The sequence below is a fragment of the Triturus cristatus genome, chromosome 6 (assembly GCF_964204655.1).
Source record: "Triturus cristatus chromosome 6, aTriCri1.1, whole genome shotgun sequence".
Classification (NCBI taxonomy): domain Eukaryota; kingdom Metazoa; phylum Chordata; class Amphibia; order Caudata; family Salamandridae; genus Triturus; species Triturus cristatus.
In genome coordinates, this window is record NC_140589.1 from 852,438,789 (window position 1) to 852,510,877 (window position 72,089).

The following is a 72,089-nucleotide window of genomic DNA, read 5'->3' on the forward strand; positions in this document are numbered from 1 at the left end:
GGAATTACAGGCAGAGATTTATTGCGTTTTTCTCTGGTGATTTCACAGTTGCATTAGTAGGAAAAAGGGGGAGCGATTTTTTGGGGGAAGAAGCAGACTCTTAGCACACACCCAGCTGCTTGCCATGTATAATCATGCACAGTATTTACAAGCGAGTGGGGTTTTCAGGTTTCAGTCTGTAATGCAAATACATTCAGCATCACTAAGGCTGGTTGCCCTTGCTGGAATGTAGGCAGCCACCCAGGTTACACATGGTGGTGGTTTGAAAAAGCAGTTTGGACATGGGCTTTTTAAAAAAACTGAAAAGTGGTTTCATAATGTGTCAGTCTGTAAAAGTGATTTTAACTTGCCAAAAAAAAAGAGCAGTAAGTGTGCATTTAAATTGGCAAAGAAATTTCGTTTTGGGACTAATGTGAAAACATGACTCTGTGTGGAAATAGGAATTACAGGCAGAGATTTATTGCGTTTTGCTCTGGTGATTTCACAGTTGCATTAGTAGGAAAAAGGGGGAGCGATTTTTTGGTGCAGAAGCAGACTCTTAGCACACACCCAGCTGCTTGCCATGTATAATCATGCACAGTATTTACAAGCGAGTGGGGTTTTCAGGTTTCAGTCTGTAATGCAAATACATTCAGCATCACTAAGGCTGGTTGCCCTTGCTGGAATGTAGGCAGCCACCCAGGTTACACATGGTGGTGGTCTGAAAAAGCAGTTCGGACATGTGCATTTAAAAAAATCAAAAAAGTGGATTCATAGTGTGTCAGTCTGTAAAAGTGATTTTCACTTGCCAAAAAAAAAGAGCAGTAAGTGTGCTTTCAAATTGGCAAAGAAATTTCGTTTTGGGACTAATGTGAAAACATGACTCTGTGTGGAAATAGGAATTACAGGCAGAGATTTATTGCGTTTTTCTCTGGTGATTTCACAGTTGCATTAGTAGGAAAAAGGGGGAGCGATTTTTTGGGGGAAGAAGCAGACTCTTAGCACACACCCAGCTGCTTGCCATGTATAATCATGCACAGTATTTACAAGCGAGTGGGGTTTTCAGGTTTCAGTTAGTAATGCAAATACATTCAGCATCACTAAGGCTGGTTGCCCTTGCTGGAATGTAGGCAGCCACCCAGGTTACACATGGTGGTGGTCTGAAAAAGCAGTTTGGACATGGGCTTTTTTAAAAAACTGAAAAGTGGTTTCATAATGTGTCAGTCTGTAAAAGTGATTTTAACTTGCCAGAAAAAAAGAGCAGTAAGTGTGCATTCAAATTGGCAAAGAAATTTCGTTTTGGGACTAATGTGAAAACATGACTCTGTGTGGAAATAGGAATTACAGGCAGAGATTTAATGCGTTTTGCTCTGGTGATTTCACAGTTGCATTAGTAGGAAAAAGGGGGAGCGATTTTTTGGTGCAGAAGCAGACTCTTAGCACACACCCAGCTGCTTGCCATGTATAATCATGCACAGTATTTACAAGCGAGTGGGGTTTTCAGGTTTCAGTCTGTAATGCAAATACATTCAGCATCACTAAGGCTGGTTGCCCTTGCTGGAATGTAGGCAGCCACCCAGGTTACACATGGTGGTGGTCTGAAAAAGCAGTTTGGACATGTGCATTTAAAAAAATCTGAAAAGTGGATTCATAATGTGTCAGTCTGTAAAAGTGATTTTCACTTGCCAAAAAAAAAGAGCAGTAAGTGTGCTTTCAAATTGGCAAAGAAATTTCGTTTTGGGACTAATGTGAAAACATGAGTCTGTGTGGAAATAGGAATTACAGGCAGAGATTTATTGCGTATTGCTCTGGTGATTTCACAGTTGCATTAGTAGGAAAAAGGGGGAGCGATTTTTTGGTGCGGAAGCAGACTCTTAGCACACACCCAGCTGCTTGCCATGTATAATTATGCACAGTATTTACAAGCGAGTGGGGTTTTCAGGTTTCAGTCTGTAATGCAAATACATTCAGCATCACTAAGGCTGGTTGCCCTTGCTGGAATGTAGGCAGCCACCCAGGTTACACATGGTGGTGGTCTGAAAAAGCAGTCTGGACATGGGCTTTTTAAAAAAACTGAAAAGTGGTTTCATAATGTGTCAGTCTGTAAAAGTGATTTTCACTTGCCAAAAAAAAAGAGTAGTAAGTGTGCATTCAAATTGGCAAAGAAATTTCGTTTTGGGACTAATGTGAAAACATGACTCTGTGTGCAAATAGGAATTACAGGCAGAGATTTATTGCGTTTTGCTCTGGTGATTTCACAGTTGCATTAGTAGGAAAAAGGGGGAGCGATTTTTTGGTGCAGAAGCAGACTCTTAGCACACACCCAGCTGCTTGCCATGTATAATCATGCACAGTATTTACAAGCGAGTGGGGTTTTCAGGTTTCAGTCTGTAATGCAAATACATTCAGCATCACTAAGGCTGGTTGCCCTTGAAGGAGTGTAGGCAGTCACTGAGGATACACATGGTGGTGGTCTGAAAAAGCAGTCTGGTCATGGGCTTTTTAAAAAAACTGAAAAGTGGTTTCATAATGTGTTAGTCTGTAAAAGTGATTTTAACTTGCGAAAAAAAAAGAGTAGTAAGTGTGCATTCAAATTGGCAAAGAAATTTCGTTTTGGGACTAATGTGAAAACATGACTCTGTGTGGAAATAGGAATTACAGGCAGAGATTTATTGCGTTTTGCTCTGGTGATTTCACAGTTGCATTAGTAGGAAAAAGGGGGAGCGATTTTTTGGGGGAAGAAGCAGACTCTTAGCACACACCCAGCTCCTTTCCATGTATAATCATGCACAGTATTTAGAAGCGAGTGGGGTTTTCAGGTTTCAGTCTGTAATGCAAATACATTCAGCATCACTAAGGCTGGTTGCCCTTGCTGGAGTGTAGGTAGTCACCGAGGATACACATGGTGGTGGTCTGAAAAAGCAGTCTGGACATGGGCTTTTTAAAAAAACTGAAAAGTGGTTTCATAATGTGTCAGTCTGTAAAAGTGATTTTCACTTGCCAAAAAAAAAGAGTAGTAAGTGTGCATTCAAATTGGCAAAGAAATTTCGTTTTGGGACTAATGTGAAAACATGACTCTGTGTGCAAATAGGAATTACAGGCAGAGATTTATTGCGTTTTGCTCTGGTGATTTCACAGTTGCATTAGTAGGAAAAAGGGGGAGCGATTTTTTTGGTGCAGAAGCAGACTCTTAGCACACACCCAGCTCCTTTCCATGTATAATCATGCACAGTATTTAGAAGCGAGTGGGGTTTTGAGGTTTCAGTCTGTAATGCAAATACATTCAGCATCACTAAGGCTGGTTGCACTTGCTGGAGTGTAGCAGTCTGGACATGGGCTTTTTAAAAAATCTGAAAAGTGGTTTCATAATGTGTCAGTCTGTAAAAGTGATTTTCACTTGCCAAAAAAAAAGAGCAGTAAGTGTGCCTTCAAATTGGCAAAGAAATTTCGTTTTGTGACTATTGTGAAAAGAAATGTAGTAATATATTTAAATAAAATAAAGGAATTTTTTTTTAGTTTTTTTCAGGTATTGCTGAAGAGCAGTGAACAAAATTTAAGATGCCTACAAAATCCAGAGTTCAAAAAACGCTAAAAAAAAACCTATATTTGAAGACAACTAGAGGACCAAAGTTAGTAGAAGATGCTGATGTTGGGAAAAAGAAAAAATCTTCTGGTAAGCACAAAAAACAATTTCTTAAAAATATATTCAAAAGAATGAAAAATGTACAAAATGTCTGTACTCGAAAGGATGTTTTTAAAAAAAAAGGAGAGGAAAAAATTGACAATTTAGTTAATGCAAATATACCTTCAGCAACTGAAAAGATTTATATAAATAGAAAAACAGCGTTTAAAGAGATACGTAGAAAAATGTTTCAGAGAAGAGTTATGTCTAATTTGATGAAGGATGTGAAGAAATATAAGAAAAAGACAAAGTTTTATAAAAGAAAAAAAGAAATAGAAGCCATTGCAGCAAAGGCATTAGAATTAAAAAGGAAACTATTCATATTAATTTTGAATAGGATGCGTACATTAGACAAAATGGTTAATGTACTGAAATCACATAGCAAAAGGAAAAGAGTAGTGAACAGAACAAACTTTTGTAAAGTGTTTTTAGGCAAGTGGATGCATAGTTCAAGTAGTGAACCTTTTTTTAATGAAGAAAGCTATTTTCAAAGTAATAGTTTGCTGCATGCAGTTGACACCAGAGGTCGTTCATACGAAGTAAAAAATGGTTGCATAATGGAGAAGGAGATAATGGTTCCAAGAGATGAGGTACAAGTGATGGCAGATGAGGCAATGGGGAGACGTCCTAAAGCCCCAGTGTACACTTGGAATTGTAGTAGTATTTGCACTGTGCGTCAGGAATCTATTGACAAATTTTGAGAGTTTCTAAGAGAATATAGTAAAAAAAGTATAAAACAGAAGATTAAGGTGCTTCAAAGTCTGGATCCATGCAGAGTGAGAGAGAATACTGGTTTGCAGGGTCATTCTCTGGCTTGTCTATCTAGAAAAGTGTGCAATAGTGTTTTCCATCATTTTAGGATGCTGGCTGTTCATCATACTGAAATGAGAAAGTTTGTGAGACGGTTGTATTTTGCCAAAAGTCCAGCAATAAAGTTAAATGAATTGAATAGGGCTCTGTTCCGAGGAACGGTATCAGATGTAGAGAAGGTTGTTGATGAAATTCAGTTTTGTTACTTTGGTCCTGAACAAAACAGTGCAGAGAAGGACACACTAAATGAGGAAGAAGTGGAAGAGAATGTAGAACCCTCTGTAAGTTACACATTTAATGATCACATAACAAAATTTGCAATTGTCTCTAATGAAAGACCAAATTTTACTTGTATTTGTTGCCGCAGAACTCATTATAGAAAACAAACTAGGAATGTTGATCTCTACAGAAAGAGTGAAAATGAAGATAATTATAAGTGGAAGGATTTTGCCACATATATATTTCTAGAAAATTGTTTTGATTTGGGTGAAGATCAGCGTATTTGTAAATACTGTTACAACAAGTTAGAGGAAAATAGAATGCCGACCAGAGCTGTACATAATAATTTAGAACTGGATGCTATTCCTGCTGAACTTTCTGAATTAAATACATATGAGTCTATACTCATTCAATGTGTTCATCCGTTCCAGACCATAGTACGTATGGAGCCCAAAACTGGTAAATTACCTCCTTCTGATTTACTGAGAGGTTTAAAAGGTAGAGTGGTGTATTTGCCCTTGGATTTGAAAAAAAATATGGAAACTATTGATGCGGATACTTTGGAAACTGAACCATTAGTTATTCTGGTTAATGGTGTACCTACAAAGAATAAGAAGATTTGGCAGGAGCTGGTAGATGTACGGAAAGTAGAAAGAGCAAATTTGTATTTGAAAAGGAATAACAAATGGTATGAATCAATTTATATAGAAGAAGAAGAAGAAGAAGATTTACAAGAAGACACAGAAACACCAACTGGACAAATTGAAAAAGTGGACAAGTCAAAGGAAGAAGAAATTTATGAACATTTTAGCATACATCCTCTTCATTCAAAAGAAGTTATGGGAGACAATATTGATCTGTTTCAGATGAAGAAAGCAAAAGGAACTCCCGTGAGTGTATGGGAGGAGAGCTTGGAAGCTCGATGTTTTCCCCAGCTGTTTCCTAAAGGAAAAGGAGGACGATACGATGAACGTCCGGAACAGATTCCAGCTTCTGAGTATCGGACTACAAGACTATATGCTGAAGATCCCAGATTTCGACAAAGTATTCCTTATTTGTTCCATCTTTTATTTGAAAGCGACTTGTCTGCACTGTCTTATGCAGTAAATCACATTTTAAAAAGTGGAGTACATTTACAAAATGTGTCTGCTAAGGATTTTATGGAGAAAGTGCAGCACCGAGATGATCATTTGGAAACACAACTGATCAATCTGATGGCTTGTCAGCGTGGGACAAATGAATATTGGTACCGACGCCATGGTGAATTAAAATGCATGTTACGGAATTTAGGAACACCAACATGGTTCGTTACCCTAAGCTGTGCCGAGTACGCTTGGGATGATTTACTGGATTTTCTACGAGAGGCAAATTCAAACATTAAAAACATCGAATACAAGACAGCAGGAGAACTGTGCTCATTGGATCCGGTTAATGTTTGCAGATATTTCAATCATAGATTTGAGGCTATGATGTCCTTCATCTGCAATAAAAAAAATCCACCTCTAGGAGAAGTAGTGGATTTCTTTTGGAGAAAAGAGTACCAGGCAAGAGGTGCTCCTCATATTCATATGCTGTTGTGGATCAAGGATGCCCCAAAGTTTGGAACAGATACTGATGAAGCAGTGTTATCTTACATTGAAGAATATGCAACATGTGCTATACCAAAAAGCACAGAAGAGAAAAAGTTAAAGGAGCAAGTTTTACGTTTCCAAAGTCATCGGTGTGGAAAATACTGTCGACGGAAATACAAGAGCAAAGATAAATACTACACTAAATGTCGATTTGGATTTCCAAGACCTGTTCTTTCAAATGGAAGAGTCAACAGTTTTATGTCAGCTGTGAGACATACTATCACAAGAAAATCACCTAAGAATACCTACAACCTAAAAAGAAAAGAAAAATCAAAAAATATAAATGACTACAACCCAGTCATTTTATCCATGTGAAACGCTAACATGGATATACAGTATGTAGCTGACAATTCCATTGCTGTTGCTCGATATGTAACGTCTTACATTACGAAATCAGAAAAAACAGAATTGAAGGAAATGTGGGAAGAGATTTCTCACGAGAAGACTGTCAGTAAGAAGCTGTACAGTTTCAGTTTGAAGATGTTATCGCATCGAGAAATTGGATCTTACGAATGTTCAGATAGGTTATCTTCTGCAAGTCTCTACTCGAAGTCAAGAAGAATAATTTGGGCAAGTTTAGGCCTTGCAGCAATGAGAAATCGGGTACTGAAATCTGTAGGAGAAATTGAATATTTGGCCGAGAATGACCCAGAAAGTACAGATATTTTGAAATCAAACATGTTGGACACTTATTATCCCAAGAGAAGTCAACATCTGGAGAACATGTGTCACTATGAAGTGCTGCAGAACTACATTTATTCACGGAAAGCCGCAGAAGACATCAACAATGGAAAATATAAAGTCGTTGGTGAAGAAGGATGTTTGGTGAAGCAAACAAAAGGAAGTTTGATAAATCACAGGAAGCTGAGTTGCGACACTACTGACAAGAAGGAATTTTACTACTTGGCTCTTTTACAGTTGTTTAAACCATGGCGTACAGAGGATGAACTACTGGGAGAATTTCAAAGCTATGAAGATTCATTTAATGCTTGCAAAGACAGCATACAATGCAGTACATTCTCAACTTATCTGCAAATGTTAAATGAAGAAATTGAACAGGAAACTACAATTGCAGCAGAAATAGCTAGAGACAGTTCTCAGGACAGCCAAAGTTCAGGAACACTCAGTCAAGATCCCCTAGGACAACCAATCGTTGAAAATGAAGCATCAATAGCCATGAATGAAGTGGAAACGGCTATGAATCAAGCTCAAGAAGAATTTATAGACTTAGAAAATTTGGAAAGACAACTGAATCAAGAGCAGCAACAAATTTATGAAGAGATCAAAAACTAAATTGATCACGGATTTCAACATGAAAAAAAAGAGTGCTCATGCACATCATTTCATCCAATCAGGATGTATGTAAGCGGACAAGCTGGAACTGGAAAAAGTTTCCTTATAAAAGTCATCAGAAGCTACCTACAGCAAAAAACAGATTCTACTTTGTCTTGTGTGGTTACTGCTCCAACTGGGTTAGCAGCATATAACATAAAAGGAATCACTTTACATCGTTTGCTAATGTTACCAGTGGAGCATGAGAACAAAATACAATACAACAAGCTAACTGGAGAAGCATCCTTGGAAGTTTCAAGAATATTGAAGAAGATGCAAGTTCTCATTATTGATGAGGTGAGCATGGTATCAAACTTAATGCTTGCCTTTGTGCATTTAAGAATGCAGCAAATTTTGAAGACAGACTATGACATGTTATTTGGTGGAAAACACGTCATAGTTTTTGGAGATCTTTTGCAACTTACTCCAGTTAAAGGACAACCAGTGTTTAATACTGTCACACATGAAGACACGAAGAAGTCATTAGGAAGCATCGGAAATACAAATATTTGGTCCTTCTTTGAGTACAAGGAACTTACTACTAATATGAGGCAAGCAAGCGATGAAGAATATGGAAGTATTCTGAAAGATATCAGAATTGGACTACTCACAGAAGTTGGCAAAAAAGCATTACAGAGTCGGCTGCTACATAATTTATTTCCAAAGGAAGAAATAGTTGCAGAGAAAATATACAAGAATATTGCAGAAAACAAAAGTGTCATCTGCTTAATGCCAACTCTACGTGAATGCTCAATATTTAATGAGGAGCTTTTGAAATTGGAAAAGGAAGAGATCAGGAAATTGGAAGCAGTGGACAAAATTGAGGATGGAAGAATTACTGTCACAGTAACAGGCAAACTGAAAAATAAATTGGACTCACTAGAGAAGAACATCTCCAAAACAGCTGGATTAGAAAAAAATCTATATGTTTGCATGAACTGTAGAGTATTTTTAAGAAGAAATTTGGATGTTGAAAAAGGTTTAGTTAATGGAGCTATGGGAAGAGTTGTGGGTTTTATTAATTATCAGAAAAAAGATGGAATTGAATGTTTAAAAATAAAATTTGATCAGATAGAAGAAGTTAAAGATATTTGTCGTTGTACAGTTCGTTTCATGCTTGTGAATGACTTATATGTACGTAGGAAGCAGTTTCCGTTTTCTCTAGCATATGCTGTAACTATTCACAAGTCTCAAGGATTGACTGTAGATTGTGCATTTGTGAACATTGGTTCAACTGTGTTCAAAGAAGGTATGGCATATGTTGCTTTGTCACAAGTGAAAACATTATCAGGTTTATTCATGATAGACTTTGATGATTCAAAAGTTAGTGCTGATACAAACTGTGTAAAGGAGTATAATAGATTAAGAAGAAGCTATGCTCCTCATTTAGGTCAGTATCCTGTGTTGGAGAAACGTGTAGTTTCTCGTAAAAGAAAAAATGAGAATATCTGTAATGAAGATGTAGAGAAGAGGAAAAAAAAGAGGAGTGATGTAATTGCAAGCAAAAAGAAAAAGGAAAATGAAGAACAGGTTGTAGGATGTCATTTTGAAAATAGCTCTGGTGTCAACTGCTACGCAAATGTAGTGCTGAATGTTGCATTTTATCTGGAAAGTTTGCAAGAGCAGATAATAGTAAATCAGGGAAAAAGATTCTGTTCTGAGCTGAGTCTCCTTTTTCAAAAGCTGAGTAAAGATAAAACTCAAATAGAAAGTGCTACTGAAATTAGAAAACTTTTAGATATATGTTCAGGACGAACACAGTTTTCTCAAAATGAACAGCAAGATGCACACGAATTTTTGATGTATTTTCTTCAGGTACTGGAAGAAGAAGGGGTTCCCATTGAAAATTTATTTGGTCTCTCTTATAAATGGGAACATAGTTGTGAAAACTGTTATAATATATGTGGCTCTAATGTTGATAATAAAAGGTTTATTTATTTGACATTGCCAGAGAGTAAAACAGTCACTTTTGCAAAATTAGTTAAAGATGCTAATCATAGCATGAAATGCGGTGAGTGTAAATCTGACATGTTTTCAACATTAATTTTAAAGGAATACGGACAGTATGTAATTTTAATGATGCAACGATGTAGAGCTGATGGTTCAAAATTGGATACTTTAATAAAGAAGTTTACAGGACAGCAATTATCAATTTCAGGAAAAACTTTTGTAACTTTTGCAATAATTTTCCATGATGGACCTACTGTTACTTCTGGACATTACACAGTTTATCTTAAATGTGAAAACGGCTGGACACTGTGTAATGATTCCCAATTGATTTTCAAACAACGTTTGCCTTTTGATTTAGCAAATTCCTATCTAATCTTCCTGAAACCTAAATTTTAGAGAGATTTGGCAAGATCTGGACAAAATAATTTTACCATTTTACTGGATTACCATTGGAATTTTGTAAAAAAAAGATTTTTTAAATTATCATTTGGCCTAATGGAAAGATAACCAATTGTAATGTGGACTTTTTTAATTTTTAATGAAACTTTCAAAAACCAATAATTTAGAGATAATCGGTAACATCTGCACAATTTAAATTTTGGAATGTTATTGGAGTGCCATTGGAAATTTTTTCAAAAATGATTTTAAAAATTACTATTTGGCCATGCGGAAAAGTAACCAATTCTATTGTGGACTTAATAAATTATTCAAAATTTTTTCGTGAACCAAAATGTTACAGAGAATCGTTGAGATCTGGACAAATTAAACTTTAGAATTTTATTGGATTACCGTTGGAAATTTATTCCCCAAAAAATTTTAAAATTACTATTTGGCCTAAAGGAAATGGAATCAGATGTATTGTGGAGTTATTTGAGATATAATATTGTGATTATACTTCTGAAACAAACATATCAGACGGTATTTTAAAGAAATAAGTATTGGTATTAGATGATATTTTTTTAGAATATTATGCATTTCTATAATGTTAAGTTTAAGTAAAAAGAGATTCTGGGCTTTTTTAATACAATCTTTGAGATTGTTATTTTTTTTTGCCCGCTGTAAAATGATGAATGCAATTGCTTTCACAATTTATAGTGAAATGCAATATATTCTGAAAACAGCAAAAATAAGGCAAAAATATTTTTTGAAAAATATATAAATATGTGTACTGTATTATAAAATGTTTTAAAAATATTAATACTTTTTTCTTTTTTTTCAGATTGATATAGAAAAATTTCGAAAACTAGAACCATTTTTAAAGCAATTTTTTTTTAAAACAAATGAATAAATATTTTTTTGTGTGGGTATGGTAAGTCAATAATAATAATTGTAGTCTCTCAAGGACCTTGTAATGTGATAATTGATTTTTAGTGTTTTTAAAAAAAAAAAAAAAAAAAATTACGCGTACCGTACGCGTACGGTAAAAAAATAAATAAAAAAAGTTTTTAAAAAACATATGTAAAAAAAAGATGAAAGATAAGGTTGGCTCTTAAAAGAGCCGTTGTGTTCATGCAGGGACAGAGGAAAGAAAGAATGGGAAAATTAGTCAAAGCGTCAAGTGTGCTGATCTATTTTGTTGTTCACTAGGGAAACACTGGTCTCCCTATGACAAATTAGATCATGACAAGAGGCGCATCGAATATCAACCCTCTGAAATCAAGGGTTAATTTCCAGAGGGCCAGCAAAAGGAGATGCTCCCCCCACAGATGAAGGGCTCACCTGACCTGCAGAAGAAGGAGTCAGCCCTGCAGATGATGGTCCAGGCTGAGCTGCTGTGGATGTGCTTGGTTGACTTTCTGAAGAGTTACCTCCAAAAAGTCGAGCATGTGTCCTTCTGTGTACATCCTTGAGGTGTCTCTTCATGGTATGATTCCCAAAGGAATACTTCTTGTCAGGATTACCTCTTGAAAGTACACGCTTACACAGCTTACAAGTTACTAAGGGTGCATTTACCTTTTGCTGGCCTTCAGGAAAAGTAAAATAATCCCATACATAAGAGGGCTTTTGTTTCCTCGCTCTCTGCCTCAAGGTAGTGCTGCTAGTGCTAGCCTCACTCTCAGAAGAGCTCTGCTGTTCTGCCATCGTATCACAAAGACAACCCAGCTCCTTCTCCTAAGGGATCACAAGCAGAAATGAGAGGAATGGGTGTGGTGTAGGAGAGTTCTAGAACTGAAAGTAGTTTCAACCAATCAAAAGTTGTGTTTCATGATCACATGACCTACCGTACGCTTACGGTACGCTTACGGTACGCTTACGGCAAAAGTGCGCATGCGCGTAAAAAAGACACGCGCTTGCGCGCATGCGCATAACAGTCACTACCCGACACTTCCGCGTAACGTGCGCGTGCAGCGTACGCGCGCACACGTCCCACGCGGAGTACGCGCGGCTACGCAAATTGCGTAACTATACGCAAGCAGCGTAGAAAAATTACGGGCGTTGCGTAAACCGTACGCTTACCGTAAGCTTACGGTACGCGTACTAAAAAAATAATAAAAAAAATAGAAAAAATGTACTGCAAATAAATTTTACATGTTTATTTTAAAAAATATATTAAAAAAAAACATATTAAAGAATTTTAAAAATTTAACCATAGTCTTTATAAAAGGTAAGAAAATTAAAAAAAAAATATGTTAAAAAAAATAGAAGAAAAAAAAAAATTAGCATTTAAAAAACCTTGCAAATTCACTGAAAAAACCATGGGTTTTACACACGTTATAGTTAGGAATTAGCATTTAAAAAACCTTAGAAATTCAGTAAAAAAACCATAGGTTTCACACATGTTATAGTTAGCTGGACATTTTACTCGTAAAAAAACCAATGAAATTCCCCCGTTATAGTTAGTTCAGCTAACTATAACTCGCGCGCCCGCAATGCACTGCTGATGACGTCACATATTACATCACTCATGACATGGTCAGTGACATCACTCATGACATCACTGATGACATCTCAAATGACATCACTGATGACATCACTGATGACATCATCCTTGTGATAGAGTGGCAGACCTCCTCTTCCCCTAATATAACCTTTGATACACACATTCAAAAATAGAGACTAAAATTTTCAAAACAATGGACATACCAATAACAGTTACAACAACCTCTTCAGTAATTCTAAGATCCACATACACATCCACTCATTCACCAACAGTCCTATACAGTCACTCATACATGTACTCACTTATCATATGTACTCATACACCTATACATCCTGTTACACAATGCCACTCATCCATAGAGCGACTCACACACATAGTCACTCATGCTAATAAAGAATCAAACATACATTTACTTGCATATACAGTTATACACACACCACCACACTTACTTCTACGGAAACTTACACATACTTAGTCTTTTAAACAATCACTTATAGAAATACATACTTATTCATACAGGAACTCTTTCAATCTCTCACTCTCACATATACTCACATATATAAACCAATAATCACATATACTAGTTTAAAACATATGTAGTTACTCATAAAGACACTATTGAGACAGTCATTCACTCACTAACACACCCATACACACACTCATCCACCCATGCAGTCCTGCACACATGCTCTGTTCAACACATACAAACAGTGAGTCACTCATTCATGCACCTATGCACTACGTCATACCCCCCACCGAACCATGCAGACACTCAGACTAATACTCAAAAAACCAACTAATAACCTATATAGACACCCATGTAGCTACTCACCAACCCATGCAGCCACTTATACACAAAGTGAAAAAATGATACAGATATTTACATATTTAAACATTACTCACTAAGCCATGTATTCACTATGATACACTTAATCAGTCAGTTACACAATCAATTTTTCAAAAAGAAATCATCCATTTAGACAGTAGTATACCCATTTATTCTTCCATCAACCTTGAGATATACATATATAAAACATATTTAATTTTCAGAAAAACACACATTCACTGGATGATGTCATCAGTGATGTCATCAGTGATGTCTATTGAGATGTCATCAGTGATGTCATGAGTGATGTCACTGACCCTGTCATGAGTGATGTAATATGTGACGTCATCAGCAGTGCATTGCGGGCGCGCGAGTTATAGTTAGCTGAACTAACTATAACGGGGGAATTTCATTGGTTTTTTACGAGTAAAATGTCCAGCTAACTATAACATGTGTGAAACCTATGGTTTTTTCACTGAATTTCTAAGGTTTTTTAAATGCTAATTCCTAACTATAACGTGTGTGAAACCTATGGTTTTTTCACTGAATTTCTAAGGTTTTTTAAATGCTAATTCCTAACTATAACGTGTGTGAAACCCATGGTTTTTTCAGTGAATATATATATATATATATATATATATATATATATATATATAGGAGGGAAGTATATGTGCAGTCAGAGATACGCGTAACAACCAACGAGCAAGAATATAACAATCTCTCGCGCATTCTCTTGACATTTAATTCAGCTATACACGTACTGGAAATAATTTTATCATGTCGACCGACAACGTGAGCGAACGCGAGCCAGCTGCATCAAAAATGTTTTCAGATAGTCCCCAGTCAACATTCAACACACGGGACAAAGGTAGCAATGAACCTGCAACAAACAACATTTCACTTAAAGAAAAGATCAAAGTGCTAGAAAAAAAGCTGCGCAGTGAACAAAGCAAGTGGTGGGAGGCTAAGTCGTTACAAAGTTATCTTGAAGTAAATCGTATACCTAGAGGCTTACGCATCTTGACGGCACCAAGCTACGAGAATCCGAACCCCGAGATGATGAAAGAGTGGGCGGATAGTAACCTAGAGGCGTCACGACGATTAGTTCAGATTTTGGTAAAATACGCTGAGATCGACAGGGCGCAACTTCTCAAAGACATAGCCACCATACAGGATGAACTGGATACAATGGAAAATAATGATGAAAAGAACAAATTAATTGAAGAAATGAGGGAGAGACTAAAAAAGGAGCAAATTAAAATAATGGACAGGAAAGCGTATAAGTTTCAAAGGGATCGCAATGATTATGAGCTGGGTCAGATCTCTACTTTCTCAAAGAAGTATGATTCCTACAGAGGCACTAAAAACAAATATCAGGGACCTCCTAAGACAACATCAAGCAATAAGGATTTATCCGATACAACAAGATCGGACGTTAGCGTTTATACCAGTAGTGAATCCGAATCTGAACAAAGAGCCAATGCATCGAGTACCACAGTTAAACCACATCCTGGCGAAGAAATACATTTTTTATGCCAGGAAAGGATGCAATCTTTACGGCCCAGGGTACAAAGGAACTACGGAGAAAACACGCCAACTACAAGCGCAGGCAGAGGTACAGGACGAGGAGGCGGCACCTTCTACAGGAAGAGAGGCAGAGGCAGAGGTCTGTGGACAGCGAAAAATCAGTAATTCCAACAACCAATGATACTACAATCATCAATCTCACGAACATCGAGCTGACAAAAGACGAAGAGGATATATTAAAGCTTGGCCTCTCCTATGCACCCCAAACTAATATGAGCTATGTAAACATCAGATTTGACACCTACAAAGCTGTACGCAAACTTAAACTCCGTAAATTCCATGAAATGAAAAATAAAGATCCACGAGCTCCATTGAAAATTGGACGATCGGATGTGATCCCCGAATCGGACTCACTCATACCTAGTGCCATTATTGATCTATGGCTCAACAATGGTATGGATTCCCCAGCTGAAACGCAGACAAAGATTGGCAGTACTAGCAATGAAGAAATCAGGAAGCAAATATCACCTATGACACCCTTTAAACCTGTTTCAACATTTGTTCCATTAATGTTACGGGACTCCATTGACATCTTTAATGAAAATGTGACGTCCCAGATCAAGGAGCTTTATAGAAAAAACAGTAACAATAAACAAAACTACGATCTGAGAAACATCAAATATCACTCTCTCATCCAAAAACTCAGTAAAGACAAAAATACCATCATTAGAGGCAGCGACAAAGGAGGCAATATTGTATTAATGACCAGATCATCATATGACAAAGAAGCCTACTTCCAACTTAACAACAGGCAGCATTATGAACGGAGCAATATGGCAATGTTGAAAAATATGCAAGCCGAATACCACAAGAAACTCTCAAGATGGAAAAACAAATCTATGTTGACTGATGATGAATTTACATTTTGAAAAGTTGATTATCCCAAAGTTCCATTCATTTATTTTATTCCCAAAGTTCATAAAGATATAATGAACCCCCCTGGCAGACCTATCATTTCAGCCAGAGGTGGTCTCCTGGAAAAAACATCAGTATATATTGATTATTTCTTACAGGGCGCTGTAAAGGCATTGGAATCATATATCCAGGACACTGGGGATTTTTTGTTAAAGTTACAAAGAATTGAATGGAAAGATGGATATTGGATGCTAGCATTAGATGTATCATCATTATACACCAGTATACTACATAAGGATGGCATGGCAGCTGTTGAACTTTATTTATCCAGAAGAGAAGAACAGTTTACAGAACACACAACCATGCTCATGGAAATGTTAAAAATATGCCTACAGAACAATGTCTTTATGTATAACAATCTGGTGTATCGTCAGTTACAAGGAGTAGCTATGGGGGCCAGTTTTTCTCCAAGCTACGCATGTTTACACATGGGAGCTTGGGAAGAACTGGTCCTCAGAACCGAACATATCCACACAATGAAGTCACATGTAATCGCGTGGTATCGCTACATTGATGATTTGTTTGTCGTTTGGGAGGGTAGCAAGGAGGAAGCGGAAGACTTTGTCAGGGCCATCAATGTCAATGATTTAAATTTGAGGTTTACAGTTACTATGAGCCAGTCTCATGTCAGTTTTTTAGACACGGAGGTTTATATTTCCAATGGCTCCATTGAAACGAGATTATTTAGAAAAGAAACGGCCGGCAATACCATCTTACATGCGGCCAGTGCCCATCCACAACATCTAATTACTAGTATCCCATATGGAGAGATGTTGCAGCTACGCCGAGTATGTAGCAATGAGGCTGAATTAACGGTGGCCCAAATCTCTAGCAAGCGTAGATTTTTACTAAGGGGATACTCGGAAGCAACTATTGATGGAGCCATTAATAAATCCAGGTCTAAAACCAGACAGGAATTATTGAAAAAATATGAAAATGTGATCAGCTGTAATCCAGGAACCCAAGAAATTCCCAAATCACAAAAAGAATTTCGCATTATCACTGGGTATAATAGACAACATCGAGAATTGTATCGCATTTTTAATCGTAATTGGCCCATTTTAACCAGTGACAGTATATTAGGCCCTACCTTACCACGTAGAGCAACCCTAACCTTTAGTCGAGCGCCCTCTATGAGAGACTGCCTAGTGAATACCAATCCTGAAATAATGGAAAAAACCAGTTGGCTACAAACCAATGGTGGCTTCTATAAATGTAAAATATGTAAGGCTTGCACGCATGGCATTAACACAAAATTTTTCAAGGATGGTTTTAGTGACAGGAAATACAAAATTGAGAAACTTTTAACTTGCAAAACAGAGTATGCGGTGTATGTGCTCCAGTGCCCATGTGCACTCAGATACGTAGGAAGCGCCAAATTAGAGGTGCATAAACGAATCCTACAACACCTAAGAGCAATCACCAATCAGGACAATACTTATCCTGTCGCCCGTCATTTTAAGGAGATACATCATAGCAATAACAAGGAAATGACTTTCTTTGTTATTGATTCAATACCAGCTAGCAGACGTGGAGGTAACAGGGAAGCCAGGTTGAGACAGCTGGAGACGAAATATATACTCTTACTTGATTCCAAATTCCCTGGCGGACTTAATGTCACTGAGGATCTGCATACCATTTTAGGTTAGGAGCACATACCATATTTCCTTGCATATTATTAGTGGGGTGGAACTGGATACAACACTCGAATATATCTCACTTTGGACATACTTACCTATCTGAATTTTATATTACTTGTTTTATACAATTGATTTTATCAATGAGTTCTTATTATTGTGGAAGACAATTTTAACCAATTGATATACTATTTATTGTTTTAGATATATCACATCTGATGAAATGTTAAAGATGATGTTTTTGATTGGTATGTAGTGTTCACATTATCTAATGGTATCAGTACCAGTTGATAATATATATCCAGATGGTATCCAATATCTCACACCCCAGATAACTTTAGCACTGTGTTCTGTCTAAATTCCTGTCTGTTGGATTGGTCACACCAGGTCTATCTTAGTATCCGGTCATCCACTTTTGGATACTTGTGTTTCAAAAAATGATAGATGTAAATCAAAATTTTCCTATATGATTGGCCTTAGTCAGCTTTTTTTACCTGCACTTTGTACCTTTTCGCACTTTTTTGCACTTTCAAAAAATTACAAATGTTGTTTACATGTTTTTTAACGCAATTGTTTTTATCAATATCGTATGTTTATTGAAACGTTTTACAAAATGACTATTTATTGGCACTTTTGCACTGTAATTTATTCACTCGCGTATTTTGCACAGCTACAGGGATCTGTAGCATAGAAAAATCGGGCATTGATGACAAGACATAGGACCTTATGGGGATTTATCCCGAGATGCGTAAATAGAATAGATGGCTGATGGACTTATATATATCAAGATGGGTTCTAAAATTATCAGTATACAACTGATATCCTTGTAAGCATTTGAATATTTGAATAATCAGGGGTATTATTTGCCAAGATATACGTAATTAAATTTTAAGAATATCTGGCTCCCCGTATTAATATAACAACACCTACATGCTTATTCATAAGCATTTCTTGGGCCCAACTAGCAATAATAAAGTTCAAATATTATTATAACTTTAAGGGCGCCTGCCTTACGAGGTTAATAGCATTAAGATCCATCATATGTAGTCTGTCAACTATGTCCATGTCTCTGTCTCCAGTATCACGTGCTGAGTATCAAGGTATCCTATTTAAGGAAGTAATGTGAAAGGTCATGTTGTCATGTGAACAAGGCTCAATTGGAGCCGAAACGTTATGGCGACTAACCAGCGAAAAAGCTAATAAACATTTGCACTCAAGGAACTGGTCCGTGTCTGTACTTTCAGGAGCAGGAGCCACGAGAAGGCAGTTCCTACTGAAAAGCGGAATCGAAGGATATATATATATATATATATTATCTACTGAGGGTCGCCAGTAGATAGTTATAGTTAGGACCGTGTTTCCATAGGAAATCTGAAAATTCTATTTTGAATAACTTTGGCGCCGGTTGACGAATCCTCGCAAAATTTTCAAAACTAATGGGGCGCTCCGCTCAGCTCCTACCCTGAAAGTCTCGGGGTGATTCGTCAAGCGGGGGCCGAGAAAAAAGGGGGTCCCAAAACGTGTTTTCCCCATGCATTTTTCCATAGGACCTTTAGTCGAAGGTACAGCCCGAACGGCTGAACAGAATTACTTGACATTTGGCAGAGAGGTAGTCCTCAGGTCAGGAAAGTGCCTTTTGCAGGTCTGGTGTCAATCTGTTCAGTATTTCCTGAGAAAATAGCATTTAAAAGCATATACATATCTATACGTGCGCACCGTGCGCGCACCGTTCGCGCACGTGCGCGCACGGTGCCGTGCGCAAGCGAAATTCTGATTGGTTGTTAGGTGTCAGTCAACATTCGAATCGGTCGAAATCTGGAAGTGTCCGCCGCCATTTTGTCTCTCGCACTGAAAAGGAAAGGGGGAAAAAAGGTGGAAAACGTGAAAAGGGGGCAGGGAAGAGAGTTCCTGACTCCCTAGCCTTTGTCAGGGGGTCACAGAAGGACCCCCCAGGGGGGAAAAAACATTTTATTTATTTTTTTTTAAATCGCGGGGTGCGCGCACGGTGTGCGCAAGGTAAAAAACAAAAAAAATAATAGATTAAGAAATACATAACTTAGCATTTAAAAAACCGTACAAATTCACTTAAAAAACCATAGGTTTCACACACAATATAGTTAGGAATTAGCATTTAAAAAACCTTGCAAATTCACTTAAAAAACCATAGGTTTCACACAGGTTATAGTTAGGTGGATATTTCTCTCGTAAAAAACCAATGAAATTCCCCTGTTATAGTTAGTTCAGATAACTATAACTAGCGCGACCGCCACTCTATCACAAGGATGATGTCATCAGTGATGTCATGAGTGATGCCACTGACCATGTCATGAGTGATGTAATATGTGACGTCATCAGCAGTGGATTGCGGGCGCGCGAGTTATAGTTATCTGAACTAACTATAACGGGGGAATTTCATTGGTTTTTTACGAGAGAAATATCCACCTAACTATAACCTGTGTAAAACCTATGGTTTTTTAAGTGAATATATATATATATTCACTGAAAAAAACATAGGTTTCAGGCATGTTATAGTTAGGAATTAGCATTTAAAAAACCTCTGAAATTCACTGAAAAAACCATAGGTTTCAGGGGTGTTATATTTAGCTGGACTTTTCACTCGTACAAAACCATTGAAATTCCCCTGTTATAGTTAGTTCAGCTAACTATAACTTGCGCGCCCGCAATGCACTGCTGATGACGTCACATATTACATCACTCATGACATGGTCAGTGACATCACTGATGACATCACTGATGACATTTCAAATGACATCACTGATGACATCACTGATGACATCATCCAGTGAATGTGTGTTTTTCTGAAAATTACATATGTTTTATAAATGTATATCTCAAGGTCGATGGAAGAATAAATGGGTATATAAGTGTCTAAATGGATGATTTGTTTTTGAAAAATTGATTGTATAACTGACTGATTAAGTGTATCTTAGTGAATACATGGCATAGTGAGTAATGTTTAAATATGTAAATATCTGTATCAGTCTCTCACTTTGTGTATTAGTGGCTGCATGGGTTGGTCAGTAGCTACATGAGTGTCTATATAGGTTATTAGTTGTTTTTTTGAGTATCAGTATAAGTGTCTGATGTCTGTATGGTTCGGTGGGGGGTATTACGTAGTGCATAGGTGCATGAATGAGTGACTCACTGTTTGTATGGGTTGAAGACAGCATGTGTGCAGGACTGTATGGGTGGATGAGTGTGTGCATGGGTGTGTTAGTGAGTCAATGACTGTCTCAATAGTGTCTCTATGAGTAACTACATATGTTTTAAACTAGTATATGTGACTATTGGTGTATATAAGTGAGTACATGTGAGAGTGAGAGATTGAAAGAGTTCCTGTATGAATAAGTATGTGTTTCTATAAGTGATTGTTAAAAAGACTAAGTATGTGTAAGTTTTTGTAGAAGTAAGTGTGGTGGTGTGTGTATAACTGTATATGCAGGTAAACGGATGTTTGATTCTTTATTAGCATGAGTGACTATGTGTGTGAGTAACTTTATGGATGAGTGGCGTTTTGTAACAGGATGTATAGGTGTATGAGTACATATGATGAGTGAGTACATGTATGAGTGACTGTATAGGACTGTTGGTGAATGAGTGGATGTGGATGTGGATCTTAGAATTACTGAATAGGTTGTTGTAACTGATATTGGTATGTCCATTGTTTTGAAAATTTTAGTTTCTATCTTTGAATGTGTGTATCAAAGGTTATATTAGGGGGAGAGGAGGTCTGCCACTCTATCACAAGGATGATGTCATCAGTGATGTCATTTGAAATGTCATCAGTGATGTCATGAGTGATGTCACTGACCATGTCATGAGTGATGTAATATGTGATGTCATCAGCAGTGCATTGCGGGCGCACGAGTTATAGTTAGCTGAACTAACTATAACAGGGGAATTTCAATGGTTTGTACGAGTGAAAAGTCCAGCTAAATATAACGCCCCTGAAACCTATGGTTTTTTCAGTGAATTTCAAAGGTTTTTTAAATGCTAATTCCTAACTATAACGTGCCTGAAACCTATGGTTTTTTCAGTGAATTTCAAAGGTTTTTTCAATGCTAATTTCTAACTATGCCTACAGAGATAGGACATGTGAAGAAAGAAGAAAAAACGCACAGAAAGAAAAAAAGGAAATGCAGAAAGAAGCAACAGAAGTCCTCAAAGACGAAGAAAATTGCAAGAAGAAGGATAACGTGCAGAAAGAACAAACAGAAGAGCAGAAAGAAGCCTTGTTGCAAAATCATCCTGTACCCTCAACTTTTTCAGACGGATACTGGTGGTAACTGAGCCTGATAAACCAGTCCTAGAGCCAGTGCTATGTTAAAAGACACTCAGAATACAGTGAAAACACCTACATACACTAGGGCACACTATGTGTTGGGGTCCCCCTGTGATTAGCATGACCTCCTTTGTAAGCCCCTAGTATATAATAGGGCAGGGTATTAAAACTACCTCTTAAAATGCACCACAGGGCGTGTTTGAACACGTCACCTCATGCCCCGTCCCCTCCCTTCCCCACTGTGTAAACACGCCCTGTAGCCATTTTAAGTTGGGAGATTAAGTCCCCTTGAATCCTGAGGGTGCAACTAGACCACTAGGTACCTCCAGTAAGCGCCACAGAGCTGCGTTTCAGAGAGGTGTAAAAATGGCACGGCCTGCACCACCTCTCTGCAACGCAGAGCAGTGGTGCTTACTGGAAGCACCTGGTGGGCTAGTTGGACCCCAGGGTCCCTCAGGATTGAAAGGGAATTATTTCCCCAACTTAAAAACGCGCCACAGGGCCTGTGGGCGTTCTGAGTTGAGAGATTAAGTCCCCTTGAATCCTAAGGGTCCCTAGGGTCAAACTAGCCCACTAGGTACCTCCAGTAAGCGCCACAGAGCTGCGTTGCATGGAGGTGTAAAAAGGGGCGTGGCCTCAGAACACCTGTCTGCAACGCAGCTCCCTCGCGCATACTGGAGATACCTGTTGGGCTAGTTGGCCCTCAGGGACCCTCAGTATTGAAGGGGAATTAATTCCTCAACTTACAACTGGCCAGGGGGCGCGTTTGCAGAGTGCTGCAAGGAGGGGGCGTGGCCTCCGGCGCGATGCCGGTCTTTTATTTATTTATTTTTAAGAAGGAGGGCTGTGTGGCCCCCTTTCTTTTTCTAATTTATTAGCCCTGGGGACCCCATCCCCCAGGGCCTGCACCCTAATTTTTTTTGTTGAAAAAAATTAATGTGTCCCTCCCAAGGCCTTAATCGGCCCCGGGACCCCAACCCCCTTTTATTTATTTTTTTATTCTTTAGGAGGGGGGCTGTGTTGGCCTCCTCCTCAGGCCACTTATGGCCCCGGGGACCCCATCCCCCTGGGCCGTCCTTTGTTTTTTATTTTAAAAATATATATATATATTTATAGAAACACCTAGGACATGCTGGACAAATCGTATGTACCTATCACCATGACGATTTGCGTGATATTCATTAAAAGGTGACTATGCATACAATGAATCCACGTAGAATGTATTCACACCGCTAGTGAAGCTCTGACATGTCTGACCCCCTACCGTGCCTAATCCCGGCACCCCCGATGGTGGGTACTCTCCAAGTAGACACCCTTGTCGTTTATTTATACAAACATGGGTAGCTATTGACGGGCACATTTAATACACATGCACACCAAGCCATTCAAAGGGGATTCAACAAAAATTGGACCAAACTATGCAAGAAACCCCCTCACGGTTAATAAAACACACATCCACCGCCAGATGTGTAATACTTTTATTTTACTCTCTGGAAAGGAGACAAACCTCACTTGAGAGTCACAGCGTGCTCCTGGCTGAGCCCAATGCTGTGTTACACCCACCAGTGCCCGCCGAGTGCCACACACCTTTGTGTTGTATTCCACCAGCTAGTGCGAATGCTATGACACTCTCTAGCCCATGTGCACTGTAACACCACCCCGTGAATATGTCATGCCACACTTGCCTTCGCAAGGGTTATATTGCCCCATCTAACATGCCTTCCTCGATGCCTATGTTATAAAGCACAGCGCTATGCCATACATATTACCATCTGGGATCCATATCTTTGTCACAGTGCATATGCAATGTTACACTACCCAGCACATATTTTATATTACAACTTTAGAGACTACTTAGGTTACACAACACTGCCCTGTGCATATTACACTCCAAGGCGCATATCGCATAGCACGCGCTAGTGCCTGTGCTATCTCACGCTCTCCAATGAATCTGTCATTGCGCACAATGTATTGAATATTATATTTCACGCCCCGGTTCATCTTATATCACACTTTTTGGTGCATAGTTTATACCATGTACTATATCTAGTTTTCATTTTCAATCGTGCTCTCAGGACTATGTTCTATATAACACTGCATCCACCTACCCTTTTCACGGGCATTACATTTTGCGATGGGGGGTGGAGGGTCAGGGGATGTTTCTGCCAAGTGAGCCCGGAGTCACAGTCCCAAACGTCCTCTTCTTCCTGAATAAAAGTGAGATTATGCTGCATACTTGTTCATATTTTAAGTATTTCGCACAGACACACATTTTAAAAACAATAAAGTTCCGAATTCCAACCTTCATGAACAGTTAGCTTGCTGCCCCATCCACCTCCTCCCTATCCTTTGTTGTCTGAATCCATGGACTAGCCTCCTCCCTCCTGCCATGCATGGTCTGATGTGCTGCCACTGCCCTGCATTTAGCATGATGTACCTGTCCACTCATCCTGCCCTCCATTGCCCAATTCTATGGCCCATCATTGACCTCCTGCTGAGCCTCTGTGCTTTGCTTGCTGCCCCTATTCTCCTTCCCCCTGCCCTCCGATGTCTTTGTGCATGCCCCTGCTCCATCCTTTTTGACCACCATGTTCCATGGACCTGCCACTCCTATCTACTCTGAGTGTTCTGTTGAGCTGCCATTCCCCTACTACCTGCCTAGCATTGTCAGATGACTGTAACTAGGCCTGGGCGGTAAATTCCGTTCCGCTCGCAGAAATTGCGGAATTTCGGTAATTTCGCGTTCCGCGGAGAACGCGAAATTGCCCAAAATTCTGCTTTCCGCGACTTCTCAAAATTTTTTCTTGTTCGCGTTCTCAAAATGCGTGTTCCCAAGATATTTCTCCCCGAGCATGCAAACAGCAACTGTGAACAGGCAAAAAGCATCACGAACAAACAATTCCGCGTATTCGCGGAATTTCTGCATGTTCGCGGAGATTTTTTACCGTTTCGCGGAGATTTGCGTAACACGATTATGCAAATTCCGCCCACCCCTAACTGTAACCTGTCCCTGCCACCTCCACTCTGCCTGTCCACATGCCATGCCCCTATCCCCTTCCTCCTGTCCTCCATGGTCCATTTTACTGCCACACCCTTCTGCCCTCCCTGGTCTGTTGTGCTGCAACTGCTCCTCCTGCCTGCCCCACGCGGTCTGTTGTGAGGCCCCTTCCCCTGAACTCTCTTGTCTGTGCCCAGGTCCTGACCCTCCCTTCTATCCTCCATGGTCCTTTGTGCATGCCCCTGCACCCTCCTTCTTGCCCATCATAGCCATTGTGCTGCCACTAACCCTCCCGCTTGCCATGCATGGTCTTCTGTGCTGCCATGGCCCCTCCCACCTTCCCTGTGTGGTCAGCTAGCTGCTCCTGACCCCCTCCCACCTTCCCTCCATGGTCTGTGTGTATGCCATCATAGTCTCACTGTTGCTCTCAATGGTGTGTCTTGTTTCTAGTGCCCATCCTGCCTGACCTCCATGGTCATCTTGCTGCTCCTGCCCCCTTGCCCCCAGCCCTCTGTTTCCATGTGCAGACCCCTATTCCCTCCCTCCTGGCTTGTCAGTTCCATTGTAATGCCCCTGATCCGTCCCTCCTGCCCTTTATGGTCTGTTATGCTGCAGCTTTCTCTCCTGTCTGTCCATTATGGTCAGCTAGCTACCATTGCCTCTTTCCCCTCTGTTGTCTGTTGTCCATGTGCATGGTCCTGTCCCCTCCCTATTGCTTTCTATGGATTGTTGTGCTGCACTCCCGTCCCGCATGCCCTGTGTGGTGTATTGTGCTGCTGCAAACCCTGATGCCTGCCCTATAGGGTCAGTTTGGTGCACCTCTCAATGTCCCTCCTGTTCTCTGTTGTCCGAGTCCATGTCCCTACCCCAAATCCTCCTGCCTACCATGATCCAATGTACCATACTTGCGAACATTTTGAACTTGGTAAGAGGGATATTTTGAAATAAAACTGGGGTATTGATTTTCCCCTTTGAGTTACATTGAAAAAGAGAAGATTGTAGACAGGAAACAGATCAAGTAAAACCCATTTGAGCTTAAAAACATTGGACGTTTCCTGGCTGAAACGGGTCTGTTGGCAGGTATGGTTGTATGACCACTGCCTCTTCCTTCTGCCCACAATGGTCTATTATATTGCCACAGCCTCTCTTGCCAGTCCTGTATTGTTGGTTTGTTGCCCCTGCCCCCCTTTCCACTGCCATCCATAGTCTGTTGTGCTGCCACTGCCCTTCCTGCCTGCCTAGTGTGGTCAAATTGTTGCCTCTGCACTCTCCTACCTGCTTTCAATTTTCAGAGTCCGTGCCCCTGGCCTCTGCCTCTCAACAGTATCCCAAAGAACAACTAGATTGCTAACATTCTATATTTATTACAAAAGTGTGGAATGCCTGACGTCATCTTGATGTAATCAAAACTGTAATGCCTAGAGCATTTCCTTTAGAAATTACATATATGAGAGGGTCTTATTTGCATCAAAATTATGGTTAGTGCTCTAAAAAACTAAAATGAGGACATATTTTCTGAGTTTTCAAATAGCGACAAAGAACTTTTAAATTATTTGTAATCTTAGTTTTTTTATCCAGTTGACCACTTGATTAAATGTTGCATCCAAGGGGAGAGGGTGTGGTGTTACTTCCAGAGCTGCAGACTTTGCAGCTGGGGAGCCAGGTTGGAGTTTCTGCTTCAGCTCAACATTCTGTGATTCTGGTCAAATCACTTAATCTCCCCATGTCTACAACCAAAATGAATTTGATCTTGTGTGATGTAACCAATGTTCATGTAAAGCACTCCAATACCTGACAAGTCTGCACTATATAGAACTGCAAATACACAGAAAATAAGTGCTTTGCACACTTCTGTCATTGGGCTACATTTGGGCTACATCTGGGTGATATTTGGGCTACATTTGGGCTCTTTTGTCTCTGGTGGCCATTTTAGGAGATTTATTTGTTATGAAGTTTCCTAACTTCCTCATTTACTGCAGTCTCCTCAGTAGGAAATGCTTTCAGTTTTTTACTTTGATTCCATCAAGAAGGTATTCAGATATGTCACACATTTGCCATAAATTCTGAATGTTAGCACTCTAGTTGCTCATTAGATCACTGTAGTAAAGCTACTGCTCACCGCGGAAGTCTGCTGCTAGTATTAGAAGTGCATGTTTCAGTCTGCATATCAGAAATTTTTAATGAAATAGAAGAGGATTTGAGAAGTCACTCAAAATGTGCCCTAATTTTTCTTTCTTCAGCACTAATGATAATTTCTATGGCAAAATGAACCCCCTCATTGTGTTCCTTTTTAAACTAAATGTTTTAAGTGTTACCAGTTTATTCCAATCAAGAAGGCTTCAGGTGTGCCATACTTTTGTCATAAGTAAGACAGTAAGCGCTCTAGTTGTTCTTAAGAACACTCTGGGACATTCTGTCATTGGGCTATACTTGGGCTACATCTGGGTGATATTTGGGCTACTTTTGTCTCTGGTGGCCATCTTGGGAGATTTATTTGTTATGAAGTTTCCTAATTTCCTCATTTACTGCAGTCTCCTCAGTAGGAAATACTTTCAGTTTTTTACTTTGATTCCATCAAGAAGGCATTCAGATGTGTCACACATTTTCCATAAATTCTGAATGTTAGCACTCTAGTTGCTCATTAGATCACTGTAGTAAAGCTACTGCTCACCAGGCAAGTCTGCTGCTGGCATTCAAAGTGCATGTTTCAGTCTGCATGTCAGAATGTTTTTATGAAATAAAAGAGGATTTCAGAAGTCAAAATGTGCCCTGGTTTTTCTTTCTGCAGCACTAATCATAATTTATATGGCAAAATGAACCCCCTCATTTTGTTCCTTTGTAAATTAAATGTTTTAAGTGTTACCACTTTATTCCAATCAAGATGGCTTCAGGTGTGCCATACTTTTGTCATAAGTAAGACTGTTAGCGCTCTAGTTGTTCTTTAGAGCACTCTGGGAAGCTGCAGTAGAACACAAAGGAATCAACTGACAGTCTCTGCCCTTGTTGGATGTATATGTTTTACTGAGAATGTCAGACTTCATTCTTACATGACTTCAAAAGATAATGTGAATTTACAGAAAATATGCTCTCAGTTTAGCTTATAGATCACCTTCCAAACCTCTGTGGGAAAAGTATGAGAAAATAGTTTTCTCTCAAACATGGTTCGTGATATCACAGCAGAAGGCTTTTTCACATGGTAAAATCACCTTAGAACACACCACAATTCCTAAAATGAGTATGGTACCATCAACAAATGATTTATAAAGTAACTAAAGTCTTAAAACCTTCTATTAACTGCAATGCTTTTTAATGAGGTGCTATCATGTATATTGGTCCCAAGATGGCTGCCAACACTTCTTGGATGAAGTACTGACAGCCAATCAGATCCCACGATGAGATGTGTGGTTAGGCTCCGCCCAGATATGTATGTGATTTTACTTTTGATTTTCTCAGGAACTACTGAACAGATTGACACCATATATGCAAAAGGAACATGCCTGACCTGAGGACTACCTCTTTGCCAAATTTCAAGTAATTCTGTTCAGCCGTTCGGGCTGTACCTTGGACTAAAGGTCCCTATGGAAAATTGCATGGGGAAAACGCGTTTTGACACCCCCCTTTTTTCTCATCCCCCGCTTGACAAATCCACCCGAGACTTTCAGGGTAGGAGCGGAGCGGAGCGCCCCACCTATTTTGAAATTTTCGCGAGGATTCGTCAACCGGCGCCAAAGTTATTCCAAATAGAATGTTGCGGATTTCCTATGGAATCACGGTCCTAACTATAACTATCTACTGGCGACCGCCAGTAGATAATATATATATATATATAATATATATATATATATTATCTACTGGCGGTCGCCAGTAGATAGTTATAGTTAGGACCGAGTTTCCATACGAAATCTAAAAATTCTATTTTGAATAACTTTGGCGCCGGTTGACTTATCTTCGTGAAATTTTTAAAACTAATGGGGCGCTCCACTCAGCTCCTACCCTGAAAGTCTCGGGGTGATTCGTCAAGCGGGGGCTGAGAAAAAAGGGGGGTCCCAAAACACATTTTCCCCATGCATTTTCCCATAGGACCTTTAGTCCTATGGCTGAACAGAATTACTTGAGATTTGGCAAAGAGGTAGTCCTCAGGTCAGGCATGTGCCTTTTGCTTAAATGGTGTAAATCCGTTCAGTAGTTCCTGAGAAAATCAAAAGTAAAATCACATATGTATCTGGGCGGACCCTAACCACACATCTCATCGTGAGATCTGATTGGCTGTCAGCACTTCATCCAAGAAGTGTTGGCAGCCATCTTGGGACCAATATACATGATAGCACCTCATTAAAAAGCATTGCAGTTAATAGAAGGTTTTAAGACTTTAGTTACATTATAAATCATTTGTTTATGGTACCATACTCATTTTAGGAATTGTGGTGTGTTCTAAGGTGATTTTACCATGTGAAAAAGCCTTCTGCTGTGATATCATGAATCATGTTTGAGAGAAAACTATTTTCTCATGCTTTTCCCACAGAGGTTTGGAAGGTGATCTATAAGCTAACTGAGAGCATATTTTCTGTAAATTCACATTATCTTTCTCAGTCATGTGAGAATGAATCTGACATTCTCAGTAAAACATGTACATCCAACAAGGGCAGAGACTGTCAGTTGATTCCTTTGTGTTCTCCTGCTGCTTCCCAGAGTGTTCTAAAGAACAACTAGAGCGCTAACAGTCCTACTTATGACAAACGTATGGCACACCTGAAGCCATCTTGGTTGGAATAAAGTGGTAATTCTTAAAACATTTAATTTAAAAAGGAACAAAATGAGGGGGTTCATTTTGCCATAGAAAGTATGATTAGTGCTTCAGAATGAAAAATTAGGGCACATTTTGAGTGACTTCTCAAATCCTCTTCTATTTCATTAAAAAATTCTGACATGCAGACTGAAACATGCACTTTCAATACCAGCAGCAGACTTCCCTGGTTAGCAGTAGCTTTACTACAGTGATCTAATAAGCAACTAGAGTGCTAATAACATTCAAAATGTATGGCAAATTTGTGACACATCTGAATGCCTTCTTGATGGAATCAAAGTAAAAAACTGAAAGTATTTCCTACTGAGGAGACTGTAGTAAATGAGGAAATTAGGAAACATCATAACAAATAAGTCTCCCAAAATGGCCACCAGAGACAAAAGAGCCCAAATGTAGCCCAAATATCACCCAGATGGAGCCCAAGTGTAGCCCAATGACAGAATGTCCCAGAGTGTTCTAACGAACAACTAGAGCGCTAACAGTCTTACTTATGACAAAAGTATGGCACACCTGAAGCCATCTTGAATGGAATAAAGTGGCAACACTTAAAACATTTAATTTAGAAAGGAACACAATGAGGGGATTCATTTTGCCATAGACATTATGATTAGTGCTGCAGAAAGAAAAATTAGGGCACATTTTGACTTCTCAAATCCTCTTCTATGTCATAAAAAAATTCTGACATGCAGACTGAAACATGCACTTTGAATACCAGCAGCAGACTTCCCTGGTGAGCAGTAGCTTTACTACAGTGATCTAATGAGCAACTAGAGCGCTAACATTCAGACTTTATGGCAAATGTGTGACACATCTGAATGCCTTCTTGATGGAACCAAGTAAAAAACTGAAAGTATTTCCTACTGAGGAGACTGCAGTAAATGAGGAAATTAGGAAACTTCATAACAAATAAATCTCCCAAGATGGCCACCAGAGACAAAAGAGCCCAAATGTAGCCCAAGTATCACCCAGATGTAGCCTAAGTATAGCCCAATGAAAGAATGTCCCAGAGTGTTCTAATGAACAACTAGAGTGCTAACAGTCTTACTTATGACAAAAGTATGGCACGCCTGAAGCCATCTTGATTGGAATAAAGTGGTGACACTTAAAACATTTAATTTACAAAGGAACAAAATGAGGGGGTTCATTTTGCCATAGAAATTATGATTAGTTCTGCAGAAAGAAAAATTAGGGCACATTTTGACTTCTCAAATCCTCTTCTATTTCATAAACAAATTCTGACATGCAGACTGAAACATGCACTTTGAATACCAGCAGCAGAGTTCCCTGGTGAGCAGTAGTTTTACTACAGTGATCTAATGAGCACCTAGAGTGCTAACATTCAGAATTGATGGCAAATGTGTGACACATATAAATTCCTTCTTGATGGAACCAAAATAAAAAACTGAAAGTATTCCCACTGAGGAGACTGCAGTAAATGAGGAAATTAGGAAACTTCATAACAAATAAATCTCCCAAGATGGCCACCAGAGACAAAAGAGCCCAAATGTAGCCCAAATATCACCCAGATGTAGTCCAAGTATAGCCTAAGGACAGAATGTCCCAGAGTTTTCTTAAGAACAACTAGAGCGCTTACTGTCTTACTTATGACAAAAGTATGGCACACCTGAAGCAATCTTAATTGGAATAAACTGGTAACACTTAAAACATTTAATTTAAAAAGGAACACAATGAGGGGGTTCATTTTGCCGTAGAAATTATGATTAGTGCTGCAGAAAGAAAAATTAGGGCACATTTTGAGTGACTTCTCAAATCCTCTTCTATTTCATTAAAAAATTCTGATATGCAGACTGAAACATGCACTTTTAATACCAGCAGCAGACTTCCGTGGTGAGCAGTAGTTTTATTACAGTGATCTAATGAGCAACTAGAGTGCTAACAATCAGAATTTATGGCAAATGTGTGACATATCTGAATACCTGGAATCAAAGTAAAAAACTGAAAGCATTTCCTACTGAGGAGACTGCAGTAAATGAGGAAATTAGGAAACTTCATAACAAATAAATCTCCCAAAATGGCCACCAGACACAAAAGAGCCTAAATGCAGCACAAATATCACCCAGATGTAGCCCACATGTAGCCCAATGACAGAAGTGTGCAAAACACTTATTTTTTTGTGTATTTGCAGTTTTATATAGTGCAGACTTGTCAGGTATTGGAATGCTTTACATGAGCATTGGTTACATCACACAAGATCAAATTCATTTTGGTCGTAGACATGGGGAGATTAAGTGATTTGACCACAATCACAGAATGTTGAGCTGAAGCAGAAACTCCAACCTGGTTCCCCTGTTGCAAAGTCTGCAGCTCTGGAAGTAACACCACATCCTCTCGCCAAGGTGCAACATTTAATAAAGTGGTCAACTGGATAAAAAAACATAATGATTACAAATAATTTAAAAGTTCTTTGTAGCTATTTGATAACTCAGAAAATATGTCCTCATTAGTTTTTTAGAGCACTAACCATAATTTTGATGTAAATAAGACCCTCTCATATATGTAATTTCTAAAGGAAATACTCTAGGTATTACCGTTTTGATTACATCAAGATGACGTCAGGCGTTCCACACTTTTGTAATAAATATAGAATGTTAGCAATCTAGTTGTTCATTGGGATACTGTTGAGAGGCAGAGGCCAGGGGCACGGACTCTGAAAATTGAAGGCAGGTAGGAGAGTGCAGAGGCAACAATTTGACCACACTGGGCAGGCAGAAAGGGCAGTGGCAGCACAACAGACTATGGAGGGCAGTGGAAAGGGGGCAGGGGCAACAAACCAACAATACAGGACTGGCAAGAGAGGCTGTGGCAATATAATAGATCATTGTGGGCAGAAGGAAGAGGCAGTGGTAGTACAACCATACATGCCAACAGACCCGTTTCAGCCAGGAAACGTCCAATGTTTTTAAGCTCAAATGGGCTTTATTTGATCTGTCTCCTGTCTACAATCTCGTCTTTTTCAATGTAACTCAAAGGGGAAAATCAACACCCCAGTTTTTTTTCAAAATCTCCCTCTTACCAAGTTCAAAATGTTCGCAAGTATGGTACATTGAATCATGGTAGGCAGGAGGAATTGGGGTAGGGACATGGACTCAGATAACAGAGGACAGGAGGGACATGGAGAGGTGCACCAAACTGACCCTACAGGGCAGGCATCAGGGTTTGCAGCAGCACAATACTCCACACAGCGCATGCGGGACGGGAGTGCAGCACAACAATCCATGGAAAGCAATACGGAGGGGACAGGACCATGCACATGAACAAAAGAGAACAGATGGGAATGAGGCAATGGTAGCTAGCTGACCATAATGGACAGGCAGGAGAGAAAGCTGCAGCATAATAGACCATAAAGGGCAGGAGGGACGGATCAGGGGCATTACAATGGAACAAACAAGCCAGGAGGGAGGGAATAGGGGGTCTGCACATGGAAACAGAGGGCTGGGGGCAAGGTGGTAGGGCAGGAGCAGCAAGATGACCATGGAGGTCAGGCAGGATGGGCACTAGAAACAAGACACACCATGGAGAGCAACAATGAGACTATGGTGGCATACACACAGACCATGGAGGGAAGGTGGGAGGGGGTCAGGAGCAGCTAGCTGACCACACAGGGAAGGTGGGAGGGGCCATGGCAGCACAGAAGACCATGCATGGCAAGCGGGAGGGTTAGTGGCAGCACAATGGCTATGATGGGCAAGAAGGAGGGTGCAGGGGCATGCACAAAGGACCATGGAGGATAGAAGGGAGGGTCAGGACCTGGGCACAGACAAGAGAGTTCAGGGGAAGGGGCCTCACAACAGACCACGCGGGGCAGGCAGGAGGCGCAGTTGCAGCACAACAGATCAGGGAGGGCAGAAGGGTGTGGCAGTAAAATGGACCATGGAGGACAGGAGGAGGGGGGTAGGGGCATGGCATGTGGACAGGCAGGATGGAGGTGGCAGGGACAGCTTACAGTCATCTGACAATGCTAGGCAGGTGGGAGGGTAGTGGCAGCTCAACAGAACACTCAGAGTAGATAGGAGTGGCAGGTCCATGGAACATAGTGGGCAAAAAGGATGGAGCAGGGGCATGCACAAAGACATCGGAGGGCAGGGGGAAGGAGAATAGGGGCAGCAAGCTAAGCACAGAGGCTAAGCAGGAGGTCAATGATGGGCCATAGAATTGGGCAATGGAGGGCAGGAGGAGTGGACTGGTACATCATGCTAAATGGAGGACAGTGGCAGCACATCAGACCATGCATGGCAGGAGGGAGGAGGCTAGTCCATGGATTCAGACAACAGAGGATAGGGAGGAGGTGGATGTGGCAGCAAGCTAACTGTTCATAGAAGGTGGGAATTAGGAACTTTATATTGTTTTTAAAATGTGTGTCTGTGCGAACTACTTAAAATATGAACAAGTATGCAGCATAATCTCACTTTTATTCAGGAAGAAGAGGACGTTTGGGACTGTGACTCCGGGCTCACTTGGCAGAAACATCCCCTGACCCTCCACCCCCCATCGCAAAATGTAATGCCCGTGAAAAGGGTAGGTGGACGCAGTGTTATATAGAACATAGTTCTGAGAGCACGATTGAAAATGAAAACTAGATGTAGTATATGGTATAAACTATGCACCAAAAAGTGTGATATAAGATGAACCGGGGCGTGAAATATAATATGCAATACATTGTGCGCAATGACAGATTCATTGGAGAGCGCAAGATAGCACAGGCACTAGCGCGTGCTATGTGATATGCGCCTTGGAGTGTAATATGCACAGGGCAGTGTTGTGTAACATAACTAGTCTCTAAAGTTGTAATATAAAATATGTGCTGAGGAGTGTAACGTTGCATATGCACTGTGACAAAGATATGGATCCCAGATTGTAATATGTATGGCATAGCGCTGTGCGTTATAACATACACATCGAGGAAGGCACGTTAGATGGGGCAATATAACCCGTGCAAAGGCAAGTGTGGCATGACATATTCACGGGGTGGTGTTACAGTGCACATGGGCTAGAGAGTGTCATAGCATACGCACTAGCTGGTGGAATGCAACACGCTGAGGCAATCGGCGGGCACTGGTGGGTGTAACACAGCATTGGGCTCAGCCAGGAGCACGCTGTGACTCTCAAGTGAGGTTCGTCTCATTTCCAGAGAGTAAAATAAAAAGTATTACACATCCGGCGGTGGATGTGTTTTTTATTAACCGTGAGGGGGGTTTCTTGCATAGTTTAGTCGAATTTTTGTCGAATCCCCTTTGAATATCTTGGTGTGCGTGTATATTAAATGTGCCCGTCAATAGCTACCCATGTTTGTATAAATAAACGACAAGGGTGTCTACTTGGAGAGTACCCACCGGCGGGGGCCCCGGGATTAGGCACGGTAGGGCGTCAGACACGTCAGAGCTTCACTAGCGGTGTAAATACATTCCATGTGGATTCATTCTATGCATAGTCGCCTTTTAATGAATATCACGCAAATCGTCATTGTGATAGGTACATACGGTTTGTCCAGCATGTCCTAGGTGTTTCTATAAATATATATTTTTAAAATATTAAAAAAACAAAGGCCGGCCCTGGGGGATGGGGTCCCCGGAGCCATAAGTGGCCTGAGGAGGGGGGCAACGCAGCCCCCTCCTAAAGAATTTAAATTAAAAAAAGGCCATGACCCGGGGGTTGGGGTCCCCGGGGCCAATTAAGGCCTTGGGAGGGCCGAATTTATTTTTTTCAACAAAAAAAATTAGGGTGCAGGCCCTGGGGGATGGGGTCCCCAGGGCCAGTAAATTAGAAAAAGAAGGGGGGCCACACAGCCCTCCTTCTTAAAAAAATAAAATAAATAAAAGACCGGCATCACGCTGGAGGCCACGCCCCCTCCTTGCAGCACTCTGCAAACGCGCCCCCTGGCCAGTTGTAAGTTGGGGAATTAATTCCCCTTCAATACTGAGGGTCCCTGAGGGCCAACTAGCCCAACAGGTATCTCCAGTGTGCGCCAGGGAGCTGCGTTGCAGACAGGTGTTCTGAGGCCATGCCCCTTTTTACACCTCTATGCAACGCAGCTCTGTGGTGCTTACTGGCGGTACCTAGTGGGCTAGTTTGACCCTAGGGACCCTTAGGATTCAAGGGGGCTTAATCTCTCAACTTAGAACGGTCACAGGGTGCGTTTACACAGTGGTGAAGGGAGGGGACGAGGCCTGAGGTGACGTGAGCAAACACGCCCTGTGGCGCGTTTTAAGTTGGGGAAATAATTCCCTTTCAATCCTGAGGGACCCTGGGGGATAACTAGCCCACCAGGTGCTTCCAGTAAGTGCCACTGCTCTGCGTTGCAGAGAGGTGGTGCAGGCCGTGCCCCTTTTTACAATTCTCTGCAATGGCGCTTACTGGGCGTACCTAGTGGGCTATTTTGCCCCTAGGGATCCTCAGGATTCAAGGGGACTTAATCTCCCAACCTAAAAAAACGGCCACAGGGCATGTTTACACAGTGGGGAAGGAAGGGGACGGGGCCTGAGGTGACGTGTGCAAACACGCCCTATGGCTCATTTTAAGTTGGGGAAATAATTCCCCTTCAATCCTGAGGGCCCCTGGGGGCTAACTAGCCCACCAGGTGCTTCCAGTAAGCACCACTGAGCTGCGTTGCAGAGAGGTGGTCCAGGCCGTGCCACTTTTTACACCTCTCTGCAACGCAGCTCTGTGGCGCATACTGGAGGTACCTAGTGGGCTAGTTGGACCCTAGGGACCCTCAGGATTCAAAGTAACTTAATCTCCCAACTAAAAAGGGCCACAGGGCGTGTTTACACAGTGGTGAAGGGAGGGGACGGGGACCTGAGTTAACGTGTGCAAACAAGCCCTGTGGCGCGTTTTAAGTTGGGGAAATAATTCCCCTTCAATCCTGAGGGCCCCTGGGGGCTAACTAGCCCACCAGGTGCTTCCAGTAAGCGCCACTGAGCTGCGTTGCAGAGAGGTGGTCCAGGCCGTGCCACTTTTTAAACCTCTCTGCAACGCAGCTCTGTGGCGCATACTGGAGGTACCTAGTGGGCTAGTTGGACCCTAGGGACCCTCAGGATTCAAATGAACTTAATCTCCCAACTAAAAACGGCCACAGGGCGTGTTTACACAGTAAAACGGCCAAAGGGCGTGTTTACACAGTGGTGAAGGGAGGGGACGGGGCCTGAGTTAACGTGTGCAAACAAGCCCTGTGGCGCGTTTTAAGTTGGGGAAATAATTCCCCTTCAATCCTGAGGGACCCTGGGGGCCATCTAGCCCACCAGGTGCTTCCAGTAAGCACCACTCCGCTGCGTTGCAGAGAGGTGGTCTAGGCCGTGCCCCTTTTTATATCTCTCTGCAATGCAGCTTTGTGGCGCTTACTGAGGTACCTAGAGGTCTAGTTGGACCCTAGGGACCCTCAGGATTCATGGGGACTTAATCTCCCAACTTAAAACGGCCACAGGGCGTGTTTACACAGTGGGGAAGTTAGGGGACGGGGCCTGAGGTGACGTGTGCAAACACGCCCTGTGGCGCATTTTAAGAGGTAGTTTTAATCCCCTGCCCTATTATATACTTGGGGCTTACAGAGGAGGTCATGCTGATCACAGGGGGACCCCAACGCATAGTGTTCCCTAGTGTATGTAGTTGTTTTTACTGTATTCTGAGTGTCTTTTAACATAGCCCTGGCTCTAGGACTGGTTAGTCAGACTCAGTTACCACCAGTATCCGTCTGAAAAAGTTGAGGGTACAAGATGATTTTGCAACAAGGCTTCTTTCTGGTCTTCTGTTTGTTCTTTCTGCACGTTATCCTTATTCCTGCACTTTTCTTCGTCTTTGAGGACTTCTGTTGTTTCTTTCTGCATTTCTTTTTTTTCTTTCTGTGCGTTTTTTCTTCTTTCTTCACATGTCCTATCTCTGTAGGCATAGTTAGAAATTAGCATTTTAAAAACCTTTGAAATTCACTGAAAAAACCATAGGTTTCAGGGGCGTTATAGTTAGCTGGACTTTTCACTCGTACAAAACCATTGAAATTCCCCGTTATAGTTAGTTCAGCTAACTATAACTCGCGCACCCGCAATGCATTGCTGATGACGTCACATATTTCTTACTCATGACATGGTCAGTGACATCACTCAAGACATCACTGATGACATCTCAAATGACATCACTAATGACATCACTGATGACATCATCCTTGTGATAGAGTGGCAGACCTCCTCTTCCCGTAATATAACCTTTGATACACACATTCAAAAATAGAAACTACAATGTTCAAAACAATGGACATACCAATACCAGTTACAACAACCTATTCAGTAATTCTAAGATCCACATACACATCCACTCATTCACCAACAGTCCTATACAGTCACTCATACATGTACTCACTCATCATATGTACTCACACACCTATACATCCTGTTACACAACGCCACTCATCCATAGAGTTACTCACACACATAGTCACTCATGCTAATAAAGAATCAAACATCCATTTACTTGCATATACAGTTATACACACACCACCACACTTACTTCTACAGAAACTTACACGTACTTAGTCTTTTAAACAATCACTTATAGAAACACATACTTATTCATACAGGAACTCTTTCAATCTCTCACTCTCACATATACTCACTTATATACACCAATAGTTACATATACTAGTTTAAAACATATGTAGTTACTCATAAAGACACTATTGAGACAGTCATTCACTCACTAACACACCCATGCACACACTCATCCACCCATACAGTCCTGCACACATGCTGTCTTCAACACACACAAACAGTGAGTCACTCATTCATGCACCTATGCACTACGTAATACCCCCACCGAACCATACAGACACTCAGACATTCATACTGATACTCAAAAAACCAACTAATAACCTATATAGACACTCATGTAGCTACTCACCAACCCATGCAGCCACTTATACACAAAGTAAGAGACTGATACAGATATTTACATATTTAAACATTACTCACTAAGCCATGTATTCACTAAGATACACTTAGTCAGTCAGTTATACAATCAATTTTTCAAAAACAAATCATCCATTTAGACACTTATATACCCATGTATTCTTCCATCGACCTTGAGATATACATATATAAAACATATGTAATTTTCAGGAAAACACACATTCACTGGATGATGTCATCCGTGATGTCATTTTAGATGTCATCAGTGATGTCATGAGAGATGTCACTGACCATGTTATGAGTGATGTAATATGTAACGTCATCAGCAGTGCATTGCGGGCGCGCGAGTTATAGTTAGCTGAACTAACTATAACAGGGTAATTTCAATGGTTTTGTACGAGTGAAAAGTCCAGCTAACTATAACGCCCCCGAAACCTGTGGTTTTTTCAGTGACTATATATATATATGTATATTCACTTAAAAAACCATAGGTTTCACACTGGTTATAGTTAGGTGGATATTTCACTTGTAAAAAACCAATGAAATTCCCCCGTTATAGTTAGTTCAGATAACTATAACTCGCTCGCCCACAATCCACTGGTCATGACGTCACATATTACATCACTCATGACATGGTCAGTGGCATTACTCATGACATCACTGATGACATCATCCTTGTGATAGAGTGGCGGTCGCGTTAGTTAAAGTTATCTGAACTAACTATAACGGGGGAATTTTATTGGTTTTTTACGAGTGAAATATCCACCTAACTATAACCTCTGTGAAACCTATGGTTTTTTAAGTGAATTTGCAAGGTTTTTTAAATGCTAATTCCTAACTATAACGTGTGTGAAACCTATGGTTTTTTTCAGTGAATTTGTACGGTTTCTTAAATGCTAAGTTATGTATTTATTAATATATATATATTTTTTTAAGGTATTTCACCGTGCGCACACTTTGGGCGCATGGTGCGCTACGCGCACCATACACCATGCGTGCACTGTGCGCACACCCCGCGATTTTTATAAAAAAATATAAAATTTTTATTTCACCCTTGGGGGTCCTTCAGTGACCCCCTGACAAAGGCTGGGTGGTCAGGAACTCTCTTCCCTGCCCCCTTTTCACGTTTTCCACCTTTTTTCCCCCTTTCCGTTTCAGTGTGAGAGACAAAATGGCGGCCGACACTTCCTGATTTCGACCAATTCGAATGCTGACTGACATCTAACAACCAATCAGAATTTCGGTTGCGCACGGCACCGTGCGCGCACGGTGCGCGTGTATAGATATTTATATGCTTTTAAATGCTATTTTCTCAGGAAATACTGAACAGATTGACACCAGACCTGCAAAAGGCACTTCCCTGACCTGAGGACTACCTCTCTGCCAAATTTCAAGTAATTCTGTTCAGCCGTTCGGGCTGTACCTTCGACTAAAGGTCCTATGGAAAAATGCATGGGGAAAATACGTTTTGGGACCCACCTTTTTTCTCGGCCCCCGCTTGATGAACCACCCCGAGACTTTCAGGGTAGGAGCTGAGTGGAGCGCCACATTAGTTTTGAAAATTTCGCGAAGATTCGTCAACCGGTGCCAAAGTTATTCAAAATAGAATTTTGAGATTTCCTATGGAAACACGGTCCTAACTATAACTATCTACTGGCGACCGCCAGTAGATAATATATATATATATATATATACACTGAAAAAAACCATAGGTTTCAGGGGCGTTATAGTTAGCTGGACATTTCACTTGTACAAAACCATTGAAATTCCCCCGTTATAGTTAGTTCAGCTAACTATAACTCGCCCGCCCGCAATGCACTGCTGATGACATCACTTATTACATCACTCGTGACATGGTCAGTGACATCACTCATGACATCACTGATGACATCTCAAATGACATCACTGATAACATCACTGATGACATCATCCAGTGAATGTATGTTTTTCTGAAAATGACATATGTTTTATATATGTATATCTCAAGGTCGATGGAAGAATAAATGGGTATATAAGTGTCTAAATGGATGATTTGTTTTTGAAAAATTGATTGTATGACTGACTGATTAAGTGTATCTTAGTGAATACATGGCTTAATGAGTAATGTTTAAATATCTGTATCAGTCTCTCACTTTGTGTATAAGTGGCTGCATGGGTTGGTGAATAGCTACATTAGTGTCTATATAGGTTATTAGTTGGTTTTTTGAGTATCAGTATGAGTGTCTGATTGTCTGTATGGTTCGGTGGGGGGTATTACGTCATGCATAGGTGCATGAATGAGTGACTCACTGTTTGTTTGTGTTGAAGACAGCATGTGTGCAGGACTGTATGGGTGGATGAGTGTGTGCATGGGTGTGTTAGTGAGTGAATGAATGTCTCAATAGTGTATTTATGAGTAACTACATATGTTTTAAACTAGTATATGTGACTATTGGTGTATATAAGTGAGTATATGTGAGAGTGAGAGGTTGGAGGAGTTCCTGTATGAATAAGTATGTGTTTCTATAAATGATTGTTTAAAAGACTAAGTATGTGTACGTTTCTTTAGAAGTAAGTGTGGTGGTGTGTGTATAACTATATGCAAGTAAATGGATGTTTCATTCTTTATTAGCATGAGTGACTATGTGTGTGAGTAACTCTATGGATGAGTGGCATTGTGTAACAGTATGTATAGGTGTATGAGTACATATGATGAGTGAGTACATGTATGAGTGACTGTATAGGACTGTTGGTGAATGAGTGGATGTGTATGTGGATCTTAGAATTACTGAATAGGTTGTTGTAACTGGTATTGGTATGTCCATTGTTTTGAAAATGTAAGTTTCTATTTTTGAATGTGTGTATCAAAGGTTATATTAGGGGGAGAGGAGGTCTGCCACTCTATCACAAGGATGATGTCATCAGTGATGTCATCAGTGATGTCATTTGAGATGTCATCAGTGATGTCATGAGTGATGTCACTGACCATGTCATGAGTGATGTAATATGTGACATCATCAGCAGTGTGTTGCAGGCGCGAGAGTTATATTTAGCTGAACTAACTATAACGGGGCAATTTCAATGGTTTTGTACAAGTGAAAAGTCCACCTAACTATAACGCCCCTGAAACCTATGTTTTTTTCAGTGAATTTCTAAGGTTTTTTAAATGCTAATTCCTAACTACAACGTGCCTGAAACCTATGGTTTTTTTCAGTGAATTTCAAAAAGGTTTTTTAAATGCTAATTTCTAACTATGTCTACAGAGATAGGACATGTGAAGAAAGAAAAAAAAACGCACAGAAAGAAAAAAAAGAAATGCAGAAAGAAGCAACAGAAGTCCTCAAAGACGAAGAAAAGTGCAGGAAGAAGGATAACGTGCAGAAAGAACAAACAGAAGAGCAGAAAGAAGCCTTATTGCAAAATCATCCTGTACCCTCAACTTTTTCAGACAGATACTGGTGGTATCTGAGTCTGACTAACCAGTCCTAGAGCCAGTGCTATGTTAAAAGACACTCAGAATACAGTGAAAACACCTACATACACTAGGGAACACTATGCGTTGGGGTCCCCCTGTGATTAGCATGACCTCCTCTGTAAGCCCCTAGTATATAATAGGGCAGGGGATTAAAACTGCCTCTTACAACGCGCCACAGGGTGTTTTTGCACACGTCACCTCAGGCCCCGTCCCCTCTCTTCACCACTGTCTAAACATGCCCTGTGGCCGTTTTTAGTTGGGAGATTAAGTTCATTTGAATCCTGAGGGCCCCTAGGGTCCAACTAGCCCTCTAGGTACCTCCAGTAAGCCCCACAGAGCTGCATTGCAGAGAGGTGTAAAAAGTTGCACGGCCTGGATCACCTCTCTGCAATGCAGCTCAGTGGCACTTGCTGGAAGCACCTGGTGGGCTAGTCAGCCCCCAGGGGCCCTCAGAATTGAAGGGGAATTATTTCCCCAACTTAAAACGCGCCATAGGGCGTGTTGTAAACACGCACTGTGGCCGTTTTAAGTTGGGAGATTAAGTCCCCTTGAATCCTGAGGGTCCCTGGGGGCAAAATAGCCCACTAGGTATGTCCAGTAAGCGCCATTGCAGAGAGGTGTAAAAAGGGGCACGGCCTGCACAACCTCTCTGCAACGCAGAGCAGTGGCGCTTACTGGAAGCACCTGGTGGGCTAGTTGGCCCCCAGGGTCCCTCAGGATTGAAAGGGAATTATTTCCCCAACTTAAAACGCGCCACAGGGTGTGTTTGCACACGTCACCTCAGGCCCCGTCCCCTCCCTTCCCCACTGTGTAAACACGCCCTGTGGCCGTTCTAAGTTGAGAGATTAAGTCCCCTTGAATCCTAAGGGTCCCTAGGGTCAAACTAGCCCACTAGGTACCTCCAGTAAGCGCCACAGAGCTGCGTTGCATAGAGGTGTAAAAAGGGGCATGGCCTCAGAACACCTGTCTACAACGCAGCTCCCTGGCGCATACTGGAGATACCTGTTGGGCTAGTTGGCCCTCAGGGACCCTCAGTATTGAAGGGGAATTAATTCACCAACTTACAACTGGCCAGGGGGCGCGTTTGCAGAGTGCTGCAAGCAGGGGGCGTGGCCTCCGGCGCGATGCCTGTCTTTTATTTATTTTATTTATTTAAGAAGGATGGCTGTGTGGTCCCCCTTCGTTTTCTAATTTATTGGCCCTGGGGACCCCATCCCCCAGGGCCTGCACCCTAATTTTTTTGGGAAGAAAACAATAAATTTGGAAGGGGGCCGCTTGGCCCCGCTCCCAAGGCCTTAATCGGCCCCAGGGACCCCAATCCCCAGGTCATGGCCTTTTTAAAAAAAATTCTTTAGGTGGGGGTCTGCGTTGCCCCCCTCCTCAGGCCACTTATGGCCCCATGGACCCCATCCCCCGGGACCGGCCTTTGTTTTTTATTATTTAAAAAAAATATATATTTATAGAAACACCTAGGACATGCTGGACAAACCGTATGTACCTACCACCATGACGATTTGCGTGATATTCATTAAAAGGCGACTATGCATACAATGAATCCACGTGGAATGTATTTACACCTTTTGTGAAGCTCTGACGTGTCTGACACCCTACCGTGCCTAATCCCGACGCCCCCGCCGGTGGGTACTCTCCAAGTAGACACCCTTGTCGTTTATTTATACAAACATGAGTAGCTATTGACGGGCATATTCAATACACACGCACACCAAGCCATTCAAAGGGGATTCGACAAAAATTCAACCAAACTATGCAAGAAACCCCCTCACGGTTAATAAAACACACATCCACCGCCGGATGTGTAACACTTTTTATTTTACTCTCTGGAAAGGAGACAAACCTCACTTGAGAGTCACAGCGTGCTCCTGGCTGAGCCCAATGCTGTGTTACACCCACCAGTGCCCACCGAGTGCCACACATCTCTGTGTTGTATTCCACCAGCTAGTGCGTATGCTATGACACTCTCTAGCCCATGTGCACTGTAACATCACCCCGTGAATATGTCATGCCACACTTGCCTTCGCACAGGTTATATTGCCCCATCTAACGTGCCTTCCTCGATGCCAATGTTATAACGCACAGCGCTATGCCATACATATTATAATCTGAGATCCATATCTTTGTCACAGTGCATATGGAACGTTACACTCCCCAGCACATATTTTATATTATAACTTTAGAGACTAGTTAGATTACACAACACTGCCCTGTGCATTTTACACTCCAAGGCGCATATCGCATAGCACGCGCTAGTGCCTGTGCTATCTCACGCTGTCCAATAAATCTGTCATTGTGCACAATGTATTGCATATTATATTTCATGCCCTGGTTCATCTTATACCACACTTTTTGGTGCATAGTTTATACCATATACTATATCTAGTTTTCATTTTGAATCGTGCTCTCAGGACTATGTTCTATATAACACTGCGTCCACCTACCCTTTTCACGGGCATTACATTTTGCGATGGTGGGTGGAGGCTCAGGGGGTGTTTCTGCCAAGTGAGCCCGGAGTCACAGTCACAAACGTCCTCTTCTTCCTGAATAAAAGTGAGATTATGCTGCATACTTGTTCATATTTTAAGTAGTTCACACAGACACACATTTTAAAAACAATAAAGTTCCTAATACCCAACTTCTCTGAACAGTTAGCTTGATGTCCCATCCACCTCCTCCCTATCCTCTGTTGTCTGAATCCATGGACTAGCCTCCTCCCTCCTGCCATGCATGGTCTGATGTGCTGCCACTACCCTCCATTTAGCATGATGTACCAGTCCACTCCTCCTGCCCTCCATTGTCCAATTATATGGCCCATCATTGACCTCCTGCTTAGCCTCTGTGCTTAAGTTGCTGCCCCTATTCTCCTTCCCCCTGCCCTCCGATGTCTTTGTGCAAGCCCCTGCCCCATCCTTTTTGCCCACCATGTTCCATGGACCTGCCACTCCTATCTACTCTGAGTGTTCTGTTTAGCTGCCACTCCCCTCCCACCTGCCTAGCATTGTCAGATGACAGTAACCTGTCCCTGCCACCTCCACCCTGCCTGTCCACATGCCATGCCCCTATCACCTTCCTCCTGTCCTCCATGGTTTATTTTACTGTCACACCCTTCTGCCCTCCCTGGTCTGTTGTGCTGCAACTGCTCCTCCTGTCTGCCCCATGCGGTCTGTTGTGAGGCCCCTTCCCCTGAACTCTCTTGTCTGTGCCCAGATCCTGACCCTCCCTTCTATCCTCCATGGTCCTTTGTGCATGCCCCTGCACCCTCCTTCTTGCCCATCATAGCCATTGTGCTGCCACTAACCCTCCCACTTGCCATGCATGGTCTGCTGTGCTGACATGGCCCCTCGCACCTTCCCTGTGTGGTCAGCTAGCTGCCCCTGACCCCCTCCCACCTTCCCTCCATGGTCTGTGTGTATGCCATCATAGTCTCACTGTTGCTCTCCATGGTGTGTCTTGTTTCTAGTTCCCACCCTGCCTGACCTCCATGGTCATCTTGCTGCTCCTGCCCTGCCCCCTTGCCCCCAGCCCTCTGTTTCCATGTGCAGACCCCCACTCCCTCCCTCCTGGCTTGTCTGTTCCATTGTAATGCCCCTGATCCGTCCCTCCTGCCCTTTATGGTCTGTTATGCTGCAGCTTTCTCTCCTGTCTGTCCATTATGGTCAGCTAGCTACCATTGCCTCTTTCCCCTCTTGTTCTCTGTTGTCCATGTGCATGGTCCTGTCCCCTCCCTATTGCTTTCTATGGATTGTTGTGCTGCACTCCCGTCCCGCATGCCCTGTGTGGTGTATTGTGCTGCTGCAAACCCTGATGCCTGCCCTATAGGGTCAGTTTGGTGCACCTCTCCATGTCCCTCCTGTCCTCTGTTATCCGAGTCCATGTCCCTACCCCAATTCCTCCTGCCTACCATGATCCAACATACCATACTTGAGAACATTTTGAACTTGGTAAGAGGGAGATTTTGAAAAAAAACTGGGGTATTGATTTTCCCCTTTGAGATACATTGAAAAAGAGGAGATTGTAGACAGGAGACAGATCAAATAAAGCCCATTTGAGCTTAAAAACATTGGACGTTTCCTGGCTGAAGCAGGTCTGTTGGCATGTATGGTTGTACTACCACTGCCTCTTCCTTCTGCCCACAATGGTCTATTATATTGCCACAGCCTCTCTTGCCAGTCCTGTATTGTTGGTTTGTTGCCCCTGCCCCCCTTTCCACTGCCCTCCATAGTCTGTTGTGCTGCCACTGCTCTTCCTGCCTGCCCAGTGTGGTCAAATTGTTGCCTTTGCACTCTACTACCTGCCTTCAATTTTCAGAGTCCGTGCCCCTGGCCTCTGCCTTTCAACAGTATCCCAATGAACAACTAGATTGCTAACATTCTATATTTATTACAAAAGTGGGGAACGCCTGACGTCATCTTGATGTAATCAAAACCGTAATACCTAGAGCATTTCCTTTAGAAATTACATATATGAGAGGGTCTTATTTGCATCAAAATTATGGTTAGTGCTCTAAAAAACTAAAATGAGGACATATTTTCTGAGTTTTCAAATAGCGACAAAGAACTTTTAAATTATTTGTAATCTTTATGTTTTTTTATCCAGTTGACCACTTGATTAAATGTTGTACTTAAGGGAGAGGATGTGGTGTTACTTCCAGAGCTGCAGACTTTGCAACTGGGGAACCAGGTTGGAGTTTCTGCTTCAGCTCAACGTTCTGTGATTCTGGTCAAATCTCTTAATCTCCCCATGTCTACTACCAAAATGAATTTGATCTTGTGTGATGTAACCAATGCTCATGTAAAGCACTCCAACACCTGACAAGTCTGCACTATATAAAACTGCAAATACACAAAAAATAAGTGTTTTGCACACTTCTGTCATTGGGCTACATGTGGGCTACATCTGGGTGATATTTGTGCTGCATTTGGGCTCTTTTGTCTCTGGTGGCCATCTTGGGAGATTTATTTGGTATGAAGTTTCCTAATTTCCTCATTTACTGCAGTCTCCTCGGTAGGCAATGCTTTCATTTTTTTACTTTGATTCCATCAAGAAGGTATTCAGATATGTCACACATTTGCCATAAATTCTGAGTGCTAGCCCTCTAGTTGCTCATTAGATCACTCTAGTAAAGCTACTGCTCACCACGGAAGTCTGCTGCTGGTATTAAAAGTACATGTTTCAGTCTGCATATCAGAATTTTTTAATGAAATAGAAGAGGATTTGAAAAGTCACTCAAAATGTGCCCTAATTTTTCTTTCTTCAGCACTAATCATAATTTCTATGGCAAAATGAACCCCCTCATTGTGTTCCTTTTTAAATTAAATGTTTTAAGTGTTACCAGTTTATTCCAATCAAGATAGCTTCAGGTGTGCCATACTTTTGTCATAAGTAAGACAGTAAGCACTCTAGGTGTTCTTAAGAACACTCTGGGACATTCTGTCATTGGGCTATACTTGGGCTACATCTGGGTGATATTTGGGCTACTTTTGTCTCTGGTGGCCATCTTGGGAGATTTATTTGTTATGAAGTTTCCTAATTTCCTCATTTACTGCAGTCTCCTCAGTAGAAAATACTTTCAGTTTTTTACTTTGGTTCCATCAAGAAGGCATTCAGATGTGTCACACATTTGCCATAAATTCTGAATGTTAGCACTCTAGTTGCTCATTAGATCACTGTAGTAAAGCTACTGCTCACCAGGGAAGTCTGCTACTGGTATTCAAAGTGCATGTTTCAGTCTGCATGTCAGAATTGTTTTAGGAAATAGAAGAGGATTTGAGAAGTCAAAATGTGCCCTAATTTTTCTTTCTGCAACACTAATCATACTTTCTATGGCAAAATGAACCGCCTCATTTTGTTCCTTTGTAAATTAAATGTTTTTAGAGTTACCACTTTATTCCAATCAAGATGGCTTCAGGTGTGCAATAGGTTTGTCATAAGTATGACTGTTAGCGCTCTAGTTGTTCTTTAGAACACTTTGGGAAGCTGCAGTAGAACACAAAGGAATCAACTGACAGTCTCTGCCCTTGTTAGATGTACATGTTTTACTGAGAATGTCAGACTTCATTCTCACATGACTGAGAAAGATAATGTGAATTTACAGAAAATATGCTCTCAGTTTAGCTTATAGATCACCTTCCAAACCTCTGTGGGAAAAGCATGAGAAAATATTTTTCTCTCAATCATGATATCCCAGCAGAAGGCTTTTTCACATGGTAAAATCACCTTAGCACACACCACAATTCCTAAAATGAGTATGGTACCATCAACAAATGATTTATAATATAACTACAGTCTTAAAACCTTCTATTAACTGCAATGCTTTTTAATGAGGTGCTATCATGTATATTGGTCCCAAGATGGCTGCCAACACTTCTTGGATGAAGTAATGACAGCCAATCAGATCTCATAATGAGATGTGTGGTTAGGCTCCGCCCAGATATATCTATCTTTTTAACTCTAATTTTCTCAGGAACTACTGAACGGATTTACACCATTTAAGCAAAAGGCACGAGTCTGAACTGAGGACTAACTCTTTCCCAAATTCGGTGTAATTCCCTTCAGCAGTTCGGGCTGTAGCTGCGTCAACAGGTCCTATGGGAAAATGCATGGGGAAAACGTGTTTTGGGACCCCCCTTTTTTCCCGGCCCCCGCTTGACGAATAACCGTGAAATTTTCAGGATAGGAGCGGACCGGAGCTGGCCAAAAGTTTGGAAATTTCGCCAAGATTCGTCAATCAACGCCAACGTTATTCCAACTAGAATGTTGCAGATTTCCTTTGGAAAATTGGTCCTAACTATAACTACCTACTGGCGACTGCCAGTAGGTAATATATATATCTATCTATCTATATCTATCTATCTATCTATCTATCTATCTATCTATCTATCTATCTATCTATCTATCTATCTATCTATCTATCTATCTATCTATCTATCTATCTATCTATCTATCTATCTATCTATCTATCTATCTATCTATCTATCTATCTATATACATATTCAGTGAAAAAACCATAGGTTTCACACATGTTATAGTTAGCTGGACATTTTACTCGTAAAAAACCAATGAAATTGCCCCGTTATAGTTAGTTCAGCTAACTATAACTCGCGCGCCCGCAATGCACTGCTGATGACGTCACATATTACATCACTCATGACATGGTCAGTGACATCACTCATGACATCACTGATGACATCTCAAATGACATCACTGATGACATCACTGATGACATCATCCAGTGAATGTGTGTTATTCTGAAAATTACATATGTTTTATATATGTATATCTCAAGGTCGATGGAAGAATAAATGGGTATATAAGTGTCTAAATGGATGATTTGTTTTTGAAAAATTGATTGTGTAACTGACTGATTAAGTGTATCTCTCACTTTGTGTATAAGTGGCTGCATGGGTTGGTGAGTAGCTACATGGGTGTCTATATAGGTTATTAGTTGTTTTTTTGAGTATCAGTCTGAGTGTCTGTATGGTACGGTGGGGGGTATTACGTAGTGCATAGATGCATGAATGAGTGACTCACTGTTTGTATGTGTTGAAGACAGCATGTGTGCAGGACTGTATGGGTGGATGAGTGTGTGTATGGGTGTGTTAGTGAGTGAATGACTGTCTCAATAGTGTCTTCAGGAGTAACTACATATGTTTTAAACTAGTATATGTGAGTATTGGTGTATATATGTGAGTATATATGAGAGGGAGAGATTGAAAGAGTTCCTGTATGAATAAGTATGTGTATCTATAAGTGATTGTTTAAAAGACTAAGTATGTGTTAGTTTCCGTAGAAGTAAGTATGGTGGTGTGTGTATTACTGTATATGCAAGTAAATGTATGTTTTATTCTTTATTAGCATGAGTGACTATGTGTGTGAGTAACTCTATGGATGAGTGGCATTGTGTAACAGGATGTATAGATGTATGAGTACATATGATGAGTGAGTACATGTATGAGTGACTGTATAGGACTGTTGGTGAATGAGTGGATGAGTATGTGGATCTTAGAATTACTGAAGAGGTTGTTGTAACTGGTATTGGTATGTCCATTGTTTTGAAATTTTTAGTCTCTATTTTTGAATGTGTGTATCAAAGCTTATATTAAGGTGAGAGGAGGTCTGCCACTCTATCACAAGGATGATGTCATCAGTGATGTCATCAGTGATGTCATTTGAGATGTCATCAGTGATGTCATGAGTGATGTCACTGACCATGTCATGAGTGATGTAATATGTGACGTCATCAGCAGTGCATTGCGGGCGCGCGAGTTATAGTTAGCTGAACTAACTATAACGGGGCAATTTCATTGGTTTTTTACGAGTAAAATGTCCAGCTAACTATAACATGTGTGAAACCTATGGTTTTTTCACTGAATTTCTAAGGTTTTTTAAATGCTAATTCCTAACTATAACGTGTGTGAAACCTATGGTTTTTTTACTGAATTTCTAAGGTTTTTTAAATGCTAATTCCTAACTATAACGTGTGTGAAACCTATGGTTTTTTCAGTGAATTTCTAAGGTTTTTTAAATGCTAATTCCTAACTATAACGTGTGTGAAACCCATGTTTTTTTCAGTGAATTTGCAAGGTTTTTTAAATGCTATTTTTTGTTTTTTTTCTTCATTTTTTTCAAACATATTTTTAATTTAATTTTTTACCTTTTATAAAGACTATGTTTATTTTTTTAAAATTATTAAATATTTATTTTATATAAATTTTTTAAAATAAACAAGTGACATTTATTTCCAGATTTTTTTTTTTTTTTTTTTTTTTTTATAGTACGCGTACCGTAAGCTCACGGTAAGCGTACGGTTTACGCACCGTCCGTAATCTATCTACGCTGCTTGCGTATAGTTACGTACTTTGCGTAGCGCGCGTACTGCGCGTGGGACGCGTGCGCGCTTACGCAACACGCGCACGTTACGCGGAAGTGCCGGAAATGACTGTTATGCGCATGCGCGCAAGCGCGTGTCTTTTTTACGCGCACGCGTACTTTTTGCCGTAAGCGTACCGTAAGCGTACCGTAAGCGTACGGTAGGTCATGTGATCTTGAAACAAAACTTTTGATTGGTTGAAACTACTTTCAGTTCTAGAACTCTCCTACACCACACCCATTCCCCTCATTTCTGCTTGTGATCCCTTGGGAGAAGGAGCTGGTTTGTCTTTGGGATACGATGGCAGAACAGCAGAGCTCTTCTGAGAGTGAGGCTAGCACCAGCAGCACTGTCTTGAGGCAGAGAGCGAGGAAAGTAAAACCTTCTTATGTTTGGGATTATTTTACTTTTCCAGAAGGCCAGCAAAAGGTGAATGCACCCTTAGTTACTTGCAAGCTGTGTCAGCGTGTACTTTCTAGAGGTAATCCTGACAGGAAGTATTCCTTTGGGAATCACACCATGATGAGGCACCTCAAGGATGTACACAAAAGGACACATGCTCAACTTTTTGGAGGTAACTCTTCAGAAAGACGAGCCAGTACATCCACAGCAGCTCAGCCTGGACCATCACCTGCAGAGCTTACTCCTTCTTCTGCAGCTCAGGTGAGCCCTTCATCTGTGGGGGGAGAATCTCCTTTTGCTGGCCCTCTGGAAATGAACCCTCGATTTCGGAAGGTTGATATTCATTGCACATTTTGTAAAGCTCTAATTTGTTATAGGGAGACCAGTGTTTCCCTAGTGAATAACAAAATAGATCAGCACATTTGTAGCTTTGAATGATTTTCCCATGGTTCCTTTCCTCTGTCCCTGCATGAACACAACGGTTCTTTTAAGAGCCAACCTTATCTTTCATCTTTTTTTTACATTTTTTTTAAAAAACTTTTTTTTTTTTTTTTTACCGTACGCGTACGGAAAGCGTACCTTTTTTTTTATTTTTTAAAAAAAACACTAAAAATCATTTTTCACATTACAAGGTCCTTGAAAGACTACAATTATTACTATTGACTTACCATACTCACTGAAAAAAATATTTATTCATTTGTTTTTTTAAAAAATAGTTTTTAAAATGGTTGTAGTTTACGAAAATTTTCTATATCGATCTGAAAAAAAAGAAAAAAGTATTAATATCTTTAAACCATTTTATAATACAGTACACATATTTACATTTTTTACCAAAAAATATTTTTGCCTTATTTTTGCTGTTTTCAGAATATATTGCATTTCACTATAAATTGTGAAAGCAATTGCATTCATCATTTTACAGCGGGCAAAAAAAAATAACAATCTCAAAGATTGTATTAAAAAAGCCCAGAATCTCTTCTCACTTAAACTTATCATTACAGAAATGCATATTATTCTTAAAAAATATCATCTAAAAACAATACTTTTTTCTTTAAAATACCGTCTGATATTTTTGTTTCAGGAGTATAATCACAATATTATATCTCAAATAACTCCAAAATACATCTGATTTTATTTCCTTTAGGCCAAATTGTATTTTTTTTTTCCCTGGAATAAATTTCCAAGGGAAAACCATTAAAATTCTAAAGTTTAATCTGTCCAGATCTCACCGATTCTCTGTAACATTTTGGTTCACAAAAATTTTTTGAATAATTTATTTAGTCCACAATAGAATTGCTTACTTTTCCACATGGCCAAATAGTAATTTTTTAAATCATTTTTGTAAAAATTTCCAATGGCAGTCCAATAGCATTCCAAAATTTAAAATGTGCAGAAGTTACCGTTTATCTCTAAATTATTGGTTTTTCAAAATTGCATGAAAAATTTAAAAAGTCCACATTACAATTGGTTATCTTTCCTTTAGGCCAAATGATAATTTTAAAAAATATTTTTTCTACAAAATTGCAATGGTAATCCAGTAAAATGGTAAAATTATTTTGTCCACATCTTGCCAAGTCTCTCTAAAATTTAGGTTTCAGAAAGATTAGATAGGAATTTGCTAAATCAAAAGGCAAACGTTGTTTGAAAATCAATTGGGAATCATTACACAGTGTCCAGCCTTTTTCACATTTAAGATAAACTGTGTAATGTCCAGAAGTAACAGTAGGTCCATCATGGAAAATTATTGCAACAGTTACAAAAGTTTTTCCTGAAATTGATAATTGCTGTCCTGTAAACTTCTTTATTAAAGTATCCAATTTTGAACCATCAGCTCTACATCGTTGCATCATTAAAATTACATACTGTCCGTATTCCCTTAAAATTAATGTTGAAAACATGTCAGAATTACACTCACCACATTTCATGCTATGATTAGCATCTTTAACTAATTTTGCAAAAGTGACTGTTTTACTCTCTGGCAATGTCAAATAAATAAACCTTTCATTATCAACAATAGAGCCACATATATTATAACAATTTTCACAACTATGTTCCCATTTATAAGAGAGACCAAAAAAAATGTCAATGGGAACTCCTTCTTCTTCCACTACCTGAAGAAAAAACAACAAGAATTCCTGTGCGTCTTGCTGTACATTTTGAGAAAACTGTGTTCGTCCTGAACATACATCTAAAAGTTTTCTAATGTCAGTAGCACTTTCTATTTGAGTTTTATCTTTACTCAGCTTTTGAAAAAGGAGACTGAGCTCTGAACAGAATCTTTTTCCCTGATTTACTATTATCTGCTCTTGCAAACTTTCCAGATAAAATACAACATTCAGCACTACATTAGCGTAGCAGTTGACACCAGAGCTATTTTCAAAATGACATCCTACAACCTGTTCTTCATTTTCCTTATTCTTTTTGCTTGCAATTACATCACTCCTCTTTTTTTTCCTCTTCTCTACATCTTCATTACAGATATTCTCATTTCTCCTTTTACGAGAAACTACACGTTTCTCCAACACAGGATACTGACCTAAATGAGGAGCATAGGTTCTTCTTAATCTATTATACTCCTTTACACAGTTTGTATCAGCACTAACTTTTGAATCATCAAAGTCAATCATGAATAAACCTGATAATGTTTTGACTCGTGACAAAGCTACATATGCCATACCTTCTTTGAACACAGTTGAACCAATGTTCACAAATGCACAATCTACAGTCAATCCTTGAGACTTGTGGATAGTTACAGCATATGCTAGTGAAAACGGAAACTGCTTCCTACGTACATATAAGTCTTTCACAAGCATGAAACGAACTGAACAACGACAAATGTCTTTAACTTCCTCTATCTGATCAAATTTTATTTTTAAACATTCAATTCCATCTTTTTTCTGATAATTAATAAAACCCACAACTCTTCCCATCGCTCCATTCACTAAGCCTTTTTCAACATCCAAATTTCTCCTTAAAAACACTCTACAGTTCATGCAAACATATAGATTTTTTTCTAATCCTGCTGTTTTGGAGATATTCTTCTCTAGTGAGTCCAATTTATTTTTCAGTTTGCCTGTTACTGTGACAGTAATTCTTCCATCCTCAATTTTGTCCACTGCTTCCAATTTCATGATGTCTTCATTTTCCAATTTCAAAAGCTCCTCATTAAATATTGAGCATTCACGTAGAGTTGGCATTAAGCAGATGACACTTTTGTTTTCTGCAATATTCTTGTATATTTTCTCTGCAACTATTTCTTCCTTTGGAAATAAGTTATGTAGCAGCCGACTCTGTAATGCTTTTTTGCCAACTTCTGTGAGTAGTCCAATTCTGATATCTTTCAGAATACTTCCATATTCTTCATCGTTTGCTTGCCTCATATTAGTTGTAAGTTCCTTGTACTCAAAGAAGGACCAAATATTTGTATTTCCAATGCTTCCCAATGACTTCTTCGTGTCTTCATGTGTCACAGTATTAAACACTGGTTGTCCTTTAACTGGAGTAAGTTGCAAAAGATCCCCAAAAACTATGACGTGTTTTCCACCAAATAACACGTCATAGTCTGTCTTCAAAATTTGCTGCATTCTTAAATGCACAAAGGCAAGCATTAAGTTTGATACCATGCTCACCTCATCAATAATGAGAACTTGCATCTTCTTCAATACTCTTGACACTTCTAAGGATGCTTCTCCAGTTAGCTTGTTGAATTGTATTTTGTTCTCATGCTCCACTGGTAACATTAGCAAACAATGTAAGGTGATTCCTTTTATGTTATATGCTGCTAACCCAGTTGGAGCAGTAACCACACAAGACAAAGTAGAATCCGTTTTTTGCTTTAGGTAGCTTCTGATGACTTTAATTAGGAAACTTTTTCCAGTGCCAGCTTGTCCGCTTACATACATCCTGATTGGATGAAATGATGTGCATGAGCACTCTTTTTTGATATGTAGAAATCCGTGATCAATTTTGTTTTTGATCTCTTCATAAATTTGTTGCTGCTCTTGATTCAGTTGTCTTTCCAAATTTTCTAAGTCTATAAATTCTTCTTGAGCTTGATTCATAGCCGTTTCCACTTCATTCATGGCTATTGATGCTTCATTTTCAACGATTGGTTGTCCTAGGGGATCTTGACTGTATGTTCCTGAACTTTGGCTGTCCTGAGAACTGTCTCTAGCTATTTCTGCTGCAATTGTAGTTTCCTGTTCAATTTCTTCATTTAACATTTGCAGATAAGTTGAGAATGTACTGCATTGTATGCTGTCTTTGCAAGCATTAAAAGAATCTTCATAGCTCTGGAATTCTCCCAGTAGTTCATCCTCTGTACGCCATGGTTTAAACAACTGTAAAAGAGCCAAGTAGTAAAATTCTTTCTTGTCGGTAGTGTCGCAACTCAGCTTCCGGTGATTTATCAAACTTCCTTTGGTTTGCTTCACCAAACATCCTTCTTCACCAACAACTTTATATTTTCCACTGTTGATGTCTTCTGCAGCTTTCCGTGAATAAATGTAGTTCTGCAGCACTTCATAGAGACACATGTTCTCCAGATGATGACTTCTCTTGGGATAATATGTGTCCAACATGTTTGTTTTCAATATGTCTGTACTTTCTGGGTCATTCTCGGCCAAATATTCAATTTCTCCAACAGATTTCAGTACCCGATTTCTCATTGCTGCAAGGCCTAAACTTGCCCAAATTATTCTTCTTGACTTCGAGTAGAGACTTGCAGAAGATAACCTATCTGAACATTCGTAGGATCCAATTTCTCGATGCGATAACATCTTCAAACTAAAACTGTACAGCTTCTTACTGACAGTCTTCTCGTGAGAAATCTCTTCCCACATTTCCTTCAATTCTGTTTTTTCTGATTTCGTAATGTAAGACGTTACATATCGTGCAACAGCAATGGAATTGTCAGCAACATACTGTATATCCATGTTAGCGTTCCACATGGATAAAATGACTGGGTTGTAGTCATTTATATTTTTTGATTCTTCTTTTCTTTTAAGGTTGTAGGTATTCTTAGGTGATTTTCTTGTGATAGTATGTCTCACAGCTGACATAAAACTGTTGACTCTTCCATTTGTAAGAACAGGTCTAGGAAATCCAAATCGACATTTAGTGTAGTATTTTTCTTTGCTCTTGTATTTCCGTCGACAGTATTTTCCACACCGATGACTTTGGAAACGTAGAACTTGCTCCTTTAACTTGTTCTCTTCTGTGTTTTTTAGGTATAGCACATGTTGCATATTCTTCAATGTAAGATAACACTGCTTCATCAGTATCTGTTCCAAACTTTGGGGCATCCTTGATCCACAGCAGCATATGAATATGAGGAGCACCTCTTGCCTGGTACTCTTTTCTCCAAAAGAAATCCACTACTTCTCCAAGGGGTGGATTTTTTTTATTGCAGATGAAGGACATCATAGCCTCAAATCTATGATTGAAGTATCTGCAAACATTAACCGGATCCAATGAGCACAGTTCTCCTGCTGTCTTGTATTCGATGTTTTCAATGTTTGAATTGGCCTCTCGTAGAAAATCCAGTAAATCATCCCAAGCGTACTCGGCGCAGCTTAGGGTAAGGAACCATGTTGGTGTTCCTAAGTTGCGTAACATGCATTTTAGTTCACCATGGCGTCGGTACCAATATTCATTTGTCCCACGCTGACAAGCCATCAGATTGATCAGTTGTGTTTCCAAATGATCATCTCGGTGCTGCACTTTCTCCATAAAATCCTTAGCAGACACATTTTGTAAATGTACTCCACTTTTTAAAATGTGATTTACTGCATAAGACAGTGCAGACAAGTCGCTTTCAAATAAAAGATGGAACAAATAAGGGATACTTTGTCGAAATCTGGGATCTTCAGCATATAGTCTTGTAGTCCGATACTCAGAAGCTGGAATCTGTTCCGGACGTTCATCGTATCGTCCTCCTTTTCCTTTAGGAAACAGCTGGGGAAAACATCGAGCTTCCAAGCTCTCCTCCCATACACTCACAGGATTTCCTTTTGCTTTCTTCATCTGAAAGAGATCAATATTGTCTCCCATAACTTCTTTCGAATGGAGAGGATGTATGCTAAAATGTTCATAAATTTCTTCTTCCTTTGGCTTGTCCACTTTTTCAATTTGTCCAGTTGGTGTTTCTGTGTCTCCTTGTAAATCTTCTTCTTCTTCTTCTTCTTCTATATAAATTGATTCATACCATTTGTTATTTTTTTTCAAATACAAATTTGCTCTTTGTACTTTCCGCACATCTACCAGCTCCTGCCAAATCTTCTTATTCTTTGTAGGGACACCATTAACCAGAATAATTAATGGTTCAGTTTCCAAAGTATCTGCATCAATAGTTTCCATATTTTTTTTCAAATCCAAGGGCAAATACACCACTCTACCTTTTAAACCTCTCAGTAAATCTGAAGGAGGTAATTTACCAGTTTTGGGCTCCATACGTACTATGGTCTGGAACGGATGAACACATTGAATGAGTATAGACTCATATGTATTTAATTCAGAAAGTTCAGCAGGAATAGCATCCAATTCTAAATTATTATGTACAGCTCTGGTCGGCATTCTATTTTCCTCTAACTTGTTGTAGCAGTATTTGCAAATACGCTGATCTTCACCCAATTCAAAACAATTTTCAAGAAATATATATGTGGCAAAATCCATCCACTTATAATTATCTTCATTTTCACTCTTTCTGTAGAGATCAACATTCCTAGTTTGTTTTCTATAATGAGTTCTGCGGCAACAAATACAAGTAACATTTGGTCTTTCATTAGAGACTATTGCAAATTTTGTTATGTGATCATTAAATGTGTTACTTACAGAGGGTTCTACATTCTCTTCCACTTCTGCCTCATTTATTGTGTCCTTCTCTGCACTGTTTTGTTCAGGACCAAAGTAACAAAACTGAATTTCATCAACAACCTTCTCTACATCTGATACCGTTCCTCGGAACAGAGCCCTATTCAATTCATTTAACTTTATTGCTGGACTTTTGGCAAAATACAACCGTCTCACAAACTTTCTCATTTCAGTATGATGAACAGCCAGCATCCTAAAATGATGGAAAACACTATTGCACACTTTTCTAGATAGACAAGCAAGAGAATGACCCTGCAAACCAGTATTCTCTCTCACTCTGCATGGATCCAGACTATGAAGCACCTTAATCTTTTGTTTTACACTTTTTTTACTATATTCTCTTAGAAACTCTCGAAATCTGTCAATAGATTCCTGACGCACAGTGCAAATACTACTACAATTCCAAGTGTACACTGGGGCTTTAGGACGTCTCCCCATTGCCTCATCTGCCATCACTTGTACCTCATCTCTTGGAACCATTATCTCCTTCTCCATTATGCAACCATTTTTTACTTCGTATGAACGACCTCTGGTGTCAACTGCATGCAGCAAACTATTACTTTGAAAATAGCTTTCTTCATTAAAAAAAGGTTCACTACTTGAACTATGCATCCACTTTCCTAAAAACACTTTACAAAAGTTTGTTCTGTTCACTACTCTTTTGCTTTTGCTTTGTGATTTCAGTACATTAACCATTTTATCTAATGTACGCATCCTATTCAAAATTAATATGAATAGTTTCCTTTTTAATTCTAATGCTTTTGCTGCAATGGCTTCAATTTCTTTTTTTCTCTTATAATATTTAGCCTTTTGCTTATATTTCTTTATATCCTTTATCAAATTGGACATAACTCTTCTCTGAAACATTTTTCTACGTATCTCTTTAAATGCTGTTTTTCTGTTTATGTTAAACTTTTCAATTGCAGAAGGTATATTTGCATTAACTAAATCCTCAATTTTTTGCTGTTCTGTAGGTTTTGTTACATTTTTCCGAGAACAGACATTTTGTACATTTTTGTTTGTTTTCAATATTTTGTTTAGGAATTGTCTTTTTTGCTTACCAGAAGATTTTTTCTTTTTCCCAACATCAGCATCTTCTACTAACTTTGGTCCTCCAGTTGTCCTCAAATATAGTTTTTTTTTTAGCGTTTTTTGAACTCGAGATTTTGTAGGCATCTTAAATTTTGTTCACTATTCTTCAGCAATACCTGAAAAAAACTAAAAAAAAAATCCTTTATTGTATTTAAATATATTACTACATTTCTTTTCACAATAGTCACAAAACGAAATTTCTTTGCCATTTTCAATGCACACAAACTGCTCTTTTTTTAAAATTTATTTAAATGCACATGTCCAAGCTTTTTTTTTTTTTTCAGATCACCACCGTGTGTATTCTCTGTGACTGCCTACACTCCAGCAGGGGCCACCAGCCTTAGTGATGCTGAATATATTTGCATTACAGACTTAAACCTGAAAACCCCACTCGCTTCTAATTACTGTGCATGACTATACATGGCAAGCACATGGGTGTGTGCTAAGCCTCTGCTTCTTCCCCCAAAAATTCGCTCCTCTTTTCCATCTACTGCAACTGTGAAATCACCAGAGCAAGACGCAATAAATTTCTGCCTATAATTCTTCTATGCACACAGAGTCATGTTTTCACATTAGTGCCAAAACGAAATTTCTTTGCCAATTTGAAAGCACACTTACTGCTCTTTTTTTTTCGGGCCAAGTGAAAATCTCTTTTTACACTTTGAAATCACTTTTACAGACTGACACATTCTGAAACCTTTTTTTTAAATTTATTTAAATGCACATGTCCAAGCTGTTTTTTTTTCAGACCACCACCGTGTGTATTCTCTGTGACTGCCTACACTCCAGCAGGGGCAACCAGCCTTAGTGATGCTGAATGTATTTGCATTACAGACTTAAACCTGAAAACCCCACTCGCTTCTAATTACTGTGCATGACTATACATGGCAAGCACATGGGTGTGTGCTAAGCCTCTGCTTCTTCCCCCAAAAATTCGCTCCTCTTTTCCATCTACTGCAACTGTGAAATCACCAGAGCAAGACGCAATAAATTTCTGCCTATAATTCTTCTATGCACACAGAGTCATGTGTTCACATTAGTGCCAAAACGAAATTTCTTTGCCAATTTGAAAGCACACTTACTGCTCTTTTTTTTTCGGGCCAAGTGAAAATCTCTTTTTACACTTTGAAATCACTTTTACAGACTGACACATTCTGAAACCTTTTTTTTAAATTTATTTAAATGCACATGTCCAAGCTGTTTTTTTTTCAGACCACCACCGTGTGTATTCTCTGTGACTGCCTACACTCCAGCAGGGGCAACCAGCCTTAGTGATGCTGAATGTATTTGCATTACAGACTTAAACCTGAAAACCCCACTCGCTTCTAATTACTGTGCATGACTATACATGGCAAGCACATGGGTGTGTGCTAAGCCTCTGCTTCTTCCCCCAAAAATTCGCTCCTCTTTTCCATCTACTGCAACTGTGAAATCACCAGAGCAAGACGCAATAAATTTCTGCCTATAATTCTTCTATGCACACAGAGTCATGTTTTCACTTTATTGCCAAAACGAAATTTCTTTGCCAATTTGAAAGCACACTTACTGCTCTTTTTTTTTTGGGCCAAGTGAAAATCTCTTTTTACACTTTGAAATCACTTTTACAGACTGACACATTCTGAAACCTTTTTTTTAAATTTATTTAAATGCACATGTCCAAGCTGTTTTTTTTTTCAGACCACCACCGTGTGTATTCTCTGTGACTGCCTACACTCCAGCAGGGGCAACCAGCCTTAGTGATGCTGAATGTATTTGCATTACAGACTTAAACCTGAAAACCCCACTCGCTTCTAATTACTGTGCATGACTATACATGGCAAGCACATGGGTGTGTGCTAAGCCTCTGCTTCTTCCCCCAAAAATTCGCTCCTCTTTTCCATCTACTGCAACTGTGAAATCACCAGAGCAAGACGCAATACATTTCTGCCTATAATTCTTCTATGCACACAGAGTCATGTTTTCACATAAGTGCCAAAACGAAATTTCTTTGCCAATTTGAAAGCACACTTACTGCTCTTTTTTTTTTGGGCCAAGTGAAAATCTCTTTTTACACTTTGAAATCACTTTTACAGACTGACACATTCTGAAACCTTTTTTTTAAATTTATTTAAATGCACATGTCCAAGCTGTTTTTTTTTCAGACCACCACCGTGTGTATTCTCTGTGACTGCCTACACTCCAGCAGGGGCAACCAGCCTTAGTGATGCTGAATGTATTTGCATTACAGACTTAAACCTGAAAACCCCACTCGCTTCTAATTACTGTGCATGACTATACATGGCAAGCACATGGGTGTATGCTAAGCCTCTGCTTCTTCCCCCAAAAATTCGCTCCTCTTTTCCATCTACTGCAACTGTGAAATCACCAGAGCAAGACGCAATACATTTCTGCCTATAATTCTTCTATGCACACAGAGTCATGTTTTCACATAAGTGCCAAAACGAAATTTCTTTGCCAATTTGAAAGCACACTTACTGCTCTTTTTTTTTTGGGCCAAGTGAAAATCTCTTTTTACACTTTGAAATCACTTTTACAGACTGACACATTCTGAAACCTTTTTTTTAAATTTATTTAAATGCACATGTCCAAGCTGTTTTTTTTTCAGACCACCACCGTGTGTATTCTCTGTGACTGCCTACACTCCAGCAGGGGCAACCAGCCTTAGTGATGCTGAATGTATTTGCATTACAGACTTAAACCTGAAAACCCCACTCGCTTCTAATTACTGTGCATGACTATACATGGCAAGCACATGGGTGTGTGCTAAGCCTCTGCTTCTTCCCCCAAAAATTCGCTCCTCTTTTCCATCTACTGCAACTGTGAAATCACCAGAGCAAGACGCAATAAATTTCTGCCTATAATTCTTCTATGCACACAGAGTCATGTTTTCACATAAGTGCCAAAACGAAATTTCTTTGCCAATTTGAAAGCACACTTACTGCTCTTTTTTTTTTGGGCCAAGTGAAAATCTCTTTTTACACTTTGAAATCACTTTTACAGACTGACACATTCTGAAACCTTTTTTTTAAATTTATTTAAATGCACATGTCCAAGCTGTTTTTTTTTCAGACCACCACCGTGTGTATTCTCTGTGACTGCCTACACTCCAGCAGGAGCAACCAGCCTTAGTGATGCTGAATGTATTTGCATTACAGACTTAAACCTGAAAACCCCACTCGCTTCTAATTACTGTGCATGACTATACATGGCAAGCACATGGGTGTGTGCTAAGCCTCTGCTTCTTCCCCCCAAAATTCGCTCCTCTTTTCCATCTACTGCAACTGTGAAATCACCAGAGCAAGACGCAATAAATTTCTGCCTATAATTCTTCTATGCACACAGAGTCATGTTTTCACATTAGTGCCAAAACGAAATTTCTTTGCCAATTTGAAAGCACACTTACTGCTCTTTTTTTTTTGGGCCAAGTAAAAATCTCTTTTTACACTTTGAAATCACTTTTACAGACTGACACATTCTGAAACCTTTTTTTTAAATTTATTTAAATGCACATGTCCAAGCTGTTTTTTTTTCAGACCACCACCGTGTGTATTCTCTGTGACTGCCTACACTCCAGCAGGAGCAACCAGCCTTAGTGATGCTGAATGTATTTGCATTACAGACTTAAACCTGAAAACCCCACTCGCTTCTAATTACTGTGCATGGCTATACATGGCAAGCACATGGGTGTGTGCTAAGCCTCTGCTTCTTCCCCCAAAAATTCGCTCCTCTTTTCCATCTACTGCAACTGTGAAATCACCAGAGCAAGACGCAATAAATTTCTGCCTATAATTCTTCTATGCACACAGAGTCATGTTTTCACATAAGTGCCAAAACGAAATTTCTTTGCCAATTTGAAAGCACACTTACTGCTCTTTTTTTTTCGGGCCAAGTGAAAATCTCTTTTTACACTTTGAAATCACTTTTACAGACTGACACATTCTGAAACCTTTTTTTTAAATTTATTTAAATGCACATGTCCAAGCTGTTTTTTTTTCAGACCACCACCGTGTGTATTCTCTGTGACTGCCTACACTCCAGCAGGGGCAACCAGCCTTAGTGATGCTGAATGTATTTGCATTACAGACTTAAACCTGAAAACCCCACTCGCTTCTAATTACTGTGCATGACTATACATGGCAAGCACATGGGTGTGTGCTAAGCCTCTGCTTCTTCCCCCAAAAATTCGCTCCTCTTTTCCATCTACTGCAACTGTGAAATCACCAGAGCAAGACGCAATACATTTCTGCCTATAATTCTTCTATGCACACAGAGTCATGTTTTCACATAAGTGCCAAAACGAAATTTCTTTGCCAATTTGAAAGCACACTTACTGCTCTTTTTTTTTCGGGCCAAGTGAAAATCTCTTTTTACACTTTGAAATCACTTTTACAGACTGACACATTCTGAAACCTTTTTTTTAAATTTATTTAAATGCACATGTCCAAGCTGTTTTTTTTTCAGACCACCACCGTGTGTATTCTCTGTGACTGCCTACACTCCAGCAGGGGCAACCAGCCTTAGTGATGCTGAATGTATTTGCATTACAGACTTAAACCTGAAAACCCCACTCGCTTCTAATTACTGTGCATGACTATACATGGCAAGCACATGGGTGTGTGCTAAGCCTCTGCTTCTTCCCCCAAAAATTCGCTCCTCTTTTCCATCTACTGCAACTGTGAAATCACCAGAGCAAGACGCAATACATTTCTGCCTATAATTCTTCTATGCACACAGAGTCATGTTTTCACATAAGTGCCAAAACGAAATTTCTTTGCCAATTTGAAAGCACACTTACTGCTCTTTTTTTTTCGGGCCAAGTGAAAATCTCTTTTTACACTTTGAAATCACTTTTACAGACTGACACATTCTGAAACCTTTTTTTTAAATTTATTTAAATGCACATGTCCAAGCTGTTTTTTTTTCAGACCACCACCGTGTGTATTCTCTGTGACTGCCTACACTCCAGCAGGGGCAACCAGCCTTAGTGATGCTGAATGTATTTGCATTACAGACTTAAACCTGAAAACCCCACTCGCTTCTAATTACTGTGCATGACTATACATGGCAAGCACATGGGTGTGTGCTAAGCCTCTGCTTCTTCCCCCAAAAATTCGCTCCTCTTTTCCATCTACTGCAACTGTGAAATCACCAGAGCAAGACGCAATACATTTCTGCCTATAATTCTTCTATGCACACAGAGTCATGTTTTCACATAAGTGCCAAAACGAAATTTCTTTGCCAATTTGAAAGCACACTTACTGCTCTTTTTTTTTCGGGCCAAGTGAAAATCTCTTTTACAGACTGACACATTATGAATCCACCATGTGTAACTACAACAAAAACAATTCCCATTTCTATTATTCATTTCTTAAGTTACCACATACATCCCCTCTCAAACTGTAAACTCACCTTTAAATTTAGTTAGTTGTGAAAGAAATGTGTCACTCAAACAGCAGATTATCAGAGCCAGGATCTCTGTTCTGTACACCTCTCTTCTCTCAGCAGAACCAGATAATGGCAAACTTTCCCTCTATTTTTCCACACATATACATGTAAGTTTCAAATCTCAGTGCTTCCCCCTTTTTTTCAAATGTAATGACACATTTCTATTGGTTGAAAACCAACCCTTTTCCAAAAGTACCCTGCCCCCAACTTGACTTCTGCCTAGTACCCTTCCCCCAACTTGACTTCTGCCTGCTACCATAGCAACAGCTCATGGAACACTGCTGTGTGCAGTTAGGTCAGAAGTTCGACACACAATGTTTCAATTCCACAGAGCAAGAGTGCTTGACTTTTCAATCCTAACTGCAAATCCATAGTACTGTTCTTTGGTTACACATTTTTTTGTACCAATACAAAACATGCTTCTATTAATTTTCACATACAGCCTAGTTTTTATTCTAGAATGGTATGAAACAGCCAATCAGTTCTTTTTGTTTTGTAAAAAATATGTATGCCTCCATTTCCAAACTGTCTTTATTTTCATATTGCCATTCTACTGAAAGACACCTCCTGAGTGCATCCAGTTCTCCTTTGAAGATGTTCACAGTGTGGATTGTAGGGCACAGCTATGTCTTCTGGAGTGAAAAGTTTGCAGAGAAAACAGATATGGTGAGAGACCTTGCTTTGCCAAATGTAGACATTAAATGGATTGGTCAGAGAGGGTTAAAGTGGCACCAATTGATGCCATTGGTGAAATCCTTCATGCAAATCCAACACCCTGACCTCATAATAGTGCACTGTGGTGGCAATGACCTAGGCACTTTGACTGGGGTAGGTCTGGAAATGCTTATGAAGGACACCTTTGCACAACTGTTTACACTTTTCCCTAAAACTGCCTTTGTGTTTTCCAACATATGCCAAAGGCAAAAATGGAACTGGTCCAATCATTTCTGTCCACAGATTGACAAAGCAAGAAAGCACGTCAACAAATCTGTTTCTGCTTTCCTCCGTGACTATGGTATGGGTGCCATTTACCACAACAACTTGCGTTACGACATGCAAGACATTTATAGAGGAGATGGTGTGCACTTCAATGATGAAGGGAACAGAGTCTTCCTCTTGAACCTTAGACTCTGCATCGGTACTTACTTGTAAGTACCACTAAAAAAATGACTCCATAAACACAACAGCTCTTTTTAGAGCTCCCTAATTTCTAAACTCTTAAATCTGATTTTCATTTATTTATTTTTATTTTTTTTACCGTACGCTTACCGTGAGCTTACCGTACGCGTACCCCGTGATTTTTTTTAAAATCAATAAATGTTTTTTTTGTACTTTTCTGTCCTTCTTTGACCCCCTTACAATTGTTAGGGGGTCTGTAACTCTCCTCATTGCCCCCTTTCTTTGTTTTCACTCTTTTTTTTCAGAGTGAAATACACAAAATGGCGGCCGCCGCTTCCTGGTTTCGGCCGATTCGAATGTTTACTAAGATCTAAGAGCCAATCAGAATCGCGCTCGCGCACGCCACCGTACGCTTACCGTAAGCGTACGGTAAGCGTACCGTAAGCTGGCTCAGATATATATATTGATTTAAAGGCTATTTTCTCAGAATCTACTGAACAGATTTACACCAAACCTACAAAAGGCACTTCCTTGACCCGAGGACTACCTCTCTGCCAAATTTCAAGTAATTCTGTTCAGCCGTTCGGGCTGTAGGTCGTTCTAAAGGTCCTATGGAAAAATGCATGGGAAAAACGCGTTTTGGGACCCCCCTTTTATCTCAGCCCCTGCTTGACGAATCCCCCCGAGACTTTCAGGGTAGGAGCGGAGCGTAGCGCCCCACCTATTTTGAGAAATTCGCGAGGATTCGTCGACCGGCGCCAAAGTTATTCAAAATAGAATGTTGAGGTTTTCCTATGGAAACGTGGTCCTAACTATAACTACCTACTGGCGACCGCCAGTAGGTAATATATACATATATATATATATATATATATATATATATATATATATATATATATATATATATATATATATATATATATATATATATATATCACTGAAAAAACCATAGGTTTCACACATGTTATACTTAGCAGGACATTCCCCCGTTATAGTTAGTGCAGGCAACTATAACTCACGCGACCGCAATCCTCTGCTGATGACGTCAAATATTACATCACTGTATTTAGACACTTATTTACCCATGTCTTCTTCCATTAATTTTTAGCTATACATATATTACAAATATTTTTTTTCAGAAAGACACATATGTCTTCAGTGATGTAATATTTGACGTCATCAGCAGAGGATTGCGGTCGCGTGAGTTATAGTTGCCTGCACTAGCTATAACGGGGGAATTTCATTGGTTTTTCACGAGTGAAATGTCCTGCTAACTATAACATGTGTGAAACCTATGGTTTTTTCAGTGAATTTGCAAGGTTTTTTAAATGCTAATTCCTAACTATAACGTGTGTGAAACCTATGGTTTTTTCAGTGAATTTGTACGGTTTTTAAAATGCAAATGTTTTTTGAGATTTTTGGTAATAAATAATATCCAACCTATGTATAAAATAATATATGTACTATATCCTGCATTATGGAATGGTTAATTTTTTCAAGATTAATGTTTACATACAGTTGTACATCATAGTTATTATCTTCTACAACTCTTGAAACTTGTATTTTTTTTAATGCATTTTTTGCCATGCGCGTACGGTAAGCTGACGCTACGCGCTCCGTACGTCATAAGTACGGTGCGCTTACGTGATACGATGCGCGTACGGTAAGCTGACGCTACGCGCTCCGTACGTCATAAGTACGGTGCGCTTACGTGATACGTACGTGATGTACGCGTACACGCATGCGCGTTGCGCGGAACTAACGTCGCGGTTACGCGGGTGCGTGTAATGCGCATGCGCGAGTGCGTCCTACGTACGCGCTCCGTAAGCGCATACTTACGTCACGTTTGCGCATGCGTACTTGTTTACGAGCGCGTACCGGAAGCTTACGGAGCGCGCACGGTAGGTCATGTGTTCCACAAAGAACACTTTTCATTGGTTGAAACTACTTTCAGTTCCAGAAACTTCCCACACCACACCCATTCCCCTCATTACTGCTTGAGATCCCCTAGGAGAAGGAGCTGAATTGACATTGAGATACAATGGCAGAGCAGCAGTCCTCTTCTGAGAGTGAGCCTAGCAGCACCATCATCAGACAGAGAAGGAGGAAACAAAAGGATTCTTTTGTGTGGGAGTATTTTACTTTTCCAGAGGGGCAGAAAAAGATCAATGCTCCATTGGTCACTTGCAGACTTTGTGACCGTGTTTTATCTAGAGGAGATCCAAGGAAGAAGTATTCCTTTGGAAATCACTCTATGATGAGACACCTTAGGGATAAACATCCCAGGACCTTTGCTCGACATACTGAAGAAAACTCTTCAGCAAGTCACCGGAGCCCAACCTCAGAAGCTCAGCCGAGTACATCATCGGCAGCTCAGCTGAGCCCTTCTTCAGCTCCTCTGGACATTAACCCTCGATTTCGGAGGGTTTCAATGTGGTGTACAACGTGTTGTGGTCTTATTGTTTTTGGGGAGACCAGTGTTTCCCTTATTAACAATAAGATAGACCAGCACATTTGTAGACGTTCATAATATTCCCATTCTTTCTTTCCTCTATCCCTGTATTAACACAACGGCTCTTTTAAGAGCCAACCTTACCTCACAATTTTTTTTATTTTTTTTTAAGCTTTCCTTTTTGAAATTTTTATTTTGCCGTGCGCGTACGGTACGCGTAATCGCGGAATAGTTACGCGAAGTTCACGGAATTCTTCTCGCCGAATTTTTCCTTTTACGCCGTGCGCGTACGCTACGCGCATTCCGCGATTTTTTGAAAAACATTTTTAATTAATTTTTGCCCTTGGGGGTCCTTCTGGGACCCCCTGACAAAGGCTAGGGGGTCAGGAACTGTCCACCCTGCCCCCTTTTCACGTTCTCCACCTTTGTTTTTCACCCCCTCAGACTGCGAGAGACAAAATGGCGGCCGACACTTCCTGGTTTCGACCGATTCGAATGTTTACTAAGATCTAACAACCAATCAGAATCGCTCTCGTGCACGGCGGCGTGCGCGTACGGTAAGCTTACGGTACGCGCTCGGAGCGCGCCTATAGATATATATATTGATTTAAATGCTATTTTCTCAGGAAATACTGAACAGATTTACACGAGACCTTCAAAAGGCACATCCCTGACCTGAGGGCTACCTCTCTGCCAAATTTCAAGTAATTCTGTTCAGCTGTTCGGGCTGTAGCTCGGACTAAAGGTCCTATGGAAAAATGCATGGGGAAAATGTGTTTTGGGACCCCCCCTTTTTCTCAGCCCCCGCTTGACGAATCCCCCCGAGACTTTCAGGGAAGGAGCGGAGCGAAGCGCCCCACCTATTTTGAGAATTTCGCGAGGATTCGTCAATCGGCACCAAAGTTGTTCCAAATAGAATGTTGCGGATTTCCTATGGAAACACGGTCCTAACTATAACTATCTACTGGCGACCGCCAGTAGATAATATATATATATATATATATATATATATATATATATATATATATATATATATATATATGATATTTAGACTTTACTGAAACAAACAGTCACTGGATGATGTCATCAGTGATGTCATTTGAGATGTCATCAGTGATTTCATCAGTGATGTCACTGACTATGTCACGAATGATGTAATATGTGATGTCATCAGCAGTGCATTGCTGGGATGTGAGTTGCCAAATTTCTCTGGTTTTGTACGAGTGAAATGTCCAACTAACTATAATGTCCCTGAAACCTATGTTTTTTTCAGTGTGTATATATATATATGTATATATATATATATATATTATCTACTGGCGGTCGCCAGTAGATAGTTATAGTTAGGACCGTGTTTCCATAGGAAATCCGCAACATTCTATTTGGAATAACTTTGGCACCGGTTAACGAATCCTCGCAAACTTTTCAAAATAGGTGGGGCGCTCCGCTCCGCTCCTACCCTGAAAGTCTTGGGGTGATTCGTCTAGCAGGGGCTGAGAAAAAAGGGGGTTCCCAAAACGTGTTTTCCCCATGCATTTTTCCATAGGACCTTTAGTCGAAGGTACAGCCCGAACGGCTGAACAGAATTACTTGAAATTTGGGAGAGAGGTAGTCTTCAGGTCAGGGAAGTGCCTTTTGCAGGTCTGGTGTCAATCTGTTCAGTAGTTCCTGAGAAAATCAAAAGTAAAATCATATACATATGTGGGCGGAGCCTAACCACACATCTCATCCTGAGATCTGATTGGCTGTCAGCACTTCATCCAAGAAGTGTTGGTAGCCATCTTGGGACCAATATACATGATAGCACCTCATTAAAAAGCATTGCAGTTAATAGAAGGTTTTAAGACTTTAGTTACATTATACATCATGTGTTGATGGTACCATACTCATTTTAGGAATTGTGGTATGTTCTAAGGTGATTTCACCATGTGAAAAAGCCTTCTGCTGGGATATCATGATTGAGAGAAAAATATTTTCTCATGCTTTTCCCACAGAGGTTTGGAAGGTGATCTATAAGCTAAACTGAGAGCTTATTTTCTGTAAATTCACGTTATCTTTTTCAGTCATGTGAGAATGAAGTCTGACATTCTCAGTAAAACATGTACATCCAACAAGGGCAGAGACTGTCAGTTGATTCCTTTGTGTTCTACTGCAGCTTCCCAGAGTGTTCCAAAGAACAACTAGAGCGCTAACAGTCCTACTTATGATAAACGTATGGCACACCTGAAGCCATCTTGCTTGGATTAAAGTGGTAACTCTTAAAACATTTAATTTAAAAAGGAACAAAATGAGGGGGTTCATTTTTCCATAAAAAGTATGATTAGTGCTGCAGAAAGAAAAATTAGGGCACATTTTGAGTGACTTCTCAAATCCTCTTCTATTTCATTAAAAAATTCTGACATGCAGACTGAAACATGCACTTTCAATACCAGCAGCAGTTTTCCCTGGTGAGCAGTAGCTTTACTACAGTGATCTAATGAGCAAAAAGAGTGCTAACATTCTGAATTTATGGCAAATGTGTGACACATCTGAATGCCTTCTTGATGGAATCAAAGTAAAAAACTGAAAGTATTTCCTACTGAGGAGACTGCAGTAAATGAGGAAATTAGGAAACTTCATAACAAATAAGTCTCCCAAGATGGCCACCAGAGACAAAAGAGCCCAAATGTAGCCCAAATATCACCCAGATGTAGCCCAAGTATAGCCCAATGACAGAATGTCCCAGAGTGTTCTTAAAAACAACTAGAGCGCTTACTGTCTTCATTATGACAAAAGTATGGCACACCTGAAGCCATCTTGATTGGAATAAACTGGTAACACTTAAAACATTTAATTTAAAAAGGAACACAATGAGGGGGTTCATTTTGCCATAGAAATTATGATTAATGCTGAAGAAAGAAAATGAGGGCACATTTTGAGTGACTTCTCAAATCCTCTTCTATTTTATTAAAAAATTCTGACATGCAGACTGAAACATGCACTTTTAATACCAGGAGAGACTTCCATGATGAACAGTAGTTTTACTACAGTGATCTAATGAGCAACTAGCGTGCCAACATTCAGAATTTATGGCAAATGTGTGACATATCTGAATACCTTCATGATGGAATCAAAGTAAAAAACTGAAAGCATTTCCCACTGAGGAGACTGCAGTACATGAGGAAATTAGGAAACTTCATAACAAATAAATCTCCCAAGATGGCCACCGGAGACAAAAGAGCCCAAATGTAGTCCAAAATCACCCAGATGTAGCCCAAATATAGCCCAATGACAGAAGTGTGCAAAACACTTATTATTTTGTGTTTTTGCAGTGTTATATAGTGCAGACTTGTCAGGTATTGGAGTGCTTTACATGAGCATTGGTTACATCACACAACAACAAATTCATTTTGGTTGTAGACATGGGGAGATTAAGTGATTTGACCAGAATCACAGAATGTCGAGCTGAAGCAGAAACTCCAACCTGGTTCCCCAGTTGCAAAGTCTGCAGTTCTGGAAGTAACCCCACATCCTCTCCCCTAAGTGCAACATTTAATCAAGTGGTCAACTGGATAAAAAAACATAAAGGTAACAAATAATTTAAAAGTGCTTTGTCGCTATTTGAAAACTTAGAAAATATGTCCTCATTTTAGTCTTTTAGAGCACTAACCATAATTTTGATGCCAATAAGACCCTCTCATATATGTAATTTCTAAAGGAAATGCTCTAGGTATTACAGTTTTGATTACATCAAGATGACGTCAGGCGTTCCACACTTTTGTAATAAATATAGAATGTTAGCAATCTAGTTGTTCATTAGGATACTGTTGAGAGGCAGAGGCCAGGGGCACGGACTCTGAAAATTGAAGGCAGGTAGGAGGGTGCAAAGGCAACAATTTAACCACACTGAGCAGGCAGGAAGGGCCGTG